This window comes from Manacus vitellinus, unplaced genomic scaffold (genome assembly GCF_001715985.3).
Source record: "Manacus vitellinus isolate BGI_N305 unplaced genomic scaffold, ASM171598v3 scaffold_24_pilon, whole genome shotgun sequence".
Lineage (NCBI taxonomy): Eukaryota > Metazoa > Chordata > Aves > Passeriformes > Pipridae > Manacus > Manacus vitellinus.
In genome coordinates, this window is record NW_021939798.1 from 5,657,948 (window position 1) to 5,721,135 (window position 63,188).

Below are 63,188 nucleotides of genomic sequence, written 5' to 3' on the forward strand. Positions count from 1 at the left end.
CACGTGCCATGGTTGGAAAGCACTTGGCTGGGGGATGCCCTGCAGTGAGCAGGTTTGGCCACTTGCACCCTTCTGCAGGAGTCTCTGGTGCTTGAGGATATAAAGTCCAAGGCAGAGCCCACCAGCTCATCAACAGGCTCATCCCAGGGTTCAAGTGCCTTTTGAATCGAGCCCTTAACAAATTTCTTCCAGTTATTCATGTTTCTCAGCAGCCACAGTCCCAGTGTAGCCTCTACATTCAGCATAGAGCTCATCCACCTCCATTTTTTGTATAAAATAATAAAATACATATATATATATTTATATATATATACTATGAAAACTGTACAATATTGTATGCCCCCCAAAAAAATAAAAGCATCAGAGGCCATCAATGAATAACACTACACAAACAAAAGGTTATTCTTTGCTATAGTGGTACCAAATGTCAGCAGTGAAGGACAGACACAACTAGGTGCAGTAAGAAAGCACAGGTTACCCCCAAACCCTACCTTGCAGCTCTCATTAAAAAACCCCCAAACAGAACAAACAACCCTCTCCAGTGGGCAGGTGAGTTGCCAGAGAGCCTGGAGCAAAGGTGGAAAGTGTGACCCTCTATAAATCAGGATTTTCCCAGTTGAGTTCCTCTCAAAACTGAGGACCTGAGAATAAAGCATTCTGCTCCATTTACCTGGGGAGGCTGGAGCCATGGAGACCCCCAAATTTCCACCCTGAAGGATGAGCTTGATGATCACACACCTGATGACCGAGCTGTGCCAGAGCTCTGATTGCACTGGGCTCCAAAGGAGAAGTCCAGAGCCTGGAGTGCCAGGGAGGGTCTGTACCCACAGCAGGAGCTGCCCAGGCACCGCAGCAGCGTCTGGAGGAAGCGCCCTTGGGTTGTTCCACAAAGTTCTGCCACGTGATCCCGAATGTCCCGCTGGTGCTCAGCCTGCCCCCGCTCAGGCCTCATAGAACTGCCTCTCCACCTGCTTGGTGAGGGTCCCGCTGGACATCACGGTCCTGCTCACAAACTCCTGGGTGAGGGTGCTGCTGGTGTTCTCCACTCGCTGGCTCGTCACGAGCATTCCGTCTGCAAGGACAGCGCGCTCAGTGCGGGGTCACAGGGACAGGGATCTGCTCTGTCTGCTGATCCCGGGCAGAAGTTTGCCCTTAAATACCACTTTCACTGATGGAAGACCCCTCCAGATCAAGTGATTCAGTACTCTGCTATGTCAGTCAGTCAGATGGATCTCCTAACACCTCCCAAACTCGGTGTTGCAGTGCGAACCCAGGAGTTTAAGTGGGACAACATGGGAAACTACACTGATGTGATTAAAGGTGTTTGCCACACTGCTCTGTTTTTTACTGCTCTAAAGAGATCAAACCTTGCAGGAAGAGCTATGATTTAGTCTCTAGTGATAGTGCTGAAGAACTCTGGAACTCAGCTTTCCCCCTGTGACTGGGCAGCACATGTGGAAACGACTGCAACTGTCTCTGGGGCAGAGCAGGAACATGATGTAAGAAAGTAAGAGGTGTAAGATCTTCAGCAATGCCACCTGATGGACCCTCCTTCCCTGCCTTTGGCACTTCAGGTAAAAGCACCCCCTCAGAACTTTGGACAAGCAGAATTATCCTTTGTTTTCTGGGGGGGTTTCAAAGCAACAGTGAGCCCCTACCTGTGAAGTGGGGATCCAAAGAGGAATGGCTGATGCTGGTTTTGGTGGTGTATTCAGTGGGGAATTTGTACACTTCTTCCCTCATGTACTGCTGTCCTCCAAACTGGGAGAAAGCACCTGGGAGAAGGAAAAGGTTTGAGCCAGCCAGGAAACAACAAAGAGCTTCCAACCCCTCAACCCTTCACAGTTCACACACACCAGGAGTCAGCTCAGGAGGAACTGGAAAGGGACTCCAGGAATTCTGTTGCCTTCTCTGAGAGGTTTCTTAACTTTGCACCTCCACAGAGACATGGTACTGTACCTCTGTTCTGAGATTCAATGGTGATGAGGCCTTCTCTCTCTGGCCCAAAGCCTTGGGTGGTGTTGGCTTGCACTTTGAACTTGTATGGGACATTCTCACTCAGGTGGGGCACAGTCAGGGTGGTTTCCAGATTGTCTCCTTCGACATAGATTGTCCTGGGCTCCCCTAATCCACACAGAGGAGAAGACAGACAAGAATGAAGGTCCCTCCAAACACACTCCCCCCAACTCTGAGTGCTGCCTCGGCTTTCCCTGAGCTTTATGCCACCCACAGACTATAGGATCACACCCAGTCCTACTAAGGGTTAAGGCAACCCTGTTTTACTACAGTGGGGAACCTCAGCAACCAACCTCCACTGGGTTTTGGCTGCAATAAGCAACAGGTCCTTCCACTTCCCACCACATTTGTTACACCAGACCATGCAATGACACATCAGGAGCCAGCAGCTCCCAGGCCTGGGATCAGCCTCATGTCCCCACTTTGTCTGCACTGACATAGGCAGACAACTTTGTCACTGGTCCTAGAAAAAATGCAGCAAGTTGCAGCTTTTGCTGGAGGTATCTTGAGCTCTACCCATGGAACTGGACTTACCTCCTCCATGCAGCATCTCACAGGTGATCCTGTAGCCCAAGATGGGCCCGTTGGGCTCACGGGGTCTCTCCCAGCTGAGGTGAAGGGAGTCTGGGCTGAGGGCTGTGAAAACCAGTGGTCCAGGAGCACAGGGGGTGCTCAGTGTGAAGGGTGTGCCTGCAAGGGCATGAGGGACAGGTCACATCACGGAGGGGGTGAGGGGGAACCTGGGAGGGATCTGCACACAGCATTTATGGAACGAGCTGGAAGGTCTCAGCTATCTCCCGGGCAACTAGCAACAGGACAAGAGAACATAGCCTCAAACTGCACAAAGGAAGGTTCAGGAGGAATTTCTTCACAGAAAGGGTTGTTAGACATTGGAATGGACTGCCCAGGGAGGTGGTGGAGTCACCATTCCTGGAAGTGTTTAAGAAATGGCTGGATGTGGCACTCAGTGCTCTGGTCTGGTTGACAAGGTGGTCACAGGTTGGACTTTGTGACCTTAGAAGTCTTTCCCAACCTTAATGATTTCTGCAATTGTGTGGTTCTATCTAGACAACTAGTGGGGAGCAAGTGTGTGGGAAAGGAGGTCCTGTCCCTAACTGAAAGAAAGGAAAGGAATGCTCAGGGTGGGTAAGGGGAGAGAAAACAGGCCAGCACTGTAGACAGCAGCAGAGACATCAGTGCCACCCTTCTGTCCACATCTGCCTCACCTGGTACAGGACTGAGCGGGCTCTGCGGGTCCACCTGGGACTCTATGGTGATGACTCCTTCCCTCTCGGGGCCCCAGCCTTCCTCACTCTGTGCCTTCACCTTGAAGATGTAGGAGTGGTTGGGCAGCAGGTCCTCTACCACCACTGAGTTCTGGCTGGGGTTGGGGATGGTGATTCTGTTCACCTCTCCTGGGATGCAAAGGGAGAGGGGGCTGTCAACACCATGTTGCAGGCACAAACACAGAGCCATGGATTTTGCCCAAACTCCATCTCAAACAAACTGCCTGGAAAAGCCATCCAGGGTCCCTCCCTGACCACCTCCATCACACCTTGCCACCAGCAATGGGTAGTGCAGGACGAGAGGTTTTTCCAAAAAAGGCTTAGGATAAACAACAGCTTCTTGAAAACTCAAGGATTTTCAGACAAAAAGAATCACATTTTCACTGATACTGCCCCAAGACTGATGTAAAAATATTTTCATTTCAGTCCTTTCTTAAAGTTCCACGTGTTGAAGAAATCATCAATAAGATGTTTGGGCTGGTGGAAATGAGTCAAAGGTTTATTTTGGAGGAGGGTTGGAGCAACTCCAGAAATTGTCCCCCCCCACAGGAGAAATGGGGAATGAGAGCTGTGGGGTAGCTGAAACATTTCCTGCACAAAAAAAGGCTGCACAAAAATCATATTTGGGACCAATCCCTGAATCCCAGACTGGTGGAGGTTGGAGGGCACCTCTGGAGAGGTCACTTGGTCCAACCCCACCCTGCTCAGAGCAGGGTCACCCAGAGCCAGTTGTTCAGGAGAAGACCCAGACCAGACTCTCCACCACCCAAAACTCCCCCCCCCAGCAGGGTCCTGCTCACTGACCTCCACTGAGCAGCTGGTACTGCACACTGTAGCCCTGCACCTCCTTCTCGCAGCGCGGCTCCTGCCAGCTCACCTTCAGGGAGGTGGGTCCCAGGGCAGAGAACACCAGGCGTGTGGGGGTGTCAGGGATGCCCAGAGGCTTCCTGGAGTCTGAGACAGAAAGGGAACGTCAGGGTGGAGGTTTGGGAACAGGGGCTAAGGAGGGCTGGGGGAGAGGGGGGAGTGGCACACGCAAGCATGGGGTGGTCCTGATGGTTCAGGGAGAACGTGGTGAGATGTCATCTCTGCAAGCTGATCCGTCCCCCCCATGAGGGGGGACTGGCTGGCTCTACACATCTACAGGGATGTCCCGTGGCCTTGGGGTGCAAACCTTGGGTGGGACAAGTCAAGGTAAGCTTCATGCCCCTGTGGTAGAGACCAGAATAGGGGCTTGGGTGCTGTGTGTGACCCTCCTCACCCACCCCAAAGCACCCTGTCCAGCCTGCCAGCAGCTTCCACAGACTTCTTCAGGTGTAGGTCTGCTAAGACTGGCCCTATTCTATAGATAAAGCAGCCCAACACCTCCAGGGTCTGTTCAAGGGGCAGTTGGGACCAGGACTGAGTGCTCTGGCTCCTCCTCAGCTCAGCCCACCGGGACACAAGGCTCATGGCAAGCCCAGCAGCCTCCCAGGTGACATCCAGGGACTGAAAACCCTCACTGGCCAAGAAGCTTGCAGAGGCACATCTCGTATAGAGCACACGTTCTCCCCAAGAGTTCTCCAAAGGCCTGTGGAGTAAGACTGAGAATAACAAACTTGTTAGGAATGAAGAGGATGGGGACAATGAGCTGATCAGAGCACGGTGGCAGCAGTGGTGGTGAGTGTTAATCAGTCCAGGTAGGTTGAAACACAGTGGAAGTACCCTGCAAATGGAAAGGTGGTGTGATGGAGGCACAAGCTGGGGCAGGGGGAAGATCACAGCACACAGCAAGCCATGGAGGGGAGGTTTGGGGTGAGCAGTGGATGGCAACAGCTCATGGATGGACAGTGGCTTGGCTGTTATGGGATGTGTGGCTGGGAGCAGACACTGGACAAGCTGTACCTATGTACTTGCAAATCCCTGTGGACCCATCAGTCATGTTTATAGAGTCCCGAAAGCCAATGCTGGGGTAGTAACCCTTCACCTTTGCCCTGCTCCTGAAACCCACATCCCAGGGCTGTGGGATTGTCCTCCCAGCATCTTCACGGATGGGAGGGAGGAGTGTCCCTGGGTAATCTACAGAAGCAGTGCAAGAAGAAAGAGAAAAACACCATTGGAAACACTTCAGAGTGGGTTCAGCCCAGGTGCTGGTTCCTGCACGGATGACTTTTTAAAGCTCAGGTTTGAGGAATCTTTTAACAACCTTCTCTCAGCACAGCTGACATAGAGGCGTAGAGCTGAAAGGCAACCACGCTGCTAGACAGAGTGAGAAGAAGAGACACGAGCTCTTCCTGGACTGCTTTGTGGTGTGAGGATAAGGATGGAGCTCCCTTTCCTGAGCACTCAGCATGTTAGGGATGGGAACCCTTTCCAAACTGGTCTAGGAGAAGAGGGACCTTAGCAAAGCACCAAGACATCAGTGGTGAGGACATGACCTTCCTGACCTCTGGTTCATAGGCCCCCTTAGCTGTGAACACAGTCTTCACCCCAAAAGGACTTTAGGGCACAGATCCAAAGACAGTCACAGGGGTGGAAGGGAAGGATGGGTCCCATGGCCACATTACTCACCATGCCCCATCTGCATCGTGGAGTACTCTCTTGTCAGCGAGGAGCTCCCCATCACCCTGTGCTCCTGATGCACGTGGGAGCTCAGCTGGTGGTAGCTGGTGTTGGTTGTCCTGGTCAGGGAGCCACTGGCACTGCCAGGGAAGGAGAAGTCCACGCGGCCGTTCAGCAAGTGCTCTGTGGAAGAAGGCACACCATGAGGGATGTGGCTGAGGGCAGGGCTGCTGCTCCAGTTTCCACGGGGAGGAAGCAAGAGGCATCACAGTGCCCCCTGCCTTGGCTGTGTTCCAGCTTCAGCCACTCCAGGAGCTTGTTCTGGGGCACTACATCTGGGACAAGCCACAGGCACCCGATGTGACGATGCAGAAACAAAGAGGTAAACAAAAACACCCAGCACCAGACACACCCCTGTGCCCAAGGTAACTCCAGACCTCGGCCTTGCTGGGGCACTGCCTTGTGGTTGTTGCCACGTTCTCTCACATCTCTCCTTAGATGCAAGCACAGGTTTGTAATTTCAGATTTAAAAAGGAGGCTGAAGAAGGAAAATGGCCTTTTATGGAGGTGGTTTCTCCAAATCTCATTCTGGATCTCATCTCAGCTGGATCTGAAAAGCAAACTCCACTCCATTGTTTTGGTCCTTGACAAACCCCCGTCCTGTCCCAGGGGGGCAGGAGAGATCAGCTACCCATGAGAGAGTGATTTCTGTTTAACAGTCCAGCAGATCTGCCCCAGAAGCTCAGGGCACTTAATTAGGGTGGAGAGCTGCCTTTGGAAGTGGCACTGCCATCATCTGAGTTTGCTCCTGCCTCGAGGGTCCAGCCTTTTGTAGAAGCAACTTGCTAGCAGGCTCCCAAGTCCATGCCGAGATGGGGGTTACCTTGACACTCTTGTGAGCAGACACACCAGGACAAGGTTTTGAAGCAGAGCACAACAGTGCATCACACCAACACGAGGATGGGCACAGAAGGGGAGGGCAGGGACACGGACTGGGGCAGGTCCCATCCACTGGCCCCTTGGCTCAGAGCAGGACGAGACAGGACACTCGGTGCCATAACGAAGCCGTCCTTCACCTGCTTGGGGCCGGGGTGTCCCGCTCCTCCTCACACTGCCAGTAACCACGTCACTGTCCTCCTCGTGGAGGAGACCCTCAGCGTCCGAGGAGAGGCGGCTGCTGCCAGAGAGGCGGGGAATGGTTTCAGGTGGGAGCCTCCAGGTGATGCGGCGAAGGTCCAGGTCTTCTCCCAACAACGGCACATATTTCCACCTGGAGCCTTTTGGGACAACGCAAGCACTGGTGTTGGCATGACCTTCAGGGGGCAGGGTGGGCTACCCACCACCTCCGTGCTGCTTGCTGGGGAGGGGAAGGGGCAGGAACCGGTGGGAACAATGTTCATTCACAGCCCATCCCGCCAAGTGTTGGCTGATGAGTTCAGGCGGTGCAACCATCGTGGGACTGGTGGATGGAGAATGGTGGGAGCATGACAGGCTTGGGGCTCCTCAACCCCCAGACTGCTTTCCAGCCCTGTGTCCATTGTGACAAAAGGTGAGAGTCAAAGTCCCACCACACGACTGTCCCTGTCACAAAGAGTCTGCAACAATTGTCCTCTGCTCAGGAGAGGTTTCATCACTCCTCGATGTGTGCTTGGGATGGTCCAACTCTTGATGTTTCCATCACCTGGCTCTCTGAAAAGACCAGGGACTTGCTCTTGGGTCCCAGGCCCTGAGAACCCTCCCAGAGAAAATCCTACTGACAAGCCTCATCTTCTCCCTTATGGCCCATCTTCCTCTCCTTGTCCCAGTACAAAACCAGGGAGTCAGACTCATTCAGAGAGCAAAGTGATGGAGGAAGCGAGGCCAGTGCCTTCCCAGCACTGCTGAGTTCCCTCCTGTTGGCTTGGCTAGGACCCTGAGTATCCAAGGAACTCAGAGGTCTGTGCCTTGCCAGTGCTTGTTTGCTGACACCAACTTGTGATCCAACCAAATGGCAACAGGAAGGGAAGACGAGCAGGGAGGGCCATGGAAAGCTCCTCTTCCACCCCACACAGAGATTTTTCTTTGCCTCATGGCTAAGACAAGGAGACACTGGTCTTATTTACACTGTGACCAGTCAGGTGTTCCCATGGATGCAGCTACTGAGCTTTGGAAAGGCTGATCTCCACCATCTCCATGACTTGGATCTCCCCATCTCCGAGAGGAGGAAAGGAGCAGCGCAGCAAAGCTGCTGTTGAGGAAAACGAATGTTAAAAATGACCTTTGCAAAACTCAGAGCAGCGTACCTGAATCATCAGAGACACTGGGGCGCTTGCTGCCGGCCGGAGAGCGGAGCACATCCGTGCTGTACATCAGGTAGCTGTCGTAGTCCTCACCTCCCTCTGCATCAACGATGGGGACGTCAGGGATGATGGGGACTGCAGCACAGGTGGAAAGTGCCGTTAGACAAGCAGCAAAGAGCCACTTCTCCCACGCTCAGGCTGGCCCTCAGCATTCCCAGGGGTGGCTGGTGCAGCAGAGCAAACATCAGGGGATGTTTGGGACGGGGAGGCAGCTGGTGGTGATGGGGAGCGCTCCCCAGCACTGCTCCTGCTCCCCTGCTCCCCACCCAGGCAGGGACTCACTGGACATGGGGCGCTTGGGCTGCGTGGCAAGGTTGATGGTGGCTTCTCTCTCAGGCCCCCAGCCAGCACCATTCCTGGCCCTCACTGTGTAGCGATAGGGCTGCGACTCCCGCAGGTTTTCGATCAGCACCATGCGCTTCTTCGGGTCCTCAACCAGCACCTTCTTCACCGGGCCGATGGGTACTGCAAACACGGGCACGCCTGTCACCCACAAGACACAGAGGATCCCACAGCACCCCACCCTGGGCTCGCTGAGGCTTGGTGTCAGGACACAGCCCAGCAGCTCTTTGGGCTGCTCACAACAGGCATGGCATCGTCCCGGGGAAATTCCCAAACTGAATGCTGAAGCCAACCTACACCACAGGTCTCTTGTTGCTGGTGTGTCACAAATAGCACCTTCCTGGCACCCTATTCCTAGGTCTAGATCTACGAACTAAGTTTTTGAGATGAAAAATGACATAAAACACTATGGAAGTGAATGGGAACAGAGAGTGTTCTGGGATTTGCAGGATTAAATCCTGACTGGTGATTTTTCTGCACTCCTTCCATCAAGAAGTGACCCCTCCAAATCCCAGTTCTCACAAGAAACATGCTGGGAGCTGTTCTGGTTCTGCTTCTGTTGTAGACCAGCCCAGCCTGCAGAAAATGTACTCCTGCCACTCAGCCTGGCTGGACTGACCCATCCAAAAATGAGCTCTTACTGTTGTCCTCGTTGACAAGTCCATAACTGACTTCATAAGCCGTGATCTCCCCGTTGGTTTCCGCAGGCTCAGCCCAGCTCAGCTGTGTCACAGTGGAAGACACAACATTGAAAGCCAAGCGACCAGGCTCGCTGGGCACTGGAAAGGCAAGAGCAGAGGGTCCAGGTTACTGCAAGTCAAGCGCCAGCAGATGCCCAGAGTTCCCCAGATCCCAGCTGGGTTGCAGTGGGAGATGCTCAGTGTTTGACCCCAGACCATCAGAAGCTCAGGGCTGGAGTCCTGACCCCATGTGGGGTGCCAAGGCACAAACTTGCTCCCTACACGGTGGGAAGAAGGATGTAGAGTGGCTCACCCTCCTCCAGTGTGCGGCAGTGGATGATGTCAGAGTAAGCCCCCTCACCCAGGGTGTTGTAGGCACAGACTTGCATCTCATAGTCACAGAAGGGGTAGAGGTTACTCAGCTCTGCTGATGGTGTTTTGACATCAATGAGATGGGCTTCTGACTCGGGGTCCCCTTGGATCCAGTATTTCACCTGGCAAAGCAAGAGCAAGCTGTGATTCCTTCAGATTCTCACATAATGAGTGAGAAGTTCTCAGTTTCTTACTAAATCTGCTCTGGGAAGGGTGTTGTGCCATTCCTCTGAAACGGGAGGCCACAACAATCTGGGCATTTCATGGGAAGTGATGGAAAGGAAGATGAAACCACCAGAAATCTTTCCTGCAAATCCCACATCCACCCAGCAATGGTCCCTTAAGGATGGAGGGGACCAGAAGGAGTGAACTTGCTCCCTCTTTTGGGTGTCTTCTTGGATCCCTTCAGTACAAATGATTTGTGTGAAACACCTGCAGGATGGGACCCACACTCTTCCCCAGGATCCACTCACCCCTTACCTTGTACCCCAGAGATTTTCCCGGTGGAGGAAACCAGTTGAAGCTGATTTCCCTGGAGCTGAGGGCGCGGGCATTGGGATTAAGTGGTGCACTCAGGCGGCCTTTGGGGGACTGGGGGACTTGGGCCAGGCCAGTCATCGAGGGGACACCATCCACCAGTTCTGCAGACACGAGGAAGAAAGACCACATCAGTGCCAGTCCCTGCCTTGGGAGAACAACAAGGAAGTGTGCATCTTCCCAGCACTGCCTTGCCATGCTCTGAAAAATATGTTATTTATTTTTTGATCCACTTGATAACATCCCTTACAGTTTTCCTTGTCCAGCCACAGGAACCACCAAGCACTGCTCGTGGCAAGTCCCACCTCTCCCATATTTTTATAGCTTTTCATTCGAATTCCCAAGGAAAAGGAATAACGAATCCGCCCTATCTCTTTCTGCGAGGTACATTATCCCTTCTTTCCTCCCACCCGCTGTCTATTCCCAGTCGTGCCTCTAGAGGGAGGCCCAATTCTACCGGTCGGAGCGGGAGGAACCTCCTCGCTGCCGCTTTTCGGGCGAGGAGCAGCGCTGGAGCTCCGTACACCAGCCTCGGGGTGGGCTGGGCTGGCGTGGGGGTCCCCCGCACCCCGGCTGCCATTCCCACCCCCCGGCTGCCGGCCCCTACCTGGGTCGGCGATGGTCACCGTGGTCTGGGGGTATCGGCCGATCTTGGCGCCGTACTTGGGGTGGAGGAGGTCGACGGCAAATTGCTTGAGCTGGCAGTTGTTTAGGAGGGTATCTATTTCAGTCAGCTCCAGCAAGGGCACCTGCACCTCCTTTCGGGTCTCCCCAGGCTGGAAGACCAGTTCACCCTCTGTGAAGAGATAGTCCTGGAGGAGAAGGAAGAGGTGCAGGATGAGGAGAAGGAAGAGGTGTGTTCAAGGCAAGGCTGGATGGGGCTCTGAGCAGCCTGGTCTAGTGGAAGGTGTCCCTGCCATGGCAGGGAGGTTGGAACAATGATCTTTGAAGTCCCTTCCAACCCAAACCATTCTATAATTCTATGATTACAACCCACAGCATCCATGAAGAAGCTTCCAGAGAGCTTCCCCTCATCTCCCAGTCAATCCCCATTTGCCCCACGTTGCCCACAGCTCCAGGGGCAGCTGGTACCTTCTGCCTCAGACACAGGCATCCTTTCACATCCCTGAGGCACAGGGAGCAAGGGATGGAGAGAAATGTCTACCCTGGGCTAACCTCAAGCCTTGGGTCCCCCCTCTCCCAGCCACATCCCCTTTGAGGCTGATCAATACCTCTCCTGCAACCCTCCACATTGGCTCTTTCCCAGCCCTCCATTCCCATTCCTTCCTGCCTGCCAGGCCCAGGAGCACTGCCCTTACCCTGCCATTCTTGGCGGTGAGGTCCCGGGTCCTGTAGGTGACTTGGGATTTCCCGTTGTCTATGATCTCCCGGAGGACGGGGATCTTGGCCAGCTTGTCAAAGCGGCTGTGGGAATAGGCTGGCTGCAAGAAGGTGATGAGGCTGCTGGCTGCAAGAGGAAGGAGGGAAGGAATGTGTAGAGCAAATAAATGAAGAATCACATTACAAACACTCAGGTGTCCTCCATGAACAGAGTTCCCATCACCCACGGGTGTGAACTGTGCTGAACTATACTGAAGTATTACTGCATGGGCTGGAGATTTCACCACTCCCAGTTTGCTCTCTATGCTCAAAACAGCCAGGCAGGAAGCACAGACAAAGTGCTGGGGACATTCACCCGCCCCAAGCACAGCAAAGAGGTTCTATTTCACTCCAGCAACCTATGAACTGGAGCAGCAGAGGCACATGGTCAACCCTGGATCTGTCATGGAACCTGTAGCACCTAGACCTGTGATGGTCAAATAATTGGGTCTCTGTCAGCAGGAATGACGACTCTCCTTTGGATGTTTTAAAAGATGCTCCATTTAGACCCAGGTGACTTCAGAGAGGAGTCACCAAGCAAGTCTCTGCTCTGTGACCTGGGAGTGCTCCAATACGCAGACTGTGCCTTCCTTACAAACCACATGGACACAGGACACCCAAACACAAACACCCTCCCCGTGCCACAGTCGCAGCCCTTCACCTTGTTCTTTGATGATGGTGATGTTGACAACCCTGCGCCCAATCTTTGCGATGCCGTTGGGGACCTCGATGGCCTCCACCTGCAGCTGCTTCTCATCATCATCCTCCTCCCTGATAAAGAGTGGGACACGGACATCCACCAGCTCCACGGCCTCCTGGAACTCCACCATCCCCTGAGCATCTGGGGGAAGGGCAAGGATTAGAGGTGGGAAATGCCCCCCCACGCCCGGCCAGCAGGCAGCACTGGGCTCTGCTCCCCACCTTGGTCTGAGGTCACAGTGTAATAACCCGGCGCAACCTTCAGGTCGTTGAAAGCCTCGTGGGAAACGTGTTTTTCCACAGCTTTGATGATGTCTGGCTTGGCTGAGCGAGGAGCAGTGAGCACTGTGTCCACAATGGTGTGATCCTGCCTGGGAGGGGGGAAGAGAAAGGCGAGAAAGGCAAGAAAAAGCTGAGACCAAAGTTGCTCATGTCACACCACAGCTCTGGGGCCACTGAGGGTGTGGGGCATTCAGTCACCCCACACGTGTGTGTGCAAAGAGGGAGAAGCTGCACAAGAGAGGGCTGCAAGTTGCTCTTACCTTTTCCCAGAATTGGGCTGTAACCTGGGGGAATAAAAAAACCAAATCAGAGTGACTAACACATCTGGAGAGACAAAGTGCTGGGTGAATCACTGCCCTGTGCAGGTCTGAGCTGCAAAACTGCCCTGCAGGTGCCAACCCATCCCACAGAGCCTGTGGCCCCAGCACGTTCTCTCCTGCCTGGCTGCTCTCTCCCACCCTGGGTTTCCCAATGCAATGAGAAACATGCCTGCAGGGGAGATCACATCTTTATCAGGCCATGGGGAGAGGATACCACTCCCTGCTCAGCAGTGGCATCCCCAGACTTCTCCCGGCCTGCACTCCTAGCTTTGCACCAGACTGAAACTTTCGAAGCCAAAGGGAATTTTCCCATTAAGCACCATGCAATCAGGATTTGTTCCTGCTGGTCCAAAGCCAGAGGTAGCTGAGATCTCCTGCACAGCTGGGTGGGTTCTGCTCTGCAGCCCTGGGTGGGTGAAGCAGCACTCCAGGCTTGTGCCAGTGATGTCTCACAGACCACGCTCCTTCCCAACATCCCAGATTTCACACCCCACCATCAGCAGGGCTCTGGGGGAACCCTGCCCTGAAGGAGGTCTCTCTCCCACTGACTCACCTGAACTTGGTCTGCTGGAGCTTGTGGCAGCCAGGGATGTGCTTGAAAACATCATTCAGCTGCAAGGAGCAACAGGGACTTTCACAACATATCCCTTGCTGAACAGGGATGTGCTCAGCGAGCAGACACTGCTGCCAGCAGACATGAGAGCCCTTTGGCCACCCCAGGACCTCCCCCCTCACCCTCCCACACCAGGTAGAGACCATCACATGGTTTCTCCCCAGGACGTGGCAAGAGGCAGCAAACTGAATCCAAACAGGAGCTTCAGACCACACAGCCCAAAGCAAACCTCAAACCTCGTCATTACGATGAGATTTGAAATTTGTGCTTTCTACTAGAAAGAGGAAAAATTTCTCCTTCCCTTCAAGAGCTGTCTGGGTTCACAGGGAAGGGGCACTCCCCCTTCCCAGCGTCACAGACATCCCCTCAGTGTGGCTGTCCCCCTGTGCCACCCCAAGCCCCCCTCGTGCCCAGGCTCGTACGTTCTCCTCCACTTCCTTGCGCAGCTGCTCGCACTCCCGGGTGTCCGGCTTCGTCAGGTTCTGCGTGAAGAGCCTTGCCAGCCTCAGAGACAGCCCATAGGGAACTGGGAAGACAAATTCCCAAATTAGAAATTCCCACTCCTTCCTTCTTGCTCAGAGAAATAACCCACCCAAAAGCTGGAAGCACAGGGACACACACGATGCTCGGTGTCCAGATGCGTCACCAGCATCCAAACCCTGTTGCCCCAGCAGAGAAAACCCTCTGAGAACTGGGGGGATAACTGGGAAGCTCTCTGCCAGATCCAGCAAAGGAAACAGTGCCCAGTGGTGGCTTTGGACTGATGAGGTAGTGAAATCAAGGCTGGGTCACTGAGCTCATGAGATCAAGACACGTGCAGTGTTCATCTACCACGCAACCAGACTGTCAGAAGGTCTCCAGGGGTCCTGCTACAGGGCTGGACACGGGGCTGTGCTGCTCAGCTTCCCCCAGGATGGAAGCAGGTAAAGAAACAACCCCCCTTGAAACTGGGCTTGGAGGTAACACTCTGGCTGCTGGAGGTGGGGGCAACCAACAAGGGTTCGGGTCCTTTAAGGCACCCGTGGCATCTCCTCTACGCCCTGTCCCTCAGACGTGGCACTCACTGAGGTCTTTGGGGTTGGTGGCAGCGGGGGAGGCAAAGCCCTGCTTGTGGACATTGTTGTGGATCTTCCAGCGGACTGTATCCCGACCCTTGAGGGATCCACTGCGCACCATGGGCGTGTCCAGGTGGTCGGAGGACATGAGGCTGTGCCGAAGCATGTAGTGATCCTCCTTGAAGCCAACGGTGCGACCTGCAGAGCCAGGGGCGGGGTCAGAGCATGGCCACACTGGGACAAGGCCAGCCATCAACATCCCAACACCAGAGACTTTGTTCTGGGGAATCTTCAGGGTTTCCACTGTGCCAAGAGTGTTGGGATGTCAGGAGGGGGGTGGGGTGGAGAGGGCAAGGGGTGTCCATGAGTGAGGAGGACACACCTCACCAGCTGGGCATTACAAGGGACACTGGTCAGGGACAGCCAGGAGTGGGATTCCCAGCAGGGCACCCCAGGGTGTGGGGAAGGGAGGGAAAGTAGAGCAGAAGCTCCAGGGCTTCTTGGCTCAGGCTCCCTGCTAGGAGCTTTCTCCCTGATCCACCTCCCCAGCTCAGAGAGGAGGAGGAGGGATGCTTATCCCACTCCCTCCCAACCCAGGAAGGCAGTGAACCCCACAGATCCCTCTCTCCCCCGGGTCACAGGACAGGTACCTCGTGCACAGCAGGGAAGCAGGGCCAGGCAAGCCTAGAAAACAAATGGCCAAATACACAATCACTTTGTGGCCAAGGGCAACCCTCCCCCTCCCCATTTCCAGTTGAGAGGATTCACATCAGCAGGGGTGGGTAGGCAGTGGGTGGATGGGGCTCTGGAAGTGGATTTTAGCCAAAAATCCCAGAGCAACTCTCGTGTCAGCAACACCAGAGGTGCTGGACACTACTGGGACCCAGCTCCTGCCAGTCTGGCCATGCTGGAGGCTGGATAGATGCCAGGAATTTGTCATGTTTTTGGCTTTTATCTGGTCCTCTCCCCAGGCTGGGGCAGCCAGTCGAGGCACTCACCTTGCAGCAGGCACAGAACTTCCAGCAGAGCAGCAGCAGCAGCCCCAGGAGCAGGATGAGGAAGATGAGCAGCGGGATGAGCCAAAAGAAGCTCCTTGGTGGGCACTCTGCAAGTGACAGCAACGTCACTCCTGGGCATCAGCCCCTCTGTGGGGTGTGCAGGGAGGGAGTGGGGAGGCAGGGACAAAGGGGAAAGGCTGGACCACAGCTCTCTGAGGAATGGAACAGTCCAGTCAAGCTTGGGAACCCCTCTCTTGGTGCTCACAAGTGCTGTTCGGGGAGATCTATCACAGCCCTGCTCACATCCAGCCATCCCAAGGGCCTGTGCAGCACCTCACATCAATCCCTGCCCACGCTGGCAGTGAAAAGGCTCTGAGCTCTGAAGGTGCCACACTCCACTCCTTGCAGTTCACACTGGTGACAGCCAGTGTCACCCACCCTGTCACGCAGGAAGGTGGGCAGAGCAGTGCTGCCTGTAGCTGCCCCTGCCCAGGGGCACAGCAAAGGGACCAAGCAGGGACTGGAGGTGCTGTGGAGCTGATCACTCTGCTCCAGACCCCAGGCTGGACATCCCCCCCTTCATCCTCCTGCTCACCTTTATTCTTCTGCACACGGACGGTGGTGTTGGGGAGGACACTGGGGTCTCCCTCCAGGGAGTAGTGGTAGGTGCAGTCATCATCCTCATCCTGGAAGGAGCAGTACTCACCAGCCTCCTCTGAGGAGAGAGGAGACAGGGTTGCAAAGTCACCAGGGTCAGGAAAGACTTGGGGAGCAGCCCTACATGTGCACACACACGCACGGGGCAGGGGGCACAGGAGACTCCACACATCTGCACCCAGATCTGCTTCTCACAGTACCTTTCTTCAGCTCTTCCACCATCTGGATCTGGAGGTGGCACGTGCTGCAGTTCCCTTTCAAGCTGCCTGTGCCCCAGGTCTGGCAGCGGACGCAGTCCCGGATGCTCTCACACACAGCCTGGAAGCCCTGGGCACATGGGGGTGGGACAGTCAGGAGACAACCCATGGCAAAGGGAGGGCACTGCCTGCAAAATGCAGAGCTGGAGAGGCAGCGCTGTGTCCTCACCCCAGTGCCAGGGCAAGGTCAAAGAGAGGAATCACTTAGAACAAGCAGCTGTAAAAAAAGTATTTATAAGCCCAGGAGCCCAGCCCTTATACCAACAGCCTGCATTTGGGCAGCAATTAGATCTTCTCCCATGGTTTTGGAGGCTTTTCCAAAATATGACAAAGCCAGCTTTCTCCACCCCCACTGTGGGATTAACCCATGTTTGTCAATGGGGAAACTGAGGCACGAGACTGTCATATGTGTTCAAGGCCAAGTTGGATGTGGGCCTGAGCAATCTGGTCTAGTGGAAGGTGTTCTTGCCCATGGGAACTTCAATGTCCCCTCCAGCCCAATCCTTCCTATGATTCTATGAAATGAGTTTTTTCCCCATGCTTGAGAGGCAAATCAGAACAAGCCAGGAACCAAGCTCAAGCCTCTGCCCTTCAGCAGGGTGCAGATAAACACACACAGACATTCAGCAGTTGCTGCTGGTGAACTGGAGGGTGAAGAAAGCCCTTGGCTACAAAGCAGGATTTTGCTCCTGACTGAGATGTGCCTTCATCTCTGCCTTGCCTTCCTTCCCTGAGGCTCCGTGTGGGAAGGAGAGCTGACAAACCCGCAGGGACTCACCAGGGAGTAGCTGATTTCACAGGTGGAGCTGGTGTACAGCGAGGCCATGTCACAGATGCATCTGCCACATTCGCACCTCCCATGGTTGTTGCAAATGCCCTGGGAGGGAAGAGGTGTCGGTTTGCATCCGAGAGCAATCCCAGGGCACTGGGAGTCAGCAAGGTGCCAGCCCCAGTGGCCCAGAGCTTCCAGCATCGGGGCAACTCAACACAGCTCTGCCTGGACCTGTGGTGGGCCTGGCAGGGCAGGACCTACCCCTCTGCTGTCGATGCAGGTGTCGTTGCTGGTGGGACATTCACAGCCCGGGCCCTCCCAGCCACTCTCACACGCACAGGCGCCCCTGGAGCAGCGACCACGATCTGGGGGCAAGAGGATGAGTCACCCAGTGCCCAGCACTGCGCTGCTCCCACGCCCCTGCCTACAGCTCCCCCACTCCCCTTGGGGTGCAAGCAGGCTCCACGGCATCCTCCCTCGTGTTTGCAAGCACAGAGTCCCCGCAGCCCATCACTGGTCACTCAACCCCCCATGCCAGTGCCACCAGTGTGGGGACACCCTGCTGTGGCACCAGGCCCAGCATGTGCCCCAGCTGGGGGACGCTGGGGCCTGGGGAGCTGCTCTCACCGTTGCAGAGGAAGCCGGAGGTGCGCGGGCACTGCAGGACGTCGTACTCGCAGAAGGCCCCGTCGAAGCGCTGCACCAGGTCCTCGGAGTAGCACTGGCACTTCCCACACAGGCACTCGCCCCTTCCCGAGCACGGCTCCACGTCCCCGGGGCGGATGCAGGCCTCGTTGTTGGGGGACGACGCCGGGGAGCAGTCGCACGTGTCCCCTCGCCTGGCAGGGAGGAGATGATGCTGAGAGAGGTGGGAGCAGAGCAGAGGACAGCAGGGTCCTGGGCAGAATGCCCTGGGCATGAGCTTGTGTCACTGTGGGTCCCCAGACCCAGCAGGACCCCTGGGAAGGGCACAGAGCTGGACATGGTCCTTACCAGCCCGGGTGGCAGATGCACTGCCCGCAAACAAAGTTCCCATGGAAGCTGCACTTGGGCGAGTTCAGCTCTTGTTGCTGGAAGAGAAGAGGCATTGCTGAATGGGCCCAGCTGTCCCCGGGACCATTTCAGGAATCAGAAGAGCAGATCTGGGGGCAAATTCTTTCCCTGAAGACCAAGCTCTGCCATGGGACAGCACACCCAGCTTGGTACAGGCAGTGATGGAGATCCTTGGCCAGGCTGAGCCTCTGCTGGGCACCACTGAGGTGGGTCACATGTTGGGTCGACCACGTGTTGGGTCGAGAGGGACCCAACATGTGCCAGCCAATGCACTCCCACCCCAGGGTGGCCAGGAGGAGGACTTCTCTCTGCAACACTCCCCCTGTACCTGTTCACAAGGACACACGTCACAGACGACCGAGGTTGAGACTGTGAGGCTGTCGCTCAGGGATGTGGGTTTCACTTGGATAACTCCCTGCCGGTCCCTCTCGGGGAGGCTGCACACGTGCTGCCCACCAACGTACTCCAGTGCCTTCACGTGCATCTTGAACTTGCCCTGAAGGAAGGGACACGTGGCAGGGATGAGCCAGCTCTGCTGGACCACAGCCCTGCCAGACGTGGAGGGCTCAGCCCCTCACACCTTCTACCTCCACGGCCATCCGAGGACTTACCACTTGCCCACGGGTGATGTGGAAGGAGCCAGATTCTGTCTTTTCATACATCGTGGAGGTGAACTCTGTCTTCATGGCCCTGGGAGTGAAGTCAGCCCTGATGTCCATCTTGGAGCGGATGCGCTGGGTGGCAGAAGACAAACACAGTGTTGATTTTCAACAGTACCCTGTGACCACCCCATGGCCTGCTCCAGAGGGGCCACATCCTGCCTCCTGCTGCTCTCCTGGGTAGGAGGTGCCAACCTCTGCCCTCCCTGGAGCCGGAGCAAAGCCCCAGAGAGCGCCGTTACCTCAAAGGCTGTACGGATCAGCTCCACAATGTTGGAAGAGTCCTCCTGGAGCACCCCAATCTCAGAGATGGGAAAATACTTGTGCAGCTTCTGCAGAGAGACAGGAGCCCCCTGAGCCAAGGCCTTGAGAACCCTTCTCTAGCACTGGAGTGGGCTCTACTTGGAACAGGACTTGGGCCATAGACCTCCAAAAGTTCCTTCCAATCTAAATTACTCTCCAGCTCTGTGCTCTTTACAAGAAACAGAAACCAACACAGGGAGATCTCTAGAAGCCCCAATTCCTGCACCCAATAATACACCCTGAGACATCCCACAACCCAGAGCAGCCCCATAACACAGTGTGGCACTCTCCAAAACATTGAGGTGTTGGTTTAGCACTTGAGAACTAAATGCTAAGAGATGGGAGAACACTTTCTCTTCACAGCCAAGCTGAGGCAGAGGAGCAATGGCCCTGGAGGAAAGGTAAGCCCATCACTGCCGTGGTCTCCTCACCTCATAGTAGCTGTAGGAGTGGTTGGTGACAGCAAAGATGGGGATGATGTTGTGTTGGCCCAACAGGCGCACCAGGGTGGGCACTGAAGGATAGTCCTGCTTGGTGTCATACACGTAGGTGCCACGGCTGTCTAGGTGACACTGCTCATCGTTTCTTGCCAGGATCCCTGCCAGGACGTTGGTACCATCAGCTTCGTAGTGAAAGGCAGATTCGGTGGAGAACACGAGCAGGTGAGTGCTGTCCTTTCTCCAGCCAATCTTATCCTACAGCCAGGGAGGGGGAGAAACAACCTTTATCTCTGTGCCCCCCAAGCTCCTGCACAGCACTTACAGTCAGCACTGGCAGGAGCTGGAATACTCACGGGGCAAGGCACCACCTCCACCTGGCAGCAAACACAACCAGCTACATGGTCCCAGGAATCCAGGCACCCCCAATGCATAGGGTGTCTCCCCCCCAGCAGCTCAGTGCCAGGCACATGTATGTACAGAGGGCAAGCCCACACTTTTCTGGACATGTTTGGAGCTGTGCTCATCCCTCAGCCAAGAAGCCAAGCCTAAGTGGGCTGTTTTCCAGGGAGCAGAGTTTCACCACCGCAGGCACAGAGCGAGATGGAGCAAAGAGCACACACAGAGTGCCCAGCAAGCAGCTCCTGTGCTGGGGATCAAACACCAGAACACACATGTTCTAAAATTGAGAATGCAAAACAGCTTGGCATTTGGAGCATGTGGTTGGTAGGGCAAGAGCTGACTGTAGATGAATATATAACCTGGGGTCCAGCACGTGGCCCTTCTGCTCATCACCCGGTATCAGCAAGCTCCACTCGTTAGAAACAGAGCCCACACGGCTCCTGCAAGCCTGGCCACCCTCACCTTGCAAACAGCTGTCTGCAGGATGGCATCAAAGCCGCCCTCAGGGGCGTCCAGGTTGCCGGAGATGCGCTCCTTGCGGAGCTCCTGGCTGAAGTGGTTGATGTTGCTGGTCAGGCGGATGACGTTCTTGAAGGAGAAGGGGGAGTCGGCGTTGTTCCAGGGCTCGCGCAGCCTAGGAGAGGAGGGGGACCGGGGTTTTTGCAAGGCCAGGAGCAAAGGGATGCCTGGGTGCAAGGAGAAGAAGGGTGGAGAAAGCACCTAGGGGCCAGGGAGTCCCTTAAGTGAAGTCATGGAGTTGAGCCGGCAAGCCACCAGCACTGAGAGGTAGAAGGGATGAGGGAAGAGATGGAGGAGGAGACAAGATGTGGAGGGAAGGTCTGAAAGTGGAAGAGGACACTGCACAGGCATTGGCATGGTGCTACAGCAATCCCTGAGGGACGGGGAAGCCAGGGTGGACACTGGCAATGAAGGGAGACAGGTGGACAAGGACCTTGCACTGCAGACAACGAAGATTAGGAAAGCCACAGAGAAACAGAAGGCACCTGCCCTCCCTTCTGCTCCCACCCCATGGACCCATTGGGCTCACTCACTTCTCAGGTCTCATGTCTGTCTGAGGGGAAGAGACTTTGTCCACAAACTTGCCGAATCCGATGGTGTAATTGGAGGTCAGTTCTTGCAGGAACTCCGCTGGGAGGAGGGGAAGGGAGGGAGGAGGAGACATAAATAAAGAGATGCCTACGAGCTCACTGCTCCGGGGAATGAAGTCCTGTCCTGCTGGTCAGGCCTTAGGTAAGACTCACAAACTGTCAGCTTTTAAGATCTTTGGGCTTAGGGCTTGTCTTTTATGGGGTAGAAACCTATACCCTGTTTGGCAGCCCCCTTTGCAAAACTGGAGCTTCTGCAGCAGCACCCCCAACACCAAGGGGTTCAAGATGCCAAAGCCCCTGCACAGACCAGCTCTGTGGGGCACCAGCCCCTGCTCTGGGCTGGGAGGAGGGAGCACACATGATGATCCCTGCAGGGCCAGGAGCAGCATTCCCCCACAGGGCTGCACAGAGCAGTGGTAATAAGAAACTGTAATTAAAACAGACACCTCTCAGCCCACTGCCAGCTGCATCCCTCTCTCTGGTGCTGGCAGAGGACTCACAGCCGCAGGCAGGAGAGAGCTGCCTGCCTTCATCAAGCTGGCTCCCCTCCTCTCCCAGCTCTGGTCTCACCTAGGTTTTGGCCCATGCTTTTGAGGTTGTCCAGATCATCAGACATAGAGTAGGAGAAGTCCATGAGGATGTAGAGATCCACAGGGCTCTCCAAGGGCTGGAAGACATCCATGTTGAAGCTCATCTCCTCCCCAGCTCGCAGCCGCAGGTACATGCCCTGGGGGGACACCTGGGTCCTCTTCAGGGATGTGTTGATACTGGAATTCTGTGAAGAAGAGCGATGTGAAGGGGATGGACTCCATCTCCTGAGCAGATGCAATGGGGAGGAGGCAAGGAACAGGGAGGTACGTGGGAAGTGCAAAGGCAGGGATGATCCTGCTCCCCTCCCTCCTGTACTGTACAACAGCCTCCCATGTCCACACGTGTCCAGCCGGGCACCTCCTCCATATCTTGGCATTTTGCTTACATCTGTTTTGCCTGAAAAGCCACCCCAGCCCGGAGAAATCAGGGCCGGTGCCCAACAGATCCGTCAGCCAGCGAAAAGCAGAGCACTGGTTTTGAGTAAACAGAGATCTAGACTTTTTTCCTGATGAAGGCCCTAGAGGGGGATGAAGGATGTGAAGGACCCTTCAGGAGCAGCCGAGCAGGGGCTGTGTCCCCAGCACCCACCTTCTGTGTCTGCATCTGGCCGCGGGTGCTCACGATGCTGCCCTCCCCGCAGCCGTAACGCTGCAGGTTCTCCCGCAAGTCACAGCGCGGCTCCTCAAAGCTCTGCCAAGGGAGCAAAACCAACGTCAGAGCCCCAGAAAGCACCAGATCCACCAGGTTAAGGGGGAAATACACAGGTCAGGAAGCAGGGTCCTCTGCTGAGACCACTGTGAGATTTTGGGAGCAGGAGCAGGGCAGAGAGTTGGGGACGTTCCCCAGCAGCAGCAGTATGTGACCGCCAGTGAGTTATTGGGTTGTCTGGGATAAAAGTCTTCCTCCATCCCTTGCACACACTGTTTATGGCACACTGACATTTTCCGATAAACCCCTGTATCCCTGGAAGTTTCCCCTGGGCTCCCCTCCCTCCTCATTTGTCCTTACCAAAGGAAACACACATTTCAATGCTTCCCACAGAAGAGAAGGGGGAGCTGGCTCTGCTCATGTCCCTCTCCCATTGAAGGTGGTGGGATCCCTCCATCAGCAGGGTGGGAAGTGGAGCCCCAGGCTGCCCTGCCATGTCTCACCTCATCGGTGCAGAAGGAGCAGTCCTTATCCACTCGGATGCACTCGGTGCAGCTCTTTGCCCGGGACAGCACACAGCGGTTATCTACCAGGAAAAACCAGGGCATCAGGAATGGGGAAAACAAAGTGAGCTGTGGGAGGGCATGAGAAAGGCAGATCCCACAGAGGGATGGAAGTTTTTCCTGGTTGGTTGGTGGAAACTGGCTACAAAACAGCAGTGGGGTAGGAAAAGAGGGGCCCCAAACGCTGGGAAGTTGGAAAATGTGAGGAAAAGCACACAACGGGTCTTCTCTGCATGAGGACTGGCATTCCTGGAGCCCAGGAAGGATGCACACAGTCCTTGTGGGGCAGCTCCAAGGGGAGATGGCAGACAGGGCTCCACTCACTTTTGTTCCATTGGCAGAGGCCGGTGGCACAGAGCAGGGACAGGAGGAGCAGTCTGGCACACGCCAGCGCCAGCACATCCATCCTCTTCCTCCTGAAACACATGGATTGCTACATTGCAGAGACCCAAAACATGGAAACAAACTGACTGTCCACAACACTCCCCAGAAACAAAACTGACCCCTCCCTTCAGCTATTTCCTATCACACTAAGAGTTTCCAGGATGGTCAAACCAACAATAAATAGAGGGTGAGGCCTTGGGAAATGCCAGACTTGGAGTTTTGGAGCTGCTGAAAGAATCCGTGGTCTTGAGAGCCTTGCAGCTCCCCCCTTTGTGCTGTCCAGGGCAGCAGGACCCCTCATGTGGATCCAGAGGTCAAATCCTGAACAGAGAGAACCATTCTCCCTGCACCCACATGTGACTTCAGTGCCATCCAGAAGTCAGTGTTTGGACATGGTAAACAAAAAAGGACAAAGTTGGAACTCAAGCTCTGCTGCTGTTGTGCCAGAGGGTGGCTTTGGCACCTGGCAGGGTAAGTAAGAGCAGCCAAGAAGAAAAAAACCAAAACAAAACAGTGTAAAGACATCTTTAAAGCATCTCCCTTCTGGAAGGTGCAAGTGTGAAATATAATGCAAATTAATTGTCTTATAGCTTCTTGCTGTGTCAGCCCTGATTCTGAAGTAAATGAAAAGGATGTAAAAACCACTTAAAACAGGGGAAGAAAATGCGTGCAGCAAAGATATCCAAGTGCCCTGAGGAAGAACCAGCACACAGAGCAGTCACTTGGTGACTCAGTTACTAACAGCCTGGGGTGCAGGGGAACCCCTGGAAAGACCCACTCTAGTCTCAACAGCACCAGGTCACACTTGGCTTCTGCATCCTGCATTGGCCACTGAAGCCAATGGAAATGAATTGAATGCAGAAATTGTTGTGACACAGGGCTCCCACCAACACAGCATCGACACCTGGGGACACCTCCCTTGGTGTTCTCACTTGGTTCTCCGTGACAGTCACTGGATACATGGATAACAAAGGACAGGACATTGGTACCTCATTCACCCTCTCAGCTGTGCCCAGAGGGATTTATCACAGCAATTAATGCCCCATGGCTGAAACATGAGAAGTGCAGAAGCCTCAGGGCAGCATCTCTGGGGGGAAACCCAGGGAAGCTTTGCCATTAGTCAGGACCTGTGGTCAATGTGCTGTTTTTCCAATGTGCTCTGTAGCCAATGTGCTTTTTCTCTTATAGGTAAAAGGTACCAGCTGACCAAGGCAGTCCCTCTGCTTCCCTCCCTGCCACACTGACCATCCCAGCTCAGGCCCTTTGCAGGGTTGGCTTTGGGTGGTCCCTGTCCCCCCTAGCTAAGCCCCAGCACTGGCTCTGAAGCCAACATTTATGTTCATCCCTGGACATGCCTGTGACCCCCTTCAGGGACAGTCCTTACGCCAGCACTTGCTGGCAAACATCCTGTCCCCTGCTACCAAGACAGATGGGTTTTAAAGCCAGGAAAATCCCTTTTTCCCTTGCTCCACCCCAGCGAGCCATGCCAGCCCCGGAGACACGGGGAGGTGCCAATTAGAGGGGAGATGAAAGGGTAGGGAAGTCCTTTGAGCCCTTGAAGGGAAAACACAGTGAAAACATCCCCTGAGCACCCACCAAATCCCGGCTGCCAGCATGACAAGGGCCACGAGGAAAGGAATTGAGTGTGGGACCGGATTGCTCAGCTCACAAGGACCTCATCCATCTTCCTCTAATCACTAGTTAGGAAAACGTCACCAAGGAATGGACGGACACACCCTGGGCCTTGGACACACAAACTGCCGTCACCACTTTTCAAGTGCCGAGATAAAAGGCCATAAAACTCTGCTCAGTGTTAACAGTCCTGTTGCCCTGTGAGCCACCAGCCTCCAAGGATTTCGCTGGGCAGGTGCCAGCGGGCAGGGCACTGGTGGCACAGAGCATCTGCTGCCACTCGGCCCTGCAGGAATGCAGCCTGCAATGTTTGTGCAAAAACATGGGAGCAGCCATTCCTCGACATCAGAAGTGCCCTCTGGAAGGGAAAACACTGCTTTCACTTTGGGAAAGCTGCAGGATTTGGTTGGATTTGAATGATGACAGCAATGGGGAAAAAAAAAAATCTGTTCATTCGTGCAAAATCAAGGAACGAGGTGGGGCAGCTCCTGGATGCACACAAACATCTTCCTCCATCCCAGACCACTGCTCCAGCATTTCTCCTGGTCTCCTCCCTCACCCCCAGCCTTTGCCTGCATCTCAGCACAGCCAACAGAAACATGCCAGGAGCTTGGAAATGCTGGGGCTGGGTACCTCATCCCAAAAAACCAGGCAATGCTAAACCACTGGTGAAAAGGGACAGAGGACAGGGTTGGAGTGTCAGATGGGGGAGAGGGACCAAGGAGCAGGTTATGATGAGTCAGGAGCCCATGGCAGGAGTCTGGTCCCAGCTTCCATGCAGGGGACACCAGACGGGTCGGGGACACAGAAGCAGGAAAGAGAGGGAGATGCCAGAGTTCCTGGTTCAGTCTTTCCTCCCTCTGGTGGGAATTGCCCTTTCCATGGCTACAACGCCCCTGTCCTGCTGAGGGGTGTGGGGGGGCTGTGCAGAGGCCTGACCCTGTAGATGGGAGGAGGCATCTGGAGGAATGGCAGCACAGTGACAGCCACAGCAGCTCATGCAGGCTCAGTTCTTATCCCAGGGCAGGGCTGTGGGCTCAGGGCTACAACTCATGCTCTCTCCCTCCCTGGCACACGTGGTGGCACAGAGCTGCCAGGGCCGTGCTCCAGAACTTGGAAATTATCAAGCCAGACCCTCAGAAAACTGTCAAAAACTTGACCTGCAAATCAAATAATCTCTTAAACACAAGATCATATTGATCTTTGGGTTTGTTTGCCTTCCCCATCCATTTCCCCTCCTTCCCCATGAGAGCTCTTGCAGCTGGAAGGCTCCATGTGGGTGTCTCCATTTGCTGTTTCCAGCAAGAAGGGAGATCTCAGCTCTCAGATTGAGCTCCAGACCCCAGACCTGGTCCCTGGCATCCTCCAGCGAGGGACAAAACACAGCAGGATGCAGCCTGGGACCCACCTGGAGCTGCTGGGAGCTGGTTTGTGGCCAACACCACCCTGTGCTGGCAAAGGGCTGGTGGCTGCAGTACCCTCTCCTCCTTCTGCCCCCCGGGTTTGGGCAGGGGAAAACCCCGAGGGTCAGGCAGGAAGGTCAGGACCTTCCTGGGGGGCTGCCCAAATGGCAGCACAGCCCCGGGACCCTCCCATTCCCTCCACGTGCTGCTCCTGGCACATTCTCTGCTCCTTTGGCTCCACAGGACACTTTCCCTCCCCTCTACGGGTGCTCCTCATCCCTCTTTCCCCCCACCTAACCCGTGCCTGTCAGCTCCCTCACACCAGTCCCTCTGCCCATTTCCCTATTTCCTGGCCATTTCAGATCCACCAGCTCGCAAACACCCGGACACCTGCGGTTCAGCAAAGCCGACCCTGAATCCCCACTCTCTCTTGGCTTTTCCCTCCAGGAACTTTCCTCTCCTTTCTCCCGCCTCGCAGGGGGTTTCAGGCAGCCACTCATCCTGGAAAACAACCTCCGGGGCTCCGCGGGTCGGAGGCATCCGCAGCCCGGCTGACCTTGCACACTGTCACCCCTGAGAGGCTCCCCTGGGTGCCAGCTCAAGGCACAACCGCCTTTCCCCCTGGCAGTGGGCTGACAGAGGCAGGACGAAGTGGGCAACCTTTGGAACCCGCAACAACCTGTCCCCGAAGGGCTCTGCTCTGCCTTCCCACCTGGTACCCCCACTGCCGCCCCCAGCCCCGCTCCCAAATACCTTCAGAGACTAAAACTGCCCCGTGCAGCCCTCAAAGCCCTGCTGGGACACGAGCGTTGCCCTTCGCAGCCAGACAAGAGGCACGAGACGGCGTCCGACAGCCAAAACCAGAGGAAAACACAGGGAAGGAGCAGGCAGGGGCTGACTGACCCCCGCGCTCCCTGTCCTGCCTACCTGCCCGTGCAAGGAGCCCCGCGCCTTATTCCACCCCCCGGTTAATCAGCGCAGCAAAGTTCAAGCGAACTGGACAGCACAGAGCACAGATGAATTAATTCCACAAACCTCATTAGCGCTGGGTCTGACTCAGTGTCCAAATCCTCTGCCGCAGCCCGAATAACAGGCACCCACACACCAAGCCAAGAAATTCTTCCAAAGGCAGAGGGGGAACGTGCTGGTTCACTGCTGCAACTTGATTTCCAGCTTTGGCCTTTTCTTTTCTTTTTTTTCTTTTCTTTTTTTCTTTTTTTTTTCCTCCCTCCTCTCTATTTTCTGTCCCTTTTCTCTTTCCGGTTAAACGTCAACTCCCGGTCCGGCGGGGAGGGCAGCGAGCCCGCGATCCCACATAACTCCCCGCCGATTTCTGTACCCTCCAGTCAAATATCGACTTTGTTCTCGCTCCCCTCGCTGTCCCGGGGCTGCCGCCTCTTCCTCCCGAGGGGCTGGCAGGGAGGAAAGGTGGGAGCTGCGATAAATGAGATTGGATCCCAGGTGAGGACGAGCTTTATCCCAGCTGGGAGGGAGGAGGGGGTGCCCGTGACGCAGGGTTGGCATTCATTCCTCCCTCGCACACCTGGACGGGCCGGCACAGCCCTCGCAGCCGCCCTGGACCCTCCCTCCGCACAAGCACCATCCCACAGGAAAAGGACTGAGCGGGCAGTGGGAAGGTGCTGCCGTGGGAAGGGTGTGTGGAAGGGGCTGCTTGGCTTCACCTGCCTGCTCAGGGCAGAGCTTAGGGAGCTCCCCAGCCCCTCCTTGCCAGGGGTTTCTCCTCCAAATTTCCCACTGGCACGAGTGGCAGTGTCACACCCAGTGCCCAGGTAACTCCTTGCTGAAACACCAGGTAAATTCCTGCTGACAACCACACAACTGCCGACCCAGCCTTGGTGCCTTGCTTGCAAAGAGGACAGAACTGCATCCTGCTTTATCCAGGGCACGAGCACGGCAGCCCACTCCCCACCTGCAATAAATCTGGCTCGAGGGTCAATGCAGCCCCTTGTAGCACCATACAGAGACCCATCCACACCTGCTCCTAATGCATCCACCACCACCCACAGCTGCAACAAGCAGCGATCCCACCACTGCATCCAGTCCTTCTGCTGGGCTGAATCCAAACCCCCTTCCCCAAGGAACAGCAGAGGAGGGTTTGGAGTTCAGGAGAGGTTATTTTTCTGCCCCACAGCACCCTTTTGCTTTACAGTTGGGGGTTTGTCACAGGTCAGACCTGCTCACCCTCCCGCAGAGCAGATGCGAGGGCAGAGGCTGCATTTCAGCTCCTTGATAAATCCTCACAAGGAAAACTGCATCCCCTCAGCCTCAACACAAACAATAGCAACAGTCAGATGAAAAAATGGCATATTTCCTGCCCGCCTTGGAGATTAAAAATACAGGCAGGGCACTTTTGTGCTCTTCATTGTCAATGTAGCATCACAGAGGCTGCTGATACACAGCACTGATCGAAACACATGTGAGGAGCAAGATTTCTTTCACTACAAGAAACAGGGAGCTCAAGTAAATATGTGTAAACTGTCTTAGCCCCAGGAAAAAGGAGGATGTGCTTGTGCCATTAAAAGCTGCAGCACATGGGAAACAGGCAGGGGTGCAGCGGAAGATGGCCCGGGCAGTTCAGGTCTGGTATTTCCTAGTTTCCCAACATTGGACTTGGCAACCCCAGCATTAGCCCAGCCCCTTTGGAGATGCTATTTCCTAGATTTGAACAAAAGTTCTGAAAATGAAGGAGGTTTGTTACTGGGTTTTTAAAACCACAGCAGACATTGGCTACAACCTGAGAGCAGGGACACGAGGTGCTGACGCTCGAGGTGCAGCGGTGGCTGCTGGTGAAGGGCAGGTTGTTACCGTGGAGGGGCTGAAGGCACAGGGTTCTGCTCTGCCTCAGGGGGTCATCACAGCTGCAGCAGATGTTGTTGAGCACTGAAGACAAAGAAAAACTGGGCTTCAGTTCCCAAGACAGGAGGGGAGCTTGTGCTGGTGCTTGCAGAGATGTCTGCCCGCCTCCCCTGGTCCTGCCTCTGGTCCTGTCCAGCAGCAACGCCCACCTCCCACTGCTGCAATTTTCCTCTTATCCCACTGAGGTAAGCGATGCTGCCAGCACTGGAGTTGAAAAAGACAGTTCAGGCTACAAGCAAGAAGCATTTTACTAAAAAACCCCAGTTATTTTAGTGATGGTTCCCTAACAAGAATCCTGAAACCAACCAGAAAATCTTGTGGAAGCTGGCTGCTCCCAGTGTTTGGTGTCCTTGGTTTCTGGATGTCCTCCTTTCTCAACCTGAGATGGAGGATGTTTATCTTGGCTCCTGTAAAGGACCTCTGGTCTCACCTGCAAACACTGACAGCCCCAAGGCTTCCTGACACCATCTCCCTCCCCTTCATCCTGGAGCAGCAAGGCAGGACCAGCCCCTTTTGAACATCTCCAGCTGTGAGGAGGAGCCCAGTTAAACACCCTGGCTGCTGCCAGAAGAGCCTGAGATACTAATTTTGCACCTTTCTTTGAGACTCGTTCCCCCAGCCCCTAAGAGATCTCTGAGCCCACATAACATGACTTTTCCCAGAGAGCTATAACTGGGCTGCATTTAAATAGATATTTGCAGGGTTTTCCAATATCAAAGTAATTCCACCACCAAAAAATAATAAAAGAAGGCTGTTTTATGGGTTGCCTTTCAGGCAACTTCTCCAAGGTACTTCCACCTGGAAAGAACACCTGGTGAGCTCCAGTTCTTGCCTTGGTTCCATACCTTGCACTCCCTGCCTACTGGATCAGGCTTTTGCCACACAAACTTGCTGTTTTTAAGAACAGGGGCTGCAGAGGCAGGAGGAGCAGATTTTGCTGCAGATGGCTCTAGCACAGCTCACAGCCGTGTACGTGGTGAACCTCACATTTATAAATCGGTGATTTTCTGCTGTGGCAATGTGGCCTATAAATTTTTGCCCAAGGAGGGAAAACAAGTAATTTTATAGCTCACACTAAATTATTGCTCCCTCTGCTGAGACTAGCAGTCCGAGTGCCAATTACTGATAATTACCAGTGATATCAGGGTTAATTATTTTCTTCTTGTTTTTTTTAATGCCTTGCCAATTCTTATAGAACCTTTCTTCTTTCTGTCCTGCCACCACAGTGTGCCTGGGGACAGCTTTGGGGCTTTTTCTAGGTCTTTGTTGATTAGTTACAGCCAAAATCCTGCTGCTGGAGCACATTCATCCCCTTTTTTAATTCTGTAACAACACGCACAAGAAAAATAAAACAAGAACAAGAAAAATAAATACTTGATCCCATTGCTGCACACCATAGTTGCAATATCCTGCTATATGGCATAAATCAAAGGAATGTGCAATAATGTATTATTAATGTGCACGTAATTTATTGCACTAAATGCTTCTTAATATAATTCCCCATGTAATTAAAAGTGCAAGATGAAATCCTGTCACATTCTCTTCCTCAGTCTTTCCCCTGAGATAGTGTTAACTAAACACACCCACTGTTTTCCAATGGATATTCCTCGTCATGGACACGTACCCAAAGGAAAATCTCCTTGCTGAACATCCCTGATGCAGGGAAAGACCTGCAGCAAGAGGTAAGTGGGACATTGAAACAACACTAGAGGAAAATGTTAGCAAAGGATCCAGGATAAAACTTCAGCCTGTGACAATCCTAACATCCATCTATCCAGGGAAAGCAGGACCTTCCAGGGATATCTCAGCTGCCAAAGGCTGAACCTTCTGTCATGCTCTCCAAGCACTTCAAGAGGCTACTCAAAGAGGAGAGAGGTTAAAAACACCAGTAGCTTCACCTTCTGTGGCTGCAGCAAAAGTCAGCCTTGTTCTCTTCTAATGCTGGTTCCTACAGACGTGGCAGGGGACAGACAGACAGACAGACAGAGACAGACAGACGCCTTCTACGTGAAAAGGCAAAACCTTTCCTTGTGAAATCCCAGTGCTTTGCTGTTTACTGGCAACAGAAAGCACGAGCCTGGCCCCAGCCAAAGACAAGTTCCAAATAAACAAGGACTAAATACTGGAAGTCATTGGTGTCCATGGTTCTCACTCAGAACAAAAGGAAGGAAGTGGAATATAAACAGTCAGAGGAACAGCAGCGCACTGCGAGGCTCGGAGATGGAAAACTGCTCTGCAGAAATGTGGTGTAAACGTTCCCCAAAAGGAAGAGGAGACTTTGGTGGAATCCCACTGCCCTTCCAGGGGGTCTTGAACTTCAACAGTAATTTAGTTATTTAAACATTTAACATTAGGCAGTCCTGGAGAAGCCTGCTGAGAGGCATCTCACTCCCTGTCTGGAGATATTCAAGTATTATCAGGACACAATCCTGTGCACTGTGCTATAGAAAGACTCCACCAGTGAACCCTTCCAACCATAACCAGTCTGTAACAACTCTGGGCTTCCCCAGGCTCACACCTCTCAACAGGAGTGAGCAGCCCCTACCCCCTGATAACTTTCTGGGCACATTGCAAAGCCCATCTGGTTGAGGGGCTCCACAGGAGCTACAGCTTCTCCCCTGCAGTGCTGCAGAGCTGGAGAGGAGCTCATGCAGGTGTTGGCTGAAACAATCACCTCCGTGCTGCTGGAGCCGACCGTGTCATCAGCAAATCCCTGGCACAGCCCAAAGCCTTGGGAAGGAAGACTTCTTTTTTTGTTTTTTGTTAGTCTCAGTACATAACTCCCATAAACCAGACAGTACAGCAGCAATCCAACTAAAACATAGCTTCAGGTGCTCCAATTTCACGGTTTGAGGTGGGGCTGGCAAGGGCTGCCCTCCCCACCTGCTCTCTGGGTTCGGCAGCACCCAGCCAGACACAAAATAAAAGCGATTCCTGAGCGCCCAAAATCCCTTCCCACAACAGCATCAAAGGAGGGCAGACCTCTAAATCACAACAAGCAAATAGGAAAGAAAATCAACACCTCGGGGCATGGAGGTGGGAGAGAAGACTTCAGAAGGGCGAGTGAGAGCAGAACCAGCTCTGCCAAGGATGACTTCATTACGGCAGCTCTCCTTTCTCCTCCGAGGCAGAGACACTTGAGTGTGGAGTCTCAGCTAAGACAAACTACTCAAGCTGGGAGACAGCTGTGCTTAGGAAGGTGATAAGCAGAGAGAAGCCCTGTGGTTTTCAAGGACCGTAAGCTTGTAGTTCTCAGACTAAGGAATGATGAAAATGGGACTGGTTTTACTCTCGAGTATGGTTAATCTTCCCTTGAGAGGGGAGGTAAGAATGAGTATCCACAGCTTTTAGGAGTCAGAAGAGCAGCCTGAAGAGCAATCACTACTGCAGCAGCACTGAGAACCTTTAAACTGTTCTTCAGGGCTGTTTAACACACAGGCACTGACACCCTCAGTGGGTCCCCCCAGCACTCAGCAGCTCCACAGAGCCCTGCAACAAGCACAACCACAGAGTTCTAAAGCAAACTGGTCAAACCTCCCTCCTGAGGGCTTCAGGCCCTGGTTCACAGGCCAAGAAGGGATCGTTTTCCCTCAGGACATCACTCCTGTGCATCTGAAGCTCCCTCCACCTTCTCTGGGGCACTGACTGACCACAGCCCAGCACAAGCCACCAACCTGTAAGATCATGTTTCTCAGGAAAAGAGGCTTTTTCCTTAGAACTTCAGTTTCCAACCTTCATATCCACCTACTACTTCTGATAGCAACACTCAAGGCAAACAAGAGCAGCGAGCTACTGGCTGCAAGTTTGTTACACAAGGGTTGGCATCTCCACTCCAACTTTTTGAATAGAGAGAGAAAAAAACAAAAACCAAACTGTGCCCATATTTCAAGCTGCAGACAGCAAACACCGAGTCCTGGGAGCTCAGGAGCTGCCAGACCCAGCTCAGTCCTGCAGGACTCTTGCATAAGCCAGTTTGGAAACTGCTGCTCCAGGTGCCCCATGGCAACTGTGCTCAGCACACCTCAGCAAGAGCTCAGGAAGTTTTCTCTTCATCCAAGCTTGCAGGAGTCAAGTCAGCAGCCAAATGCAAAAAAAAAATTAAACAGAGATGTTTCAATCTTACTATTTTCATGCCTTTGAATATTTTATTGCTTTAAAAGAGTGACTCCACCATCTCCCCAACTCTCCACGCTATAGTTCCATCAGTCCCCTGGTTTATCTCCCGTGAGCATTTCTGGATATGCAGATGCTTTTTTTAAAGGTAAAATGACTGCTAGGACAAAGTGTTTAACATCTTTTAAAATTATCTAAAAGCAGAATATTGACCCCTTATTTCTACCTTAAGTCTCCATAAATGCAAAGTCTTGATCAAGAGTGACATTAAGTTACATAAAAAACTGAAAAAAAACCCCACTGAATTGTCAGAAATTTACACTTCTACTGATCTGGCAAACATCTCTCCTATCACTGCTTGAGCACTAGAAAAAACAGGCCCTGGGCAGGAATTTACCTTAACAGAAATGCAGACACATGAATGACACCAGGTTTTTTTATAGACTTTTAAATTTTTATACAATAAAATTTTCAACTGAAAATACTTTATCACAACAGTGGAGCAAGCAGTAACTGCCATGTGTGCATTCACAGAACATCACGAGCTAGTACAAAGACTGACAACATCACAATTAGGATCAGACACTCTCCTCTGCTTATCTGCTGTCCAATCTCATTCCGTGGCAATGGAAGTATTTTTTGAACAGGTCTTTGCAAATGAGTTCACAGATCAAACCTCTACAGCTTAAGGGTTCTGCATAGAAATCTTCATCCTTGAGAGACGATAACAGGACTGTTCCAGCACAGTTCCCTCAACAGTTCAACAACTTCACACGTGGTCACCAAGATCTGCACAGAGAGCACAGGGGTACAGATGGCAGTGCTGGGACAAAGGGTGAGCCTACATTCACAGATGTAGATTGCTTCAGGTCTCTGCTACACATCTGAACGTGGACACTGAGCAGTTGTCTCTGCTTTAACTCCCTCAGAATTGAGCAGGAGTACAGAGGGCAGCACCTATCACAGGCTGCAAGCCTGGAGCACAACCTGGAACACACAAGGATAACACAGATAGTTCTGTACTACTTGCCCTTTTATTTTATTTTTTTTTGCCCCCTAAACCAAACTTGCAAGTAGGTAAGACCCTAATGCAGTAATTAATAAGCGAACTTTTACAAGCTGACTCCAGATACCACCTTCCTCCAGCACAACACACAGGCTGGTTCTTCCCACAGCAAGCAAAGGCAGAGGCATTGTGGGCAGAGGTCCATTCCTGTGGGCACACAGCTGGCATGCCTGCTCCTGCTCCTGCCCCCAGTCTTCCAAAGGGGAACTGTGGTCTGCTCCAAAGAATCTTGCCATCCTTTACCAAAGGCGAAAGCTACCCCTCCCTTCTGAGAACAATGGCTTCAATGATAAACAAGTCCAAAAATCCAGGCCCAGCACACCAGTCACTGCTTGGCCTTTTTCACAATGGTGCCCACAGCTGATATCACCGTGGTTTTGGATCCACTCGCGCTGGTTGTCACTGTGACAACCCCTGGCAGTGTGGCAGTGGTGGTGAGGATGGTGGGCTGAGCTATCGTTGTTACGGGGATGGCAGAGTCCCACTTGCTCTTCCTCTTCTGGGCATCTGTGAATTTGATTAAATCAAGCAAATGAGGATTAGCATTATGTTAAAGGTCACCAGTCCCTCCTTAACACCCTGACTGGCCAACCCTTAATATCCTAGACAACTTCCCCTCACATTAATTTCAGGATACATTGGCACTAAGTGGTGAGGAGGAAAGACAACTTTGTACCTCGAGAGTCAAAGTGGAACTGCACACCTGAGCTCCAGCCAAATGGGAGCCAGGATCATCCCTGCCCCAGAGCATAGTTAATTTTAACAGAGCACACGTATCCCAGTTGCTCAGCTACAGGCACAGGACACTCATCAGCCTCCAGTGTTTTTTCTCCCTTCCCCTCAGTTTAAAATGCAGGCTGTAGGCACGAGAGTGATTTTCAGTCTTTCCAAACCTCTTGAGACATATCAGTCCCAAGAATACTCTACAACCACAGAGAGTAGCAGGTTTCTTGACACACTAATAAATCACTTCACTATCCCACCTGGCCCTGGTCTTTCATTCCAGAAGGGAAGACCTGGAATACAGGGACTAGAGGAAAGCTAGTCCAACAACCCCTAGAAAAAACACACTCTTGCATTATATACACAATCAGTAAGGAGCCTTCAGGTTTCCAGGAAGCACTAATCCCAGCATTACTGCAGCTTAACTGGTACAATCCCAACTGTTCTTTACCTCCCACAGTGGTACTGGCTGTTGTGGTGGTTGTAGAAGTGGCGCTTGTTGTTGTACCCTTTTTAGTGCCAGTCACAAATTCAATCTGGGAAGGGAGAGACACATAGGAAAAAGAGGAGAAGATTAAAAAAAAAAGAAGTGTTAAGATACACAGCCTTTCTTTAACCCACAGCACCTATGTTTTTTAAAAACAGCTTTAATGTGATGTAAGACATTGGCCTCTGAGCTGCCCATCATGCAGAAAGACAGATACAGACCTCAGGCCAAAGTGTACTGAAGCCATGAGAATTAAGGATTTCTACAACCCAGCTCCTAAATCTGATGCAATAAAAATGCGTGTGTCAACTGGGATTTGATACAGCTCAGACAGGATACATCCTGGCCATTAAACACTGTATTTATACAGTCAGAAGTTCTTACCCTTTTTCCTTTAAGAAACATGCAAGACAAGCCCCTACTTGCACAATTTACTGCGACTGCATCATGGCATGAAACCTGGCAACAAGAGCCACAACAGCACTGCAGCCTCAAAACTGCAGACATGGGCAAGGATGTAATGAGATGCCTGGGTTACTGTGCAAAAAACCAAAACAAGCAGCAAGACAGAGCATGCACTGCACAAAAAAACCCTCCACCGAATATGGAGGGAGCCTTCTGCAAGGTTAGATGGCAATCTCTAACATCAGACAGTTTTCTCATGCCAGCCACTGGCTTAAAGGCAATACAGGACAGGAATAAAATCTTTCAAAGCCTGTCTGTGTTCTTTTTGGGGCGTCTATAAGATTAGCTGGGCTTGTCACAAAATGCACAAAGCTAAAATAGGTCCAATATTTCTGGAAATCAGATACAAGAAGGCAATATCAAGAACAGAAAGCAGATATTGTCTCACATCGAGATACAGTGAGGAAATTAAGCTGTAACTAGGCTATGCCACCAGGCAAAATGTCAGAGATTAAGAAAAAAGTTGTTCTTTATGCATTATCTTGCCTTTATCTGGTCTACTGAATACCATTTTTAGAGCTCTGGTTTAAAAATACTGACAAACCAGCAGGAAATCCAGTGGAATAAACAACCCAGAGGAATGGACCTATAAGGAAGGGCAAACAATCTGTGCAGCTCGGGAAAGGACATGCAAGGAGAAAGGAGAGAACCAGGGAAAAACAAGCAGTATTAGCACAGAAAGGGCAGAGCAACAAAAGGAACTTCAGCAGGCAAAGAAACAAAACCCCTGCACTTCCATCTCTTTTGGTTTTGAGGGGCTACCTTTGTGCGTTCCTTCTTGGCCTTCTCCAGTTTGTCCATTTCAATCTTCTGGGCTTTGGCTGAGAAAGATCAGAAGAAGTGAAGCACTAAGAACAGTAAAAACCCACAGCTCTCTCTCACTCACTTCCCATCAGAAACAATCCAAACCTTCAAATTCTGTATAGAAAATTAAACTGCCATGAAAGTAACTACTGCTCTTTAATCAAAACATTGCAGCACTAAATTAATGATTTAAGAGGTGAAAACACTGAAGAACCAATTTAAATGAAAAGGCTTTCTTTCCAAACTGATGAAGCATCAATAACATTCAGGCACATCCAACCAGAATGAAGTCGTTAAAGAGCAGCATGTGATGACTTCTCATTTATAAAGGAAGTGGGGACTCCAGTGCAGTTAATTAAGTACAAAACACAAAGACCTAAGCTAGGACAAAAAAGGACAGACTTCCTGGAATTACCTAGTGCCTCGTAATACGAATCCTCTGACCAGCCATGAGGGTCAAACATGTCCTAAAGAAAAAAAATAAGTCAGATTAGGGCTATTTCCACAGAGACACAAAACCCAGTTCAAAAATGTTTAAGGCATTTCTGTTCTCTGATGATAATCATGACTGATTTCTTCTTGTATACCAAAGATCACATCAGACCTTCTTTTATGGGACCACGTTCTGTTGTGAATGAAGGAAAAGCTCTGAAGCCACAAGTATGCTGGGATAAGTCATGCATTTTTCTGCTGCTCAGCTTCAGTCCCCCTTGAGGAGTTTCCTTTATACCTACACACTTCAGCAGTTTTTGTTCAGCACCATTACAGCAAAGTTGGAGGCACTGAGGCTCAGTGCCACACAAAAATGTTCACTTCAATGCAGAGTCTCAAACTGAAGTTCCCTTAAAGGACCTCTAAGCAAGCAGGCTCAAGAAAGCCTCAGGTAAGACTTTACACCTCTCTATTATCTCTTACCCACTCCCTTTCCAGCCAAAAGCACTGCACCTCACCTTTGGATAATTTGTACCAAGTTCATCAATGGAACAAAACTGGATCAGCTTTTCATAGATGCTGCAAAGGAAAAACAGGAGTTCAGAACAGAACCAGAGGTAGAAATAAACAGAAGCGCTTCAGATGTGTTGGTAGAAAGAGAATTTGTCACCTCTTCACACTGCAAGAGTGAAATCAGAACCAGGGAAGGTATGCCTGCTATGATGGATGTGGCATCCCATTAACCACAGTATTTACCACTTCCCCCAAACATCTCCCAGCTCCAGACACATCTTCTAAAATACTTCACTCATTCAAAGTGTTCACATTTAAAATCTAACCATCACACCAACACTTGCTGTTGTCTCCCAGAACACAAAGAAGAGTTTTACTGTTTCAGTCACAAAAATGAGAGAGACACTATTTGTTTGTAAGCAGTAGTCCTTCTTGCTCAGGATCCTTTTTCTGCTACAACTCCAACAAAGAGGATATTCTTGGCATTTGCTCTGTGGTGCTTTGGTCACACAGGAGAAGATGGTGGCTCACCTGGGGTTGCGAAACTCCTTTTTCCTCTGGATGATGTAGTTCATATCCATGCCCTCTTTCACTTTCCTCTCATACAGCTTTTGAATTTTATCCTACAGGAGAAAGATTACAGGGTGAGCCAGTAAGAAAAGGAGCAGCACAACAGCTGACTAACAAAAGTGTACATGTGGAAACAAGCCAACTGAACCAGTGACCTCCCTTGAGTGGAGCAAGGGTTCCACCCCTTCCAAAGGCTGGTTAATAGACACTTTCTCCTTTAAGGTCTGAAGTAGCTACATGAACTGTCTGGATTGGTAAAGGAATTGATATTTGTACTTACTGAAGGCTTCAGTGATTAAAGATTTGCCTATAAGGCAGTAGCACAGGCTTCTCCTTCCCAGTCTGCTATTTCCCTTTATAGACATGACTGTAGAGCAGAAGCCAGTTCTCAAATCCACTGAGGTTCTCCCACAGATTGCAGGAACCACCACACCCACCTTCAGACTCAGGTGTGCTGGGCTACACTGCCCAGAAGGCAAAGCTCATGGCTCTGCCTGGGTAACAGATGAGCAGAGCCAAGTTCTGCTGGAGAACTAAACCCAGTGTGATCATCAGGGATTGCTGGTGGTGCCCACTGGCAGCCAAACACTCTTGGGAACAATGCACTTGTAAATCCCTGCTTTGGTACAAGTGACCAGCCAGATGGAATCAGCTCCTCTTTGCAGATCACTCACATAGTTACAAAGCCTGGGGATAACTTACTGAAGTCCCAAGTCGCTGCAAAAGGCAACTTTAAATTAGATTGGAAATGTCAAGCAGTCTACTCTCCAAATAGACTAAAAGCTTTCAAATCAAACATGGTTTTTTTTCTTCCTCAGCAAGGTGGATAAAAGTACTTAAAAGTATTCCTACTCTAGTGATGCTGACAGCAAAGGCAGGAACTTTCAGATGGAACATGGAGTTAAGTGGTACTAGCAGGAGAATATCCTCAGTAATTTCTGTCATCTTTTCTTTAGGACAGAAATTTCTCATATTAAACAAGATCAAAGGCTGGGCCTTCACTCTTTCACGATTGGAGAGCTGAGTCAATTTGCCTTTGTTGCTTCTGGATAAGTCAGTTCATGTCTCCCTCCCTGGACAGTCAACTCAAACACAGAACTGATTATTGTCTGAGGGCTTGCTGAAGCCTGAACAAAGGAGGATTGTTAAGAGCTGATATGAAACTCCTATTTCAACAACCTTAAAAAAAAAACTTTGTAAGATAAATTTTCATCAAGTTGTCACAAAATCAGCAAGAGGAAATCACAATCTCCACATCCAGCACACACATTGTGAGGCTTGAAGGAACAACTGCAAAAAGGTGAATCTGGGAAGTAGAAGTGATTGAATAGGTGTTCCCTTTTGGCCCCTCCCCATGGAGCAGCAATATGGTTCACAAAGACCACAGATGGGGAACTACTCAGTCAACTTTCTAATAAGAAATACTCCCTTTGGCAGAGTTCAAGATACAGTTTATTAGAGGAAGAATTTGACAAAAGAGTAAGTCACCAGTGAAAAGCCCAGAATATTTTGCATCTCTGAGGAACAATCCCATCTCCTTGCTCAAAGTGCTCTAAGATGTGGTTTGACCTGCTAACAGAGGACAAGTTCTCCTTTGATTTAAACAGTAAACTGCTGTGCAAGGGGGAAAATTCTGCTTTATTCTGTCTACTCTCTCAAGCTCTGTGCATTCTTCAGATCTAACGCACCCCAGTTCATTGATGTCAGAACAGTAAAATCCTCCTACAGCACCAGAGGAGGGATGGGTGTGCCCAGGTACACTGTGTGGAGAAGAAGAAAGCATCATCTGGATGGTGAGTCACTCTGAATCACCACTGCACATTAGGAGCTACTTTATAGAGCATTCCAGAAGTGATTCTTTACTTGTATTTCTACTGGGCAGAAAACTGGACATAAAACTCAAATGGGTGGTAGGAAACAGCAGTCCCTGCTCTTTTCATTTGCACTCCATGAGGAGGAGAAGACAGCAGGTTACTGCAAAGTTGGCCACTGCAACTATCTGGGTGTGCACTGGAGAAGACATGCATCTGTCTTGTTTTGTTGCCTCTAAGTTACCAGCCTTCCCTCTAAATGTTTATCATCCAGAGAGATGTAGGTGGAAAAGGAATCCAGTCATTGCTGCCTCATCTATTCCAGTTTAGGGGATTCTTGGGCTTGTATGGAAAACAATGATTTGTTCTTTTCTACAGAGCTGGATTTGCTGAGGTAAGAGGAAAGCAGCCTTCACAGTAAACATTGCTTCTGTGGGACCAAGAGCTGTTTTAAAGCATAAATAACCCACAGAGACTGGAAAACAGCTCAAAGCTACTCTGGTATTCCTAAACTAGAACTGCTGTAAAGCCTAAAGCATTAACACAGTGCATTCATAAACTCAGTGTGGTAAAACCCAGCTTTAATACTGGAGTTTTGCCTTGTGCAAAAATACTGAGCAGAGGTCCCAAACATGCCCTCTCCCTTCTGAATTACAAGCCTTTAAAAAGAATGAAGTGGACTTATACCAACCTGCAACTGGTTAGAACATCTGCCAGGAGGCTCAGGAGGGATTTTGATCTCATCTGGAGACATGTTCCGCACTCTCTCTGAAAAAGAAGCTGGAGAGAGCAATGTGGGCATGAGTTCTGGCAGTACTGAAGGGAGTTTCAGCCATGCAAGTCATTAAATTGTTTTATGTCCCTGCTGGCACCACTCTGTCATTGGGAATCAACAGGCAAAGGTAATGGGAATGCTGCCAACTGGTAATCGTGGTGTTTTCAAGATGCTGAGCAAGAAGCAACTAATCTAAAGGCTACATCATTATAAGAGGGACAAGATGTTTGTTTTATTGATAACTACCTCCAGCTGTGGTTCTGTGTCATACCCATGCTTAAAGCTTCATTTTCAGGGGTCCCTTCATCCCCAAATGGAAATGTAAAAGCTAAGCTACTTCCACTCCAGCTGCAACTGTTGATAAGATCCTCAAAAGCAAAGAATCTTCAGAGGAATAAAGGTTGGGTCATGGCATGAATCCCTAAACCCCTGCACTGTGCACCACACACCCAACCCTGCACTACTCCAGGTCTCCCATACACACCTTCAGGTCCTGCTCTGAACAGTGCAGTAACCTGGAGTCTCTGCCAAAGCCTGTGCCAGGACACTCTTGGAGAGAGGATCAGACCACGCATGTGGAGGATCACAGGATCAACTCTATGCAGCCTGGCTCTTTGCCATTTTGGGGGAGGTAATCACTTTGGGTCCTATTTAGATCAAGACATACCTAGATGAACCTAAATGGTTCAAGAAGGGAACAACCATCCCCAGGGCTGTCAGGAATTAACCACAAGAAATTACATTTCATCCCTAAGTTAACATTTCCTTAACAGGCACTTTGATCTCTGCTTACAGAGACAGACTACTGGGAGAAGGAACAACTCGTTCTGCAGGACTGGGAACAGACCAGCACAGCCTGCCAGATTTCTATAGCTGTTTGTGTTGGGATATACTATTAAAGTACCTGATTGCCCTCTAAAGATTAGTTTACAGAGTTATCAGCAAAAGAAACTGCTGTGCTTCCCACTATTGCTTGCTACTTTCCCACTATTACGGGAAACCCAGGCAGTTATCTAGCCAAGTCTTGGAGCAGAGATTTGTGCCACCTTTAAGCAGCTGGGACTGTTTTCAAGCATAGTTTGTACAGGGAACACATTCCAGAGTTGGTCTGCAGTGGATAAGAGACCTGACAGCAGCACAGAGGTCATATCAACCAAGTCAGCTCCTCAGCTGTACACTGCTCAGTAGAAGCTGCCTGAACTGCAGTTCCAGCTCACTGAGCTCAGCAACTCTGAATAAAGGCCAGAAGGGCCCAAAGGACAGACACCGGTGTTGGAACCCAGGAGAGCTGGGGCTACAGATAAGCAACACTACACATGATCAGTGCTACTACAGTTTCCATGTCTTTTGTAAAAATGTGAAGCACTAAGGACAACATCCTTTGGAGATGCAAAGCTGGCAGGCGACCACTCATTCTGTTTGATCAAGATGTTGTTGAGGGTTAAATTCTTCAGCAGCTGCCAGTAAGGAACAAAAAGTGTCCTTTGGCATTTACTAAGAGGGTGCCTCTAAGGAAGAAGGAAAGCTTGCCAGAGCCCCAACAGAAAGGCAGGCAAAGGGAGCTCCCTGACAACAAGGCAGACATTTGTTATAGGTTACAGATGCTGGTGGGATGAGGAAGCCTCTGGTTTAATTAGAGCTTCAGGAACTCAAAGACAGGAACATAATACACAGCACACTAGGCTTGCTGGGAAAGGTGAAAGCTGATTAATGGCTTAAGAGATTCACAGCATCAGCAGAAACATTAAAAAATAAAAACAACCACTAAATACAGACTTCTTAAGGCAAAGAAAGGACCTAAAAAAAAAAATAATTCAAAAAAATCAAACCTAGCTCCAGACTAGACATCCCATAGGCTCCCTTGTCTTTGCAGATGACCAGAAGAGCCACGGAGAAACAAAACATTTGTGGGAACTGTGGGGTCATAAACTCAGGAACTCTGGGCAAGACCTCTGTCTAACCAGCAAAAAAAAGTTAAAGTCATAAGTGAATGTTCAGTAACCCATTCAAAGCTCTCTTGAAACAGAAATAATACTGGAGGCAGAACAAGAGCTCCCAATGAGACAATATATTTTGATGCATGACTTTCAGGTTTTGGTGCTCATTTCCTCCTTTGTTTGAGCCATCATTTATCAACATCATACTGATGGGGGAAAGCATCTCTTAACAGCTTACAAGGAACTAGAACTAATGCATCTTTGTCTCCTGCAATCCCACCATAGCTGTACGTAGCTGAACACTGAGTCAGCACAGAGGATACGTGCACCTCACAAACCGAGCACAAATATTCAGCATTACTCAATTCTTTCATCACATTGCAGCCAGACTGAGATGCCACATCACTAAGAAGAAAAGGGTGAGTTTAAGGATGAGTTTAATGCCTTTGGGCTCATTTACAGTAAGGAAGTACAAATTATCCATGCCCTCCAGCAGCCCTCAAACTCCCTCCCCTAACAGACAGCAGAATGGCTGATTACGCAGCATCTTTCCACCAGTTCTTTCCATAGAGGAAAGGGCAACTGGGATGATCATTCAAAATAATCCTGGAACTTGCATATATGGCCACAGGCTCCTGTATAAAACATGCTGGTGTAAAGCTGCCCTTGGGACTTTGAAAACACATCTATACAGCAGTAACTGCAGATGAACAGCCAGCAACAAGGTGTGTCCTCACCGGATACATCCAACTGCTTTGTGCATCCTGTTATTCCTGCCAAGATCAAAGTTTTAAATTCACATGAGTCACAGGTGACACTGGTTGCAGCCTCTAATTGGTCTGTGATTTGCAGGCTCCCAGCCTAGAGGATCTCCAAGTGGAGACGTCAGGAAGTTGGCTGTTGGCACAATTAATCAGTCCGGGCACACCCAGATTCTGGCTCACAGTAAGTAAATATCTTCCCTGAATCAGATTTATAGTCCAGAAGAAGAACTAAGGTCATGAAACAGATCCCAAAATTCAGATGAGGGTTCAAGAAAGTAGGAGCCAATGCCTCTCAAAGCATCCTGCTGCTGGACACCACCACTTAGGGTGTACCTAGCAAAGATTCAGCCTCTCAGTCATCAATGAAGGATAATTGCATGACATATTTTGGTGAGGCAGATAATTAAATGGAAATACTACATTAAATCTGCTTCAGTTTGAGATAGATGGGTTATCTGACCTATGTCCAACAGTACAGAGACAATCTGCATAGCAGGAGAGAAGATGTCACAGCACAAACCATGCCCTTCCTTCCAGAAGGAAATGACTGCTCTCAATCCAAAGGCTGTGCTGGAGACATGGATGGAGGGCACACAGGAGCTTTGTTTCCCACAGATGGGTAGGAATGTTTTCCTGGTGCAGAGAAAACCAAAATGATAGAGAGTATAATGGGTGTACAGGACAGACCAAGGTGTGGATCATCTGAGGTCTGGTAATGCTGCTCCCCATGTAGGATAAAGAACTCCCAAGGTTCACTTACATGCTGTGTTTTTTGCAGTCACAAGGGATTAGAGGCAGTTCAGGTGCCAGTTTGTTTCTAAAGGTCACACTAGGCAAAAAAAAAACAAGGAAAGACCTGGAAAGGGTGATCAGAGGGACGTGGGTTTCCCCTGGAGACATGCAAACCGGTGGTGCCTGGTCTCTAAAACTGCATTCTCTGGCACTCTGTCTGCTTGGCATAAACCAGGGTGTGTGGGTTTCTGATTTCCTGGCACCAGAACAGCCAAATCAGAGGGAAAAACTGGAGGCAACAACATGCCAGTGAGTCACCCATCCATGGAAGGACACTAGTTCCCTTTCTGCTCCGTGGGCTGAGAAATGCAGAAAGAGACCTGCAACTCAGCCGTACTTTCTGCTCTCATGAACACTGAGTTTGTGCTCAGACATCCTGAGGGCTGCAGAGAACTCTTCTTACAGTCCAAAAGGTAAACAACCATGCTGCAAAGAACTTCAGGGCAAAAATACCTGCATCCTAAAAGTATTATTTTGCAAGGCTGGAGGAAACAGCAATTGCAATGTCCTGCCAGCACCATGAACTGTTCAGAGCAGTACAAAAACCCCAAAAGGACAATGCTGAGGTAGAAATCTATGAAAATAAGCTTCACATGTACTTCCTTCTCAAACATGGGGCAGTTAAGGCTAAAACTTTCCCTCCCATTCTTTTCAGGCATTGATTATGTGATCATTATTTCAGCATAAGGCAGGACAACCATGCCCTTCCCAGCTGCTCATCCCTACTATTTTCTTTTTGCCAGCTCCAGTGCTCACCTAGCATGCACTAAGCAGATCATGGAGAGGATCCAGCTGGAAGCCTCACAGGGGAGAAAAAAAAAGAAGAAAAAAGAAAGAAACAATAAAAAAAAAAGAGCAGTGAAGATGGATCTCAGCTGGCTCCCACTCCCAGAGCAGCTCAGAGCACACAGACTTTAAAATGCATCTGGGGGAGGTAAAACAGAAACAGGATTTTTGGTAGGAGCCTACATTTCTTCTGTACTTAACCAAAGACTTTAATAAAGGTGACACTGAAAAATGCAAGGTTACCTTCTGAGGAGGGCAGGCCCACAAGTTTTTAATGCAAAAAAATCAATCGTGGAAAACTGTCTGAGGATGATTTTGACTTCCATATACTGAGAGACAAAACTTTAGATGTCCTCCAGATGGGGGAAGTTACTTGCTTCATGTCAGAAAATTCTGCACTTTCTCCATTAAAGAAGTCTAATTCTGAAAGGCCAAGTTTTCAGCAAGGGAGTGGTTGTCAGGTTACACCAACCATGGGGCTCTTGCAACAGTTCCTTCTCAGCCAGATAAGATATGGTCTAATGCAACAGACCTCCAGAATCCGCAAGTATCTGACCTCTCATAACCTGGTTCTGCACAAAGCCAGCCTACCCACTGCTCTGTGTGTGCTGCTGTTGGGAAAGGATATTAAAGGTAAGAGTGCAAAGAGACCTCAATCCAGGTCTCAGACTCACCAACACTGTTCACTCATGAGTTGTGACACTAATCAGTGCCCCCTGTGCGGATTTTAAGCCTGTGTGCAAATCTGGGCCATCATGAGACAAACTGAGATTCAGACTTCTGATCTCCTGTGGATGGGACACTCACTGGGGGAAGAGACTAAGAAAATTATAACCTGAGCCTAACACCTTCACTAAGAAAGGACTTCCCACTGCATTGCTTTACAACTGCAGACCTTCACCCCTATGTGAAGCAGAGACTAAAAGGGCAGTGGGCTTTCAGACATTCCTATTTACTTTTTACCCCAAATTCTGTTGCCTCACCCATGTTTCTAGTGTGCATTTTGAGGCAGATCAGTAGATTGGGGAAACATTTCTGTTGCATTTTATGATGAGACTGGTTAAAGCAGTTTTGCCCTGTAAAGGCTGAAAATCCAATATAACATTTGGGCTGGTGCAAAGTCTGGGCAGGCCAACTGAAAAGAACTTAACTCCAAAGCTTCAGAGTGATGGCTGCTGTAGGAGCCACAGCTTAGCATGTGAGTATTTGCTGTTTTAATTTACATTTATCACACTTTATAGGTGAAATACCATGCTTGAGCCTTGACAAGCTGATTTGAGAGATGAAGCAACTTCCAAACTCATTAATTTTTAATGATATTATTACATGATACCACACAACTGTACTAGTAACCTCAGGAACAGAGGGTCAGTTCAAGATAGTCACAGATGAAACATAAAATACAGTTTCTGTACAGCTCCACAGAGACCAAGAGAGGATTTTGTATTTCAAGCTGACAATCCTAGGCTTTCCAAATCTAATAATGGTGCAATAAATAAGTGAAATGCCACAAAAATCAAGTTTTAGTAACCATTAGAACACATGCAGCACACTGTCAGCACGGCAGCTATAAATCTTTAAGTGGATCATATCTAAATATGGATACTTTTGATAAGTTTTTCAAGCCACAGAACAAATGTCATCATTCCTGGTTCCACTGGCTCTCACAGAGGTGTCTAGACAAAGCTATTCTATCGTGTTTAAAAAGCACCAACACTGCCCTTTACATAGATATTTTAAACATATAATACATGAAACTATTTTCATATTTTAAGGCATGGTGCCTTTCTCCCAGAACAAGACTTCACTGAAAGCATTCCAGTGAGATAAAACATTGCAGGCATTAATTTGAAACTACAGCATTGCCAGGACAGAGGGAAGGTGCTTTTTACAAACCAGGGTTTAGAAAGTCTAGTTTGAAAAGAATATGTGAATATTCACTTCTGAGTGAACTTACCAACTAGCTCCTGAGGATCTCTTTTCTCCACTTCTGAGAATTCCTGGGAGAAAGGAGGAAGAAACATATTTTAGTCAAGGCATGCATCCAACCTAAAAAGCTATGTTGTTCATTTCTTTAGAAATTTACACATTAAATCTGAGACAAAAGAATAACAATTAAGAATGAAACACAATTTATTAGATAAGAAGGCAATGTCTGTACAATGGAGAGTCAAAGCCTTATAGGATGCTCCATGTCCTTTCCAAGCTTGAGTCTAAATTTTATGAAGGAATTAAGGCATCATTTCACTGAGTCCTGGACACTCAGCTCCTTTTGAATTTTGCAGAAACTGTTGTACTTGAAGCCTTTCCTCTAAACAGATCAAACCATAGATTCTTCATTTTGGGTGACTGGTCTTTGGCACCAGCCAAGAGCCAATGTTTTGGAGCACAGTTAAGTAAATACAGTTAAGCAAGCTGGATCCAGCCCACAGAAAACTACTCTAGTCCTGGGAATGCCGACCACAGGCCAGTGCAGGGTCAGCCCGATGTATTCCCTAGAGGAGCATGGAAATAGCTGAGATTCTCCCAGAGCCAGAGCACCATGACTTCAGAGCAGCACCTGAGCAGCCTCTCCAGGGTCCTGGGGTGCAGAGGTTTGCCAGATGTGTTTGTGTGGTGTCAGAATTCGTTTCTGCAGTTGTGCCACTCAGGGCTTTGGCTGACAAACCCCCCCACAAACCAAAATGCCCGGGAGCGTGGTGGTGATGCAGATCCTGTATTCCCATTTCCCACTGTCAGTTCCCTTGGCTGCTACCTTCCAGGAGGGATATAACCAACCTGCTCTACCAGAAACTCAAGGGCAACCTCCACTGACTTGTAGTGCTCTGCTTGGAGATCTTCCCAACACAGCTAATCCCCACTTCAGTTGCAGATGTTTGCACCAGACTGCGCTGAGCAGGAGGCTTTATGTAGGATAAGACACTCTTCAATATGTTTTCCCCATACTGAGACCAATGTCCAAATATTTTGGTGTTTCTGGGAGACCCCAGGAGAGTCACAAGCAATATCAAGTTCAGCACAAACAAAGTTTCTGAAACAGTACCAGCTGTATCCCAACATTGCCCTCTCCCCCCTGCCTCCCTCCCAAAGACCTTTTGTGACTCACTGGACTGTGTGTCCAAAATTCCTCAGTGCCTCCAAACACTGAAGCTATTCATTCAACCTGACACACACATAATGCTGCTTCCTTGCTGCTTAGTAACCACTCTCTAACCCCCTCCTTTACTCCATTTCCAGTCAGGTGAGAGATGCATCAGGTGAGGGGAGAGCAGCGAGGTCACCAAGCCAGATGTGGGGAACAGCCTGTGCCAAATTCACTGTGAAAATCCACCTATTTTCAAGAGAAGCCAAAGCTCTCTGGAAGCAGAAAAAAATTCTTTGTGTGGCACTAACTGCTACAAGGCACTTTTTATAGCCATTCATGGAAGGAAAAAAAAAAAAAGGCACTATTTCTCCATTAGTACACTTGGATCACAGAAATACAAGACTAAAGCTATTTTAGAAAAAGAAAGAAGTACACAAAGGAACATGCATCTTCTCCCTGGCCAGCTGGCGAGGCCCCAGGCCCCTCTGAGATGGACTGTAGTGTTACAGCTCCAACCCCTTGATAATGCACTTGGTGTGTGCATCAACATCTCTTCCGCAGCACAGGCAGAGAAAAAGCTAAACAGAAGCATGACATTTCAAAGCAGGAAATTTATGTCAAAAGAAGTAGCTCTCTTTGGGGAGAGCACTGGACAGGAATCCAGGGAATGTAGGCAGTGTCCTCCACAAACCTACAGGGACATGTTGTAGGATATATCGTGGGCAGCCTCAACCACATCGAGGTGGCATTAGCACAGTGAGCTTCAGGTCACCACTGGAAAAGTGGGGACAATTCTGTGCTAACTAAGGGGCTGTGAGGACAAACTCAGATGAACATGCAGGCTGGAGAAGTTCACAGAGCCACAGATGCAAGGTAACATATGTCCAGGCACATACAATGACTCAGGAGCAGTAAACACACGTGGTCAGAAAGCTGCTTTATTGCCTTTAGGGGAAGAATTTGCTAGATGGGTAATTACAAGTATTTCTCGCCTTGGTTTGAGACAACAAGCAAATGTTTATTGAGGGAAAGGAGGGAACTGCTTGTGTTCCAGCCTTGACTAAATTACATCCTGTGCTCTTATCTCTTGAAAGTTTTAAGTGGACTGAGAGGGAAGAGGAAGAGACAGGCTATATCCCTGAGCACCTCTTGATCCTTCCTCATACCCAGCACTGTATTTATTATTCCATTATCCTTCCCATCTCCTTCTACCCACTTGTTCTCTTACCATCCAAGAACACAAAGGCAAGAGAAAAAAATCCCCCAAATCACCAATATTTCTGCCAAGCAGGAACTTAAGCAACCCAGTGGCAAGCCAAATTCAGTTGCATTAGACATGTGCAAAGCACCCCCAAGAATGCTGTGCTCTTATTTGGGACACTGACAGGTTTGCAAGGGTCTGTGCTGCCTTCCTGACATTTTCAGAAGCCCATTTTCAAGTCTCCTGTAGATGTCTGGACTTAGTACCAAGCATAAGCACACAATCCTCAGGAAACATGAATGAATATGCTGAGAGATTCTTTGATGGCCCAAACCTCTCCTGTTATGTACATCAGACAAAAATGCCCAAAAACATCAGACGTGTTAAATGGTACATTTTAAGAATTTCCAGAATCATCAGTGAGTTTGCTTTCACTAGAAGCAAGTTTGGTCTTTAATTTGCATCCTTTAAGCTTGCCTCACTTGTAAGAGGCTAAATCAAGCCAGTCCTATCAGGCCCCACTGTTTTCCCCTGGCTCCCATCGCCCACACTCGTTCCACCACAGCAGCTCCAGCAAGTCTGGTCCCCACATCCCCAGGCCACAGCCAAGACATCAGAAAGCCCAGAGCTACACCAAGCAAAAGCAAACACGTTCACCAACACATCAGAGCCACACCTCACTGCCCAGGGGATATGAATTCTGCTTACTGATGAGTTACTGTGCACCTACACCCCCTGCTCCATCATTAACAAGCTGAAGACATCAACACAGCTTTTCATTAACTCAAACTCCTTTCAAGCCTTCAGAAAACAAAGGGATGACCGACTCCTCCTACAGTGCTTGTTCATATTTGCTCAGTTTGCTGTTGAAAACTGAGGCAAGCAGCAACAACTTGACCCAAGTTTGGCAGATGTGAGATTTAAGAAGTCCTGTTCAAACCTCTGAATATCTACTGAAGATCCAGAATGTAGGACAGCCTAAAAAACCCAATCACCCAAAAAGAACTGCTCTGCACTCCCTTAGGCTAAATTAAGTCTCAGACACACGTTGAATACAATGAGCCAATTGGAAAAGACAGCATCTAAAAAAAAAAAAACAACCTGGAGATCTAATCTTATACACTATGTTGAATGAAATGGAGAATCATGAAGTGGAAAAATAAGGTACAATAAATACTGCACAGTTCCTACCTTTTGGTTATGAAAGCGAAGAAATATTTATGCGTGGATGAAAGATTTGTAAAGGAATTCCAAAGCATTTAAACAACGGAAAATTTGGAAGGTAACTGAATTTTAAATAGGGAAGTTGCCTAAATCCATATTGAGGCAAAGGTGATCTTTTTAGATTTTTGATCTTTTATAGATTACATCATCTATACCCACCACACTATGTATCAGTATCTCACACAAAGAGCACAAAATCAAGCAGGTAAATGGTTCCAAGCAGGGGGAAATCTCTTTATCAGAGTAAATATATGAAATTAGTAGAGACTTCAAGTATCCCAGAGCTAAAGGCAAAATTTAATGGTTCATTTCCATATGAATTCTGAAAACCTTGTTATTTTTTCAATAAATTAAGACTTCACTAGCAGCACCTATACTGTAAAATTTTCACAAGCACAACCTCTGAAAACCTGTGTGGAAGCATCTCTGAATTTACTTCTGCAGCCAGCCCCTTGCTACTTGCACAAAGTCAGCTTGGACACATTATTTATGCTGGAAATTCTCTCTACCATCATGGAAATACAACACTCAGGGCAAATCCCACAATGTTCTGTGTTAATTTTTTTTTCTCCAGTCATTTTACCCCATCTAGCATTACATGATGATCTCTAAGAATAGCTTGACTGAGTTTAAAAAAAAAAAAGGCATTCCTGTACTTTATCATGCACTCAGCAAGTTGATTTTCTGGCTGCCATCTCTTTTGCAGCCTTGATCTCACAAGATCAACTGTTTAAGGGCCTAAAGCCAGAGGGCCTTGCTCCAGCAGACCCACTGAGAGGAGTCAAGGGATGCCATGGTGGTTCAGAGCCAAGCTGGAAGAAGACTGAAAGACAAAGACAAGCAGGAGGCAGACTCCTTTCCCCTGATCTGGAGACTAATAAAGAGCAGACTCTGAAGAGTGTGCTATGGGCAAAGCCAAATTAATTAAAAAAATAAAAAAAAAATCAAAAACCAATGAGAACCCCCCCACCACCTTTCTAAGCTTCTAACTGACCACTAACATAAATCACAATTTCTGTGCCTCTAGGAACAATTGTGCACATCACTGATAGCCAATAACAGTTATGATATAACTATTCCTGTGTGAGTTCAGGAAAAGGTTTTTCATTGTTTCCACTTTCCCAAGACAAATGTATTTTTCAAGCCCTGGACAAGATGACGCTGCCTGCAAGAGCCTGACTGATAAGCACCCAGATTGCTGGTTTTCATGTATCATAATCAGTTAAAGAAGAACAAGCTGAAGGGGAGTGTGTGTGTGTACATGAATACAGAAGATGCTGCATTCTGGTTTAAGCTTTCACCTCGCTGAGGTGAAATACAGACCATCTTTCCAGTCCCAGAGTGTTTCCATACAGTTCATAAAAACCAGTGCCTGCTCAGGTTCCATGGAAAATAAAAACAACCAAACACAATCCTCACAGCATGGAACAGAGATTAAAGGAAGGAAGCAAAAACAATATGAATCTGAGACTGATGAATTCCAGTTTGGAAAGGCTTGCCCAGAACAGCTTTATTTAATGGAAAGAATGGACTGACTTATAACAATGCTCGCTAAGTCCTTCCTGAAACGAGCTCCATAAATCCAGCACGACGCTCACATCCAATGTAACTGTTGGCATTAACTGTCACCACAAGGCACAAATTCAACCATCAATTTCTGGTAGAAGCAGTTGCACATGTCAGTGCAGGTGCACTTCAAACTGCAACAGGAAGGCAGAAAAGATACGAAACCAGCCCCTGATGCTTTAACTAAGATGCAAATTGTAGGAAGTGGGGAAGTTGATGCCAGACTTGCCATTGCTTAATTGCCTTCCCAGACTTGCAGCCAACTGATACCTAGGGCTTCATTTTTCACTGACTTCCAGTTAATAAAAAAAAAAACTATCTCAGAAGCTTCCACAGTACCAACCCCTCAACATTTTCTCTTTTTTTTCAGAGAACTCTCTTGTGTTGCAGAATTTCTTCTCTCTCCCAACTACTTCACCTGATTGCTTGCACATAAAGTAATTTAACACCAATTTAAACTGCCACCCACAAAATTTATAGACCAGTCACACTGTTGTCAAGCAGTGGATTAGTTTGAAGATATTATTGCAGGGAATTTTCCAGTAGTCCTTCCACCAGTAGCCAGTGGACCTGCTGCTGCAACAGCTGTTACAGTGGATTTCTCTCATCTGAGCAAGCACCAGCAATAAGCTTTTGTAATTTCCCCCCCTCTCTACAATTCAGAATATCTCTTGTAGTCCCATCATATCAACAGCCTCATTTGGCTGAGCATGATGGAAAAAAACTATAACTTAGCATAAAGTGTTAGAAGCTGACAGAGAAGATGGTCTTGCCAGAGCAAGCAGGTGGAACGTCTACATGCAGGCAGCAAGAGAAAGACAACTCCAAACCCTGGATCATATGCTTTTTTATTATCCTTTCTTTTCCTTTTTAAAGGAACATGATATCAATTATGTTCTTGCTTTTTCTACAAAGATCAGAAGTGCTAATGGGAAGAGAACACCAAGAACTTCTCATTTAGTATTAAAAGTGCATGACAACCACAGTTTCATTTCTTGCTCACCAGATCTGCCTGATGTTGGTGTGCAACCAGGCTGAAGGCAAACAGGGTGCATGTCAAGTGCATTTAGAGTCTGGGGAAGAGAAGGCAAGGGAACAGGAGTACAGTGCTTTTATTTCTTCTCCCTTCATTTTTTTTCTTGTATTGTGAGAGAAGAATCCCAAGAGAAAGCTTGAAACAAGCACATTTCCTACAGCCATATCCTGTTTGCCAGCTCTGATACATAGCTCCAGGCAAAGTGCCCAGTACAGGGTAAGAAATTTAACTTAGAAAAACCTGTAGAGACCATGATCTGGATACCAATAGAAGCACAGCAGCTCAGAAATAAGCCACCATCAGAAAAAAAATTACACATCCAACCCCTAATGACACTTATGTACAGGCTTTACAAATCTACCTACTTTGAGATATCATTGTCACAGACAAATAAGGAAGGAAGAACAAGTCATGAAAGAGTCAGCTCCTGAGACATTCCTTAAGCATCTTCTCAAAATAAAGAACTTGTGTAGCTGGCACTGCCTTTTACTTTTCCAGCTAAATGAAGTAAAAAAATCCACATTCATTAATGAAATGAAAAAACCACTGAAAAATCCCAATCTGGCAAAGCATTTCAGTGAGAAAATGCTTTAGAAGGGAAGCATTCATAGAATAAAGCCTTTAAATAGCTTCTTTGAAACTTGACTCCATTCACCTGACATATGCTATCTCAATATTTGACAAAGATTATTTGTTAGGAGTAATTTCCAGTCAAGGAACTGTGTGCCAGAGCTTTTGCTTTCCATGTGGAGGTGGAGTCAATAACATCTGCCTTATGATGGACCCTGCTCCCAAATCCACCTGCACAGCCCACGGGAGCACAGGAGCAGCAGCCCAGAGCACAGCTCCCAGCAGGCTCCCCTGAAGCCACCATGGTAGAGGTGCCTTGCCCTGCAGAGCCCACAAATTCTGCTTCCAAGTCACTTTTGCTTCCTACAGGGAAACAGCAATTCAGGGGTGAAGTATCAGCACCACCACCATGTGACAGGGCAGAGGTGTCAAGCTACTTGGATGATTTTATTTTTTTACAGCTTGCTGCAGTGCAGAATCGAGCAGAAGGTAAAGCTGGGATGGGAAAAATATGAAGCCTCACAGCAGCAAAGGAAAGGCTCAGGAGAGCTGACAAAATTAACTTCTTGCACAAACTTTCTTCCCTAGTACATAGTACTAAAAATTCTTCACGCTTTGGAGGCAAGGAGTAAGAGCAAGTAACCTCACTGGGACATGCTCTCCTCTGTGAATGGATCCCACAGAGTTTTTACAGATTTTGCTCCTTCTGGACCCAGAATAGGGCAGCTGGAAGAAGCTATTTTCAGATATTCATTGGTATTTGAGGCAATCCTCCATCTGTGCTGACTGCTCAGACTCTCACTGTGACGTGCACCGACAGGCACACTCAGAACAGCCCCTTTCAGCACAGCAGACAGAACTCATTGCAACCACAGAACTGCACTTGGAGAACTCAGACCTTTCTCAGGTGAAATGTGTGAGGGGAAGCAGCTCCAGAAAGGACTTTTCTTCAAGTTTAAAGACAAACAGAAAAAGCCTGGCTTTTCCTTTGGAGAGAGGGAAGCCACACCTGTGTCAGTAATCCCTGGTATTTAGCACTGCAGGGAGTGAAGACTCTGCCACAACATGTATGCCCGGCGGGGAGGAAGGAACAAGCATGTCCACGGACATGTCTCATCTTCCAAACAGCTCCAGAGCTGGATGGAAGCCAGGAGCTCCACATGAGGTATTCCAGCTTCAGAGACCAACAATGCTGGGATCTGTCTCCCTCTCAGACAGAGCTGGAGACAGCAGTATGTGTGGCAAGGGGGCAAAATAATTCAAGATGCCAAATGCTATTTTTTTTTCCATGCATGCAAAACAGCCTTAACTGCCCCTGATATTCTCTGGCAATAACTAAAGTTTACCTAGTTAAAAATGGGAACCAGGTATCAGCTGGTTTCATGTCTGGGCACTCACTGTAGCACTGCAGAGAACAGCATTTACAGCTGAGTTACCTCTACTACCCCCTAAGGACTCTCTCCTACACTGCCAAACTCCCTGGTTCTCTCCAGAGAGCTCTGAAAATCCATGTGTGAAACCTAAAACCAGGGAAAAATACAAAGAGTTGGAAGCACAGTTGGCATTTTACACAATTATATTAAAAGGAATTTAAAACACAGCAAAAGATGAATCTGAGACTGCAGTGCTTATCACTGGCACCTTCAGGCTGTGCTCCCAGGCAAAGGAATGAGTGAGGAAACAAAACCACTGGAGATCTAACCTTGACCCCAGCCCTGGAACCTGCACAGTTCATGCTTTCAAAGTGTTTACAAAAAGGTATGCTCACAGCTATGCATAATAAAGGCCATTTTAATGATACAACCTTTCCCAAGCATACTTTTCCCCTTCTTTGGAGCAAAATAATTATACCTGAGATGAAAGTTAATGAGTAGGCTCAAGCATTTTTTGAGAACCTGGCTTGACAAATGTATGTTGAATTCAGAAAAAATTAATATGCCTTATCAAAATAGGAGTTAATTTCATGGATTACATTACTGCACACACACCCATTTACTGGTTCCTAGCACTTACCACTTTTATTTTAAATCAAGATAATTTTGGTATTTAAACAAACGGGCTAATGGGCAGGCAAGATAAAATAAAACCACTGCAGTCAAAAGCCTCTAAGTATTAGTACACACCTACACATCATAACACAGTAAAATTACTTTACAGGTATGCTGGATCAATAAAAGCCAAGCATAATAAAGAGTTGATGCTTATCAAGAGGTGGTACTCAGACATGCTTAGAAAATTTGACAGCCTTCTGCTAGATCCCAGTTTGGTTGCCCCAGGGATGCAGAGGGGACCCTTAAAACAAAACCAGAAATGGAAAACATCGAAGTAGCCACCTGCTTTGAAAAACTGCTGCCATGTGTCAGGCATTCACTTGCCAAGGGAGTGGCAAATTTCTTAGCTTTCCTGCACTGGCTGGTCCTGATACCACAATCAAGGCTCAAGAGTTAATGATTTCCCTCTGTGAAAGCTCCAGGAGCCAAAGCTGCAGGGCTGGGCTCTGGCCTTGATCAACACTTGCAACCTGCTATTCATCCAGCCCTACAATGCGAAGCACAGAACCCCTCAGGTGAGGCTTGGAGCACAAGGTCAGTATTTTGTTTAAGGTTGATTTTCCTCCTTCCTGCAGGGCTGGTCCACTCAGTGAGCTCTGAAGGCTTGTATCTTGTTACTGCATCAGGGCTGTAACCAGAGCCAGCTGCTGGCCAGAGCCCAAACAACCTGCACTGGCTGCACAGTTAACCCTCCTCATTCCAAACCAGCACTGCCAGCAGAACACCAAACTTCAGATCCACTTCCACAACATCCTTCATTCCGTACCCACAGCTCCATCATCTGGGGAAAGGACACAAAACTCATCCAGGCTGTGGGATTCCATCTTTTGAACACCATGCCTTTGCCAACAGCTTCTGTTGACGGGATTTTTTCGCTTCTAAGCAGAAGGCTTTGTTTCTAAAGTGCTTTTAAGGCAGATGCTTATTTACAATTGGTGACTGCTCAGGTAAAAGCAGGGAACCCTAAAGGGATCCTGATCATTAACAAACATGCCCTGTCCCAGAGCCTGAGCACATCCATCCAGAGTGAATTTTGGAAGAGCAATTAAGTTCTACCTCAATTTGAATCTCCAGTCTTCCATGAGTGCCTGCAGCACTTCGAAATGCAGGTACAGGATGCAATATATCTGAATTTGCTGCTTAAAGAGGAGAATTCTGCTTTTTGCTGCAAGCACACAATGTTTGGGAATACATTCACAGGTGCTCAGAAACAGTGAATTGTGAATTGCAGAAGTCTGCTCTGGAAGAATGCTTTCAGATGACTGATGAAGCTCAAATATTCTCCTATTCCTGGCACACACCTTCCCCCAAACAGGCGCACAGAAAATTCTCCACCATCTCACCGAGAGCAGACAGAAAACAGCAGTCTGACATCACAAAGCTGGAACTTAAAAGGCTTATAGTGACTTGCTCCTTGGCAAAAAAATAACCCACAGGAAAGCTGCAGCCCCAAGTAGCCCTTTTTATTGGCTTTCCCTCTGGTGAGGAACAAGGGCAGTACAGACAGACAGGTGCACCTTCACCGAGGCCAATAAGGGCAAACGCCCTGGAATCAAGATAAAAAACCAAGATAAACAAACTCCACAGGAGGGGTAAAAGTATCTTCCCAGTGGGGTTATTTGAAGCAGGCTACAAACTTCACTCTCCCCATCATCATTTTACCAAACAAGTTTTTACATCATCCCCCACTTTCTGTCTCCTCAGTCTATACCCACAACTGACACCAACTGGACCTGCTGGAGGTTTTGTGTCTGGTACCATCCAAGTGCAGGATGAGGCCAAATCAGAGGATGCACCAGCAACAAGGGAACTCCTCCACACAGCCTGGATCAGGTGTCCTGGTCAATTATTCCAGATATAATCTCAAAGTTGCTCATTCACAATATGTACAGTATGTACAAAGAAGCAAAACATCAGCAAAAAAAAGCTGAATGTGTATTCAGGGCTTGAAATGACTACAGTTAACTGATGAATTGCAAAGTTTTTTTCTCAGTCATGCATTTTAAAGGATTCAGCCTCTGGAAAAGCCCTAACCATATATAAAGGGCCTGGGACATCTATTTAAACGTGTTTCACAAAACTGATAAGAGCAACCACAACTACAGCACACTCTGCTGGGACAAAACAAAATAAAGTTACCCAAAAGGGTCAGCAAGTTATAACCAAGGGCCTCACTTTTTGCTGCACTTTGGATTTACAGTAACTACAACACTTGCAAGTTGTCATAGATATTGCAAGCTCAAAGCAGTGAGGAAGACCGAGGAGAACACTGCCACTTGGTGGAAAAAGGGGATAGGAAACATTTGCAACTGCTGCAAGTAAAACTGATTTTACAAAGATGTTCCATCCCCCCCCCTCATCCCAAGTGAATTTCTTAACAGCACGGCTGGTACAACTCCACCAGTGTCCCTGGAATGCCTCACACACCCACACCTGCTCTGCTACAGCCACCTCTCTCCCAGTGCCAGCTGCCTGTTTAGCTAGAATTCAAAAAAAATACTCCAAAAGGCCAGAGGAGACAATTCCCTTTTTTACTTATGTATGAAGACATCTATCAAGGATGATATGGAAGTCTGAAATTGCTGAGTTTCAGACTCAGTTCAAATTGCCTCCCTGCTACTCTTCTCAAATCCTCACCTTTCACATCATGCTGGGATGGCAGAAGTTACATTTTACCTTTCTTTTTATTTATTTTTACCTATTTATTAAATTTAATTTACATTTTCAGTTCTTGCAGAGTCTACCCAACACATCAAATGCCTTTTTTTTTCCCCCAGTGTTTCTTTGCTTGCCCACTGAAGCTGAAATGCTGCTCTGTGGCCACGTGTAGCTCTTCTCCAGAAGCACAAGATGCACCTGGACAGCAGCACACACAACTCACTGAAACCAAGAGGCTTTTTAAAAAAGCCAACATGAAATGACAGCAAGATATTAAAGCAGCAGCCACCCAATTCAGTGGTAAGATTTCTGTAATGCATCATCACTCAGACAAGAGCTACTATAGTCCCAATTTCATTCTTTCTCCCTCTGCCAGATCTATTCTCCATTGCCCTCAAGCCCTACAGCACTTTTAGAAAAGTGAAATGAGATTCTTGCTACAGGGCCCTACAACAGGAGGTTGTGGTGATGTACAGCAAATTTATCTTTTAAGGAAAACCTGTATTTTTCTTTCACAGTACACATTTGAATCCAGCTGTTTTTACAGAAACATCTTGCTAGCATGTTTACAAGGGCCAAAAATGTTGAAGTAGAAAAAGGATAAAAGTGGGGGATTACCTTTTCCTGTTTTCCCAAAAAAAAAAAATATTTTTCTTGCCACAGAAAGGGAAACAGTGCATTCCATTTCCACTGGATGCCAAAGGCACTGGTGATATTTCACACACTGAGACTTTACCAGCTGCAGTGCAGCTGCCAAGATTTTCAACTGTGTATCCCTATAAACCCCTAAAAATATTGCAGATCCTGGAAGAAGGTGCTGCTATAAAACTAACTCAAGTAGAACAGCTAAACATATTCATTTGCCTTGATTTTATCCTATCAAAGCTCTGTGGTAAATCAAATGCTCTACAGAATTTCACTTTGCAGCACAGTCCTCTGGCTTTTGTAGCAGAGTTTAGAGACTGTCTGCATCCTTGAGGAAGCTGCTGGATAAAATAAATGCCCTTGCAACTGTTAATCACTCAGTATCCCACAGGACTGCTTGTATTGAGCTCACATAAAAATTTAAGCACTCTATAAAGTTTCATATGGATTTGGTCTTTTGTTTTCCAGCTTTTAGCCTGACCTATGTTCCTGTGTGCTGTTAAACACCTGCTGCTCAGCAAAAACAAGGTGTAAACCCAAAGCAAAGCTGATTTCAACTATTTTTCATAGCTATCACCTGGGGATCTTATTTCATTTCTTAAAATTTGAAATACAACCTTTACAAAACTGCTTCATTTAGAAGAACAGAGTTAAGGACAGAGACAACTGAATTGATTTTGACACATGTTGTGACTTCTAAGAGCATAAGATCAATTATTCATTAAGTTGTTCTAAATGAAATATTCCAACTAAAACTGCTCATAACAGAATTCTGTAAACTCTGTACTGAATGCTATATCTCCCAGATCACTGCAAAACAGCTGAGCTGCTGTCAGACAACCTACCTCGGATCTAGTGCACAAGAGGACTAAATTCATGAATGCAGAACTCGCTTATGATCAGTCTGTTAACTACCTTTGGCAGAAGCCAGAACTAAAGTCAAAAAAACATGTTAAAGCTACAAAAGCAAAGTGTGGAACTATCTACAGGTCACAAACAAACACCAAGCCATGCTGTTAAGACTTATTCCTCTTGTACTGAACTTCCCCCCCCACCACACCACCACACTTTCAAATACCTTTAGGTCACCAGCCTCAGGTTTTTCAGTCTCTGAATCGTCATCTTCCTACAAGACAAGAATTTACAGGATTAAGCTTAAAGAGCAGGCCTGGCAAGTAACTGCACTTACAGCAAAGGGCTCGTGTTCAGCAGCCCAGCAGAAGTCCAAGCCCCTTTCCAGGGAAGGTAGTTTTACCCCACCCACTCATGAGCAGCGAACAAGTCCTACAGTCAAAGGAAGAAGTGTTTGTTTGGTTTGAGGGGAGTTTGTAGGCAAAACCATCACTGAGTAGCAGATGTCCCCTGCAAAACTCATGCAGCTCCAGAATGCTCAGAACTAGACAATAGGAAGCAACAGAACTGGGGGGAAAAAAGCATTTGTCATTTGGTAACTCTGGTCTCTTCCAGTGGCAGACGGGCTTTGGGTGGTGTTCCAGTTCAGCAGTACCCACAGAAAAAGCAGCATTTGCAAGACCTGTGATACTCTCAAGCATCAGCAACACACACAGGACACATGGCTGGCCTGCCACCAAACCACACATGCAGGCTTGGAGAGTACCAAGTTCCAAGGATCTGGTGATCCAGCAGACACCACACCTTCCTTGTGAGTGTGGAGCTCCCGTGGCCTCGCTCGCTGATGACATGAACCTCCACAGAAGGGAACTACTGACAAATTGCAGTGTTTTAGGGAACAGACTCCATTTTTTTTCTAGCCAGAAATTAAACAAAGAACTGGGCAAATTTCTGCCCTGTGAGAGCTTAAAACACTGAACACAGCCTCGTGTGAAAATCTACACCACGTGAGAAGTAAGCTCCAGGTTCAGTCCCCTGCTGTCCCACGGCTCTGGGAGCTCCCTCACTGGGGATCCTACAGGCACCTGCCTTTCTAGACAAATACATACTCTGGGTTCAAAAGAAGTTTGAGGGGCAGAAATTGTTTTTCATGTTCAAACAACTCAGCAGAATGTTTTTTCCTTGAAACTTTGCCACAAATTTCAACACTGGCCCTAAAACAAGAACTTAGTGTTTCAGCTTCAAAAGGAAAACAAGGAAACAAATGATAAATGCAAGTGAAAGGAAGAGTTTACAAGGAACCACCTTAGAGTGTTAGTACACAAGAAAGTTCTCCCAAGGCAGGCTAGAGACTGACCACACAATAATGTCAATAAGTTTTAATTGCCTGAGTTAAGATGCCTCTGCCACAAAAGTGAGACATCAAACTCCTTCACTTCAGTTACTCTTCAGCTTCTTTCTGAAAGATGCACATTTGACAATAATTCAGTCTTAACTGTCAAAGTTTAATTACAGTGAGTCTGTAACTAGAAAAGAACTGTAGTACCAAGTAACTTGGTGTTTATCACAAGTGAGGTTTCACTTCCCTCCACAGTCCCACCTATATTATACTGGTAAAAGTAATTTTCATCAAAGCAATAATGGGTTGAATGATTCATGTTGTGGACAGGTAACTGAAATAGCTCTCCTAACCTAGCAGGGGGTATCACTAAAACAACATTAACAAACAAAGCAGAATCACTGAGGACTGCCTTTGGAAAAAAACAGGCTTTTCAGTCACTATTAAGGTTGATAAAATAAGCACTGAGTTTAGATCAAAGCCCAACCTGAGTCCAACTCATCCTGCTTTCTAAAGACAACTCATAACCAACATGAGCCACTGGCACGGCAATGGCAAGGAAGTTTTCAATTCTGCTCAGAGAATATTTAATGCAAAATAACCCAGGCATTGCTCTTCTGCAACAAAGCTGGACAGAAAGTACCCCGTGTAACCTGCAGTGTAACCACAATTCCATGGCTGACACCAGAGTGACTAATGGATTGTCATCCCTTGAACAGCAACCTACACCTCCCAGATGATGGCACAGCTGCAACCTGCACTAAAAACTGCGTGTGCAACAAAGCTACTCCACATACAAGCCATTTACAGTGCTCACTGAACACAGCTCGTCACACCCAGGGACTTCTTTGAACTAAAGAGACCTCAGTGAAGGAGGCTCTACGAGCGCTGGATATAAAAAGAAGAATCCCTAAAGCAATAAAGAAGCTTCACTCCTTTGCTAAGCCAGGTGCCAGGGGCAGCAGAACAAAACTAAAAGCAAGAACGAGACACCGACAAATTTCTTGGCTGCTCCTTGGGCAAACAGAGGGCAGGAACAGTGAGTGTCTCCTCAGAGTCTGATCTAACACACACAGAGTAGAGCTCAGTGAGGAAAGGTTATAGAAACAGCCCTGAGTTTTTTTGCTATGGGTAGAAGAAAGAACTAGAACAGGAACAGGATAACACTTGTAGTGGTAAGAAAAAGTCTGGTGAGAAAAAAAGCAGACAAATTCCCCCTTTTCCCCCCAAGCTTCTTGTTTCTCTCACACAGACAGAGGACAGAACTACAGATCCTTTTGTGTGTTACAGCTGCACCCCCAGGCTGTGAGTCCATGCCCTGTCTCACCACACATCAGTTATCTCAGTGTTCAGGTGATGCCAGACACGTGCCATGCACCTGAGACAGACAAAAGCCACTCACGTGGACACGGGACACTCACACCAAGGTAACCTGATGCAGTGAGCGGACTGAGTTATGCACAAAATAATAACTTAAGACACCGCAGAACTTTATTCTTTTTAATCCACCAGCTGATAGTGTGGTCCTCTTGAAAGGTTTTCATACATGCCAACTACGCTTAAGGAATAATTTCTATTTGGTGTGGCTGTAACAGCCTTTTTCCCACAAAAGAGTCAAGCGACACCAACACAGTCACGAGCAACACGAGCTGTGCCAAGCTGCAGAGGGGCTCCAAGGCAAATGCTCTGCACTTGAAAACAACGTGAACAGGAGCA

At 49.0% G+C, this 63,188-nt stretch overlaps 2 protein-coding genes across 2 annotated transcripts in view; both read right to left on the reverse strand.

The window, feature by feature from the left end:
• Window positions 1-28,387, reverse strand: part of ITGB4 (integrin subunit beta 4) — a 28,879-nt gene extending 492 nt beyond the window's left edge. The window contains 45 exon segments of the mRNA XM_018073012.2: window positions 1-258; window positions 671-1,072; window positions 1,659-1,775; window positions 1,960-2,124; window positions 2,551-2,706; window positions 3,243-3,431; window positions 4,107-4,256; window positions 5,187-5,360; window positions 5,853-6,026; window positions 8,126-8,257; window positions 8,465-8,647; window positions 9,166-9,303; window positions 9,518-9,698; window positions 10,057-10,217; window positions 10,721-10,925; window positions 11,433-11,581; window positions 12,155-12,334; window positions 12,415-12,563; window positions 12,735-12,758; window positions 13,348-13,406; window positions 13,830-13,933; window positions 14,472-14,660; window positions 15,113-15,146; window positions 15,461-15,567; window positions 16,056-16,175; window positions 16,318-16,444; window positions 17,153-17,251; window positions 17,408-17,511; window positions 17,774-17,985; window positions 18,140-18,216; window positions 18,528-18,695; window positions 18,811-18,933; window positions 19,101-19,190; window positions 19,593-19,856; window positions 20,463-20,634; window positions 21,053-21,149; window positions 21,680-21,884; window positions 22,289-22,390; window positions 22,852-22,934; window positions 23,236-23,327; window positions 27,366-27,555; window positions 27,558-27,756; window positions 27,758-27,865; window positions 27,867-27,970; window positions 28,261-28,387. The exon segment at window positions 1-258 is cut by the window's left edge and continues 492 nt beyond it. Of these exon segments, the coding sequence (XP_017928501.2) occupies window positions 942-1,072; window positions 1,659-1,775; window positions 1,960-2,124; window positions 2,551-2,706; window positions 3,243-3,431; window positions 4,107-4,256; window positions 5,187-5,360; window positions 5,853-6,026; window positions 8,126-8,257; window positions 8,465-8,647; window positions 9,166-9,303; window positions 9,518-9,698; window positions 10,057-10,217; window positions 10,721-10,925; window positions 11,433-11,581; window positions 12,155-12,334; window positions 12,415-12,563; window positions 12,735-12,758; window positions 13,348-13,406; window positions 13,830-13,933; window positions 14,472-14,660; window positions 15,113-15,146; window positions 15,461-15,567; window positions 16,056-16,175; window positions 16,318-16,444; window positions 17,153-17,251; window positions 17,408-17,511; window positions 17,774-17,985; window positions 18,140-18,216; window positions 18,528-18,695; window positions 18,811-18,933; window positions 19,101-19,190; window positions 19,593-19,856; window positions 20,463-20,634; window positions 21,053-21,149; window positions 21,680-21,884; window positions 22,289-22,390; window positions 22,852-22,934; window positions 23,236-23,327; window positions 27,366-27,555; window positions 27,558-27,756; window positions 27,758-27,865; window positions 27,867-27,970; window positions 28,261-28,387 (6,114 nt within the window). The 3' untranslated portion in view covers window positions 1-258; window positions 671-941.
• A 5,951-nt stretch (window positions 28,388-34,338) lies between these two features.
• On the reverse strand, window positions 34,339-60,401 carry SAP30BP (SAP30 binding protein). Its single transcript, XM_029960129.1, has 9 exons — window positions 60,360-60,401; window positions 47,203-47,245; window positions 40,883-40,971; window positions 38,342-38,433; window positions 37,816-37,876; window positions 37,281-37,332; window positions 36,824-36,882; window positions 35,561-35,645; window positions 34,339-34,893 (listed from the first exon to the last, which is right to left on the reverse strand). The coding sequence occupies exons 3-9, from the start codon at window positions 40,943-40,945 to the stop codon at window positions 34,712-34,714; spliced, it is 594 nt and encodes a 197-aa protein (XP_029815989.1). The 5' UTR covers window positions 40,946-40,971; window positions 47,203-47,245; window positions 60,360-60,401; the 3' UTR covers window positions 34,339-34,711.
• Between the last annotated feature and the right edge of the window lie 2,787 nt (window positions 60,402-63,188).

Coding starts and splice junctions, on each gene's coding strand:
- SAP30BP (XM_029960129.1), bottom strand. CDS start 40,945: ATGTCTCCAGATGAGATCAAAATCCCTCCTGAGCCTCCTGGCAGATGT. Junction 38,434..40,882: donor GATGTTCTAACCAGTTGCAG/GTTGGTATAAGT, acceptor TTTCTCCTGTAG/GATAAAATTCAAAAGCTGTA. Junction 35,646..36,823: donor CCAAGAAGGAACGCACAAAG/GTAGCCCCTCAA, acceptor CTCCCTTCCCAG/ATTGAATTTGTGACTGGCAC.